The sequence below is a fragment of the Phyllobates terribilis genome, unplaced genomic scaffold, assembly GCF_046119375.1.
Source record: "Phyllobates terribilis strain yellow unplaced genomic scaffold, ASM4611937v1 Scaffold_9__5_contigs__length_417890890, whole genome shotgun sequence".
NCBI lineage: Eukaryota > Metazoa > Chordata > Amphibia > Anura > Dendrobatidae > Phyllobates > Phyllobates terribilis.
This window is the reverse complement of record NW_027362769.1, coordinates 151,843,897-151,904,844: the sequence shown is the minus strand read 5'-3', so window position 1 is coordinate 151,904,844 and position 60,948 is coordinate 151,843,897. Positions and strand designations below refer to the sequence as shown.

General features: G+C 46.5%; 1 protein-coding gene across 2 annotated transcripts; it reads right to left on the bottom strand.

Annotated features, from left to right (window-relative positions):
- Positions 1-531: 531 nt before the first annotated feature.
- On the bottom strand, positions 532-22,085 carry MMADHC (metabolism of cobalamin associated D). Of its 2 annotated transcripts, none has more exons than XM_073647216.1 (8): positions 21,975-22,085; positions 20,642-20,680; positions 17,619-17,763; positions 13,018-13,235; positions 9,999-10,107; positions 8,662-8,792; positions 2,823-2,909; positions 532-989 (listed from the first exon to the last, which is right to left on the bottom strand). In XM_073647216.1, the coding sequence occupies exons 2-8, from the start codon at positions 20,648-20,650 to the stop codon at positions 795-797; spliced, it is 894 nt and encodes a 297-aa protein (XP_073503317.1). In that variant the 5' UTR covers positions 20,651-20,680; positions 21,975-22,085; the 3' UTR covers positions 532-794. The 2 variants fall into 2 exon arrangements, with proteins under 2 accessions (XP_073503317.1, XP_073503316.1); XM_073647215.1 differs by having other exon boundaries at positions 21,985-22,081.
- Positions 22,086-60,948: the final 38,863 nt, after the last annotated feature.

The window sequence follows — 60,948 nt, the reverse complement described above, 5'->3', positions numbered from 1 at the left end:
TTGTAAGAAACTCATTGATGGTTACTGGAAGCGGTTGTTCGCAGTTATTTTGGCTAAAGGTTGTGCAACCAAGTATTAGGCTGAGGGTGCCAATACTTTTTTTCTGGCCCATTTTTGGAGTTTTGTGTGAAATGATCAATGATTTGATTTTTGCTTCATTCTCTTTTGTGTTTTTTCCTTGCAAGCAAATTAAATGAAGATAATAAGACCAAAGAATGTGTGATTGCAATCATTTTCAGGAAGAAACTGAGTATTATCTGACAGAATTGCAGGGGTGCCAATACTTTTGGCCAGCACTGTAGAGGTGTTACCGCTAATAGTAATTATGTCTATATTAATAAGGAGACTGCTGACAGTTGCACATTACAGAAGATAGCAAGTTTTTTTTTTTTCAACATGTTTTATAAAATAAAAAAAAGATAAAAAAGCCCCCCAAAAACTTGGATATGGAGCACAGGCCATTTTCTGATAATACATTAGTTTGTTGACTCACTAGAAACTGATGGCGTAAATCATTAATAAAGAAAACAGTTTGTAAAACACTTTTTACTAAAGATCTCATTGAGACGTTGAATACATTCACATAATTTACAAGCAGAAAGAGAGGGACCCATCACAAAATTTACAGCGATCATCCTTTAATCGGTGCTTCTGCTCCTCATAAATAAATGATAGGTTTATGATAAATACATTTGCACAGTTCCTCATCTGAAGTACGGTCTCTGCTCTTCTTCACGAATCACAGAGACAAAGTATCAAGTATAGCGGTAATGGCTGGATGGCAAAGCTCCGCACTAGAGCTCCCCTAACTTCCTCAAGACGTCACTGCCAGCCGGGGCGTTGGTGAATATACTCCCCACCACCGCGTGCGTTCCCCAGACGTTGTGGCGGATCACTTTACAGCAGCCCAGGTCCTCCACTCGGAATCCAAGATGTCGGTAACGTTCATCGGTTTCGTAGAGAGTGTTGTTTGTGTAAGGTCCGAAGTACTGAAGGAAACGAGAACAAGCGTAAAAACACAACGCCGAAAAGACCTGCAGATAAAGGTTACATAAGCAGATAGGTTGTCATGACAGCCGGGGGGCTACAGAAGACACCCATGGCTGCCATTGTGAATCTCCTGTGAACGCCGGCTCGTGGCCGACGTTCATAGCAGATCATGATTTCTGCTATACATAGCAGTGCTGAAGCTCTATTATCAGACGATCGCAGCTTCAAGTTCACTAAGGGGAACTATTAAATACAGTAAAGAGTAAAAAATAAATTTTTATTACACATTTGGTATTGCTGTGTTCTGAAATGTCCGATCTATTAAAATATAGAATAAATCCAATAGGTAAACAGCATAACGAGAAAAAAAAGCAAAACACAAGATCTACGTTTTTTTTGGGCCGCCACAACATTGCAATAAAAGGCAGACAAAACATCGTATCTACCTCAAAAGGGTATCAATAAAAACATCAGCTCAGGGTGCATAAAAATTAGACATCACACAGTCCCAGATTCTGAAAAAAGGAGTCACTACGGGTCTCGGAAAATGGCTACGAACACTTTTTTTCATGCAAATTTCTAAAAAAAAAATTTTCACCATTAAAATAAAAAATAAAACTACACATATTTGGTATCTGCGTACTCATACTGACCTGGGGAATCATATTGCCAGGTCAGTTTTACTATATGGTGAACATGGTAAATAGAAAACCCAAAAAACAGTTGAGGAATTGCACTTTTTTTTGCAACTTTACCGCACTTGAACTTTTTTCAGTACACTATATGGTGCCATCCAAAAGTACAACTCGTCCCACAAAAAAACAAGCCCTCACATGGCCATATTGATGGAAATATAAAAAAAAGTGATGGCTCTTGGAAGAAAGGGAGCAAAAAACGGAAAAGAAAAAACAGAAAATGGTTGTGGCGTAAAGGGGTTGTCTAAACTGATAAATACTTTGGAATCCTGACAGTGTGCGGTGCGCACGCCTTCAGGATTCTCCAGTGTTGCCGGTGAGAGTGGGTGGTTACATGGCCGCAAGTATGCGATCACTAGTATTGTGAGAAGCCAGTCATGTCTAGTTGAAATGTGACCGGAGATATACACATCACATATGACCGCCCGCTGTCACCGGCAATACTAGTGAATCCTGACAGCGTGCGCACCGCACACTGTTAGGATTCAGAGGCCTGCAGTCATACTGCAGACTTATCAGAAGACTGGACACCTCCTTTAAACAATTGCCTGATAAATTGGTGCCCTTAAACGGGTTTTCCATTTGAGTAAAAAAAAATAAAGGGCTGCATATAATTTTTTTTTCATGGTTATCCATGTTAGTTAGTGCTGCTCTCAGCGCCTGTGCCCAAAGCTGCCATCTTGATCTGTACACGCGTCTTAGACATACAGATGCAGTCTGCCCCGAAACGGGACATCATTGATGACATCCGGTCAACAGGGCAGGGCGGGGAGTCCTGGAAAGCTCAGAGCATCAAGTGTCTGGTTGACATGATATAATCAAGGCTGGATCAAAACAGGAGAGCAAGGACATCCAGAAAATGTGGAAGGAGCCACTTACTGTAATATAAGTGGATTACAACGAGTGAGAAGTCTGCTTGCAAACAGCCCCTTTAATTGGGCAGGCTCTCCCGGTGTGATGTTAGATCTGATCTTCTCGCTCCAGCTCCCGTTCCCCTCTCACAGCATGTAGTCTCAGAGATGAGAGTCTGCAGCTGCATCTCCCCCCGTCCCTCCTCCCTTTCTACAACATTTTTTACATTTGCAACAAAAAGAACAAGTGAGAATGTGGAGTAGGACTGGTTGTATTGTTGCTTACCGCCAGTCCTGATGATGGGTCAATGAAGTCCGCCCAGTATCCTTCTGATCTTAGGGCGAAGCAGATTTCTTTGGCACCATTAATAAACTAGAAAAGGGGGAAAAGAAAACTTAAATTACCTGTCAACCATCAAAGCATCGTACAACTGTATGTAAAATGTCTGTTCTCGGAGTATCGGCAGCAGGAGGTGAAGTGCCCGGGCGGCACAGGAGACGCTGGGTATAAAGCACAGAGCAAATATCACCCAGAACAGGAACCAGTGAGAAATAAAGCAACCGACGCGATTACACCTGATCGTACAACATGTAGTCACCTCCACTGCTGGAAACCTTCCCAGACTTGTAGATAAGGTGATGAACACTTTATGCCTGGGAATTAAATAACAGAGTATCTTATATGGGTCATAGGAACCTCACTCTGCACAGAACAGAAGTAAGAAAAAGGCATGAAAATGTCACGTCCATGTGGAGGAACTTTGCATCCATTTTTGTTTTCACAGAACCTGTGTTGACCTATGCGTCCCCATGGTAACAAACTACAAGCAAACTCTGTGCAGAGGCACAGTCACTCGGGTGGTCCCCCTCCCTGCAGAGGCACAGTCACTCGGGCGGTCCCCCTCCCTGCAGAGGCACAGTCACTCGGGCGGTCCCCCTCCCTGCAGAGGCACAGTCACTCGGGCGGTCCCCCTCCCTGCAGAGGCACAGTCACTTGGCGGTCCTCTTCCCTGCAGCGGCACAGTTACTTGGGCGCCCCCACCCCTGCAGAGGCACAGTCACTTGGCGGTCCTCTTCCCTGCAGCGGCACAGTTACTTGGGCGCCCCCACCCCTGCAGAGGCACAGTCATTTGGCGGTCCTCTTCCCTGCAGAGGCACAATCACTTGGGGGGGCCCCCTTCCTGCAGAGGCAGTCACTTGGCGGTTCTCCCCTGCTGACGCAGTCACTTGGTGGTCTCCCCTGCAGATGCAGTCACTTGGTGGTCTCCCCTGCAGAGGCAGTCACTTGGTGGTCTCCCCTGCAGAGGCAGTCACTTGGTGGTCTCCCCTGCAGAGGCAGTCACTTGGTGGTCTCCCCTGCAGAGGCAGTCACTTGGTGGTCTCCCCTGCAGACGCAGTCACTTGGTGGTCTCCCCTGCAGATGCAGTCACTTGGTGGTCTCCCCTGCAGACGCAGTCACTTGGTGGTCTCCCCTGCAGACGCAGTCACTTGGTGGTCTCCCCTGCAGACGCAGTCACTTGGTGGTCTCCCCTGCAGACGCAGTCACTTGGTGGTCTCCCCTGCAGACGCAGTCACTTGGTGGTCTCCCCTGCAGACGCAGTCACTTGGAGGTCTCCCCTGCAGATGCAGTCACTTGGAGGTCTCCCCTGCAGATGCAGTCACTTGGCGGTTCTTCCCTGCAGACGCAGTCACTTGGTGGTCTCCCCTGCAGAGGCCGTCACTTGGCAGTCCCCCATTTCTAACCTTCTGAGTTAATAAGCATCAGACTGCCAGTAAGTATGACTGCCAGATCAGGCTGCACTGGGTTTGTTTGTAGTCTGTTGCCATGGAGACACATCAGTCTGAATCAGAGCTGTATAGCCACAATGATAGACATTTTATTAAGATCATTTGCAAACTGGTTTCATTTCCGATACATTTGTATTGTAAATTATATAAGTTTGTGAAGGTCCAAACTCTTTAATTATTCAACCAATTGTCAGACGCACGCAGCAAGAACTCCCCCTCCCTAAACTTACAAATTTGGGAGCAGCAAACCCCACGGATACAGTCAATGATCGATGCGTAATCTAAGTGGAGTAACAGGTCTAAAATCTTCCTATGTTATTACAGGCTCTGGCTGCTGCTTCGCCTGTCCACCATGCTTTACAGTGCATCCCTGCCTGTTCAGAATATCTGCTGTGTATAAGCACAAGCTCAGCACATAGGAAGCAAATTAAAAAAAAGCATATATAAATAGCAATACCGCTGTCCTATATAGAAGGATGGAGAGTTAATGGTGCACCCTGCCCATATGTATTACTTTGCACACTGTAGATCTATGTCGACAGTCACTTAATAAACACATTAACTCATGTGACGCGAGTGCGGCGCTGCTGTAACGTGGCCTCATTATGTGCTGAAGCCTCCGCTCTGGGAAACCTCGCTGCAGAGGTTACGTCCAACCAGCAAGACACAATGGCTGCTGCTAGATTGGAGCCGACAGGGAGGTGATGAGCTGAGAAATATGACAATTAATGCAGAATTAGAGCAGATTACAGCAGCAGAGAGCAGCAGACCAGAACGAGCCCCAGAGACGAGTCGCCAGCGAAACAAAAGGGGCTTGATCCGGGGATTTCACTTCATGCCGATGTTGCAAATTGTTTCTTGATAGAATATTTCAGAGGATAAAAAGTCCGGAGCAAAAAAGAGCCACAGACGCCCTGAGGGGGGCGTCACAGAGAACACAAAACACCGGGAGTCGTCACAAAGCAGAATGCGATGTGGACTGATCTGACACTGACGCTTAGTGGAAAAAAGCAAGAAAGTCATCAGCAGTTCATGACGGGGCGATGCCGGAGACGCACGCCGGCCGGAGACTCACAGAAAGGTCTCTCAAGTGCCGGATATCAGACGGCCGTGCGCCGTCATACAGGAAATGTCAATTCCTAGACTTTTGCTCAAGCCGAAGAGACGTCGTAATTAAATCAATGGAAAGAGAAGGGGAGAGGGAAAAATAAAAACCAAACCCACAGCTAAACCACTTGTCTTGGTTTGTTGAAGTGATTTTCAGGCTGTAACCCTTTAAAGACCACCCTATTTTGGGCCTTTAGAGGTAAAGAAGCACTCCTCCTCCTCCTCCTCCTCCTTCTCCTTCTCCACCCATCAAAGTTTTTATCCTCTTAATACACTGCTCAAAAAAATAAAGGGAACACTCAAATAACACCTCCTAGATCTGAATGAATGAAATATTCTCATAGAATACTTTGTTCTGTACAAAGTTGAATGTGCTGACAACAAAATCACACAAAAATCATCAATGGAAATCACATTTATTAACCAATGGAGGCCTGGATTTGGAGTCACCCCCAAAATTAAAGTGGAAAAACACACTACAGGCTGATCCAACTTTGATGTAATGTCCTTAAAACAAGTCAAAATGAGGCTCAGTATTGTGTGTGGCCTCCACGTGCCTGTATGACCTCCCTACAACGCCTGGGCATGCTCCTGATGAGGTTGTGGATGGTCTCCTGTGGGATCTCCTCCCAGACCTGGACTAAAGCATCCGCCAACTCCTGGACAGTCTATGGTGCAAAGTGACGTTGGTGGATGGAGCGAGACATGATGTCCCAGATGTGCTCAATCGGATTCAGGTCTGGGGAACGGGCGGGCCAGTCCATAGCTTCAATGCCTTCATCTTGCAGGAACTGCTAACACACTCCAGCCACGCGAGGTCTGGCATTGTCCTCCATTAGGAGGAACCCAGGGCCAACTGCACCAGCATATGGTCTCACAAGGGGTCTGAGGATCTCATCTCGGTACCTAATGGCAGTCAGGCTACCTCTGACTAGCACATGGAGGGCTGTGCGGCCCTCCAAAGAAATGCCACCCCACACCATTACTGACCCACTGCCAAACCGGTCATGCTGAAGGATGTTGCAGGCAGCAGATTGCTCTCCACGGCGTCTCCAGACTCTGTCACGTCTGTCACATGTGCTCAGTGTGAACCTGCTTCCATCTGTGAAGAGCACAGGGCGCCAGTGGTGACTTTGCCAACCCTGGTGTTCTGTGGCAAACGCCAAGCGTCCTGCACGGTGTTGGGCTGTGAGCACAACCCCCATCTGTGGATGTCGGGCCCTCATACCACCCTCATGGAGTCGGTTTCTAACCGTTTGTGCAGACACATGCACATTTGTGGCCTGCTGGAGGTCATTTTGTAGGGCTCTGGCAGTGCTCCTCCTGTTCCTCCTTGCACAAAGGCGGAGGTAGCGGTCCTGCTGCTGGGTTGTTGTCCTCCTACGGCCCCCTCCATATCTCCTGGCATCTGCTCCATGCTCTGGACACTGTGCTGACAGACACAGCTACCCTTCTTGCCACAGCTTGCACTGATGTGCCATGCTGGATGAGCTGCACTACCTGAGCAACTTCTGTGGGTTGTACTGTAGACACCGCCTCATGCTACTGTACCTCTAGGGGTGAGAGCAATGGCAAAATGAAAAAGTGACCAAAACAACAGCCAAAAAGGATGAGAACAGAGAAATGGTCTGTGGCCCCCACCTGCAGAATCGCCTTTATAGGGGGTATCTTGCTAATTGCCGATCATTTCTACCAGTTGTCTGTTCCATTTGCACAACAGCGGGAGAAATTGATTCACAATCAGTGTTGCTTCATAACTGGACAGGTAGATTTCACAGAAGTGTTATCGACTTGGAGTTACATTGTGTTGTTTAAGTGTTCCCTTTATTTTTTTGAGCAGTGTATATTGCAGTCACCATATTATACAGCACTGTGTACATACAATTGCTCACTTTGCTCTTGTACCCAGATAATTCTTCTCTTTTCCATTCGGTCTATGACATCACGTGATTAAAAACTGACTTAAGTGAATCCTTCTAACCTCTATGTAGAAAGGTTGAAGAGGTAAATTTTCCCTGCATGAGTCATGAGTCACTGCAAAAGTCCCTGGCCGGAGGAGGAGGGAGCAGAGCAGCTGGGTCAGGAGTTGAAAAGGGGAATGATTTATGCAGGGAAAAGAGACGTCCTGTTTCTACATAGAGGAGAGAAAAGAAAAGAATTAACCGGGTAGAAAGGCAAAATGAGCAATTGTAAGTACACAATATGATTGCAGGATAAAAGCTTTGATGGGATGAGGAGGAGGAGGGCTTCTTTAAGTAAAAAGATTTATAGGACACAGGCATTGTAGCCATATCGATAGCCTGTGGTCGCTAGATTAGTGCACTGCTAACCCCCTAGCTGCAGCATCCTCGGCACCTCTTCTGATTACCCCGAAAAAAAGTGATTTCTGAAATCTCACAGCTTTTGCTTGTAATGTAAAATGCAGCTTTGTTTCTGCAAAAAAAACAAAACCTAAATAAAAAAAAAAAAAACCCTGCTGCAAATACACCGTGTGAACATAGCCTTATGCCAAGTTGCATATTTTAATTTTATATGAGAATTTACATGCAGAAAATCCATAGTGTATCCCAGTACCAGCTAAGCAGATGACGTTTCAACAAATCTCATCTACACACTGTGGATATTTTCTTTGCGCAAAGTTATAAATCAGCAGCACGTCAACTGTGAGGATTCAGTGAAGATTTCACCTTTTGCAATGGAAATGGGGAAATCAGCTCCAAAATACACAGTAAAAAGCATACACACTCCAAAATGCACAAACCCCCCCTACAAGTGAGCATACACTTCAAGAGGTCATCAGGTGTTGCTCACTTCTGGATTGGAAGGTGAGCGGCGGTGAGGACATGGTCTTTGCAGTGAGCGTCTCCGGATAATTCTTTTAGGTTTATTTTTTCGTTAAATTACCTCTTTGATGCTTTTTTTCTTTTTGTGGCATAGTAATTACTGTGCAATCCACAGCTGCCTGTAACAGATGCGACCAGAGTTTGCTCCGATCACTGCTGTTTAACCACTTAAATGCTGCTGTCAATCACAGCGGCATTTAAATGACATGATTGCCGCTGCACAATCTCGCACACACGGCTCCCATACGATGCCATTGTGAGGGAACCAAAAGCTTATCATGGCAGCTGACCCCCCTCCCCCCAAGGCTGCCATCTTTGCCCTCTGGGCTTCACAGGTTGAATGTCATTTTTATTCTTAAAATGCCATCATGTACGAGAGACACTGACCTTCTCCATCATGGTTTCTCTTTCGTTCTCCACCTCCGCGCTCCACATGGTCATGTCGTTCACCGTTCTCTGTGTGACGGTTAATACCATTAAGTTGCTGCTGGAGACCTCGGGGAACATCGATGCAAAATCTGAGATACATAACAATTGAAAAAAATATATAAAAGCGGCAAAGGATCACACAAGCGAGCCACCAGCACTTGTGCTAAACTCAAGGTTTATACAAGGGGCCATTAAAGTATACAGAAAAGATGGGAGCGGAAAAGTATTCTGAACCACTTCTATTAGCGATTTTGCTCTTAATTAATTAATGGAAGTGATTGAGAGAAACGATTATCATGCACTATATATTCATTTTTCTGCGTAACTGGATGAACACTTTAAGCCAGATCACCAGGTGTTGCATTTCAGTAGATTACACTACATTATAATATATAATCACCATGCTGGTATGTATTTATTCTATATATTACATAGATTTATAATCTATCAGGAATGATAAAAATATAATATGTATAAAAAAAGAAATAATAAAAAAAAGCCTGTAGGTCTCCAATCCACCACTAGAGGGAACCACTGCTGAAGGAAACAAATGCCAAACCAATTCAGGAACTATTTTTTTTTTTACTATGTATTTTTTGGGCTAAAAATCATTTTTGCAATTGGGATTCATTAAAAATGTTTGCACCATTTGGCTTCTGTGGCCTCCTATTGCTGGATGCAGAATGAGTTGATGAAGAATCCGTCTGCGAGTTCCTTCAGTTTATCATTTTTATCTTCCTTTAAGCTCCTCTCAGCTGATTTATGAGCACAGCATGAAAGTTTAGCTCAACTTATGTGGTCATAAATCGGCAGAGAAGAGCTCAGAAAAAGGGAGGTGAGAATTATAAACTCTCTGGTCAAACTGAGCTCTCTGATTGATTCTCAAGTTAGCTCATTCTGCAGTCAGAAATAGATCATGCAAACCAGAGACTTATCATCTATGTAAACGGCGCGTTATCTTCTTCATGTTGCTACCTGTGAAGGTCAATGTTCACTGCACAAAGGCTGCCGATCACCAGACCAATAAGGAAGACGCTCGTTCGTTGGGTGAAATGATCTTTTGGTTTGAACAAGAAAAAAAAAAATCATCGTTCTCGGCAGCACATCGTCCTGTGTAAACAAGACCTGTGCTGTTAAGGACAATGGCGGCATATGCTCACTGGAGGATCTATTACAGATCAGAAGCGCGGTTGTCCCGTGTAAATTAACCCTTTACTCTCATTATCTTTACCAATCAGACAGGTCACAGGGGATTCCACCGCTTCAGTACGATCACTTTTCTCTAATGTTAGTACCTCTTTTCAGCAGCTCCGGACAGCACTGCATGGCGCACTCTACTTTTGCATTTTCAAAGTATGTCCCGATGCGGTTCACCTCCTGCTGCTGCAGAGAAGCTTCGCTCCCCTAAAATAAAAACACGTTTTTATTTGAAAATTTTAAACATTTTGACGTATTTCTTGGGATGATCGTTACATACAGTACAGACCAAAAGTTTGGACACACCTTCTCATTTAAAGATTTTTCGGTATTTTCTTGACTATGAAAACTGTACATTCACACTGAAGGCATCAAAACTATGAATTACCACATGTGGAATTATATACTTAACAAAAAAGTGTGAAACAACTGAAAATATGTCTTATATTCTAGCTTCTTCAAAGTAGCCACCTTTTGCTTTGATGACTGCTTTGCACACTCTTGGCATTCTCTTGATGAGCTTCAAGAGGTAGTCACCGGAAATGGTCTTCCAACAATCTTGAAGGAGTTCCCAGAGATGCTTAGCACTTGTTGGCCCTTTTGCCTTCACTCTGCGGTCCAGCTCACCCCAAACCATCTCGATTGGGTTTAGGTCTGGTGACTGTGGAGGCCAGGTCATCTGGCGTAGCACCCCATCACTCTCCTTCTTGGTCAAATAGCCCTTACACAGCCTGGAGGTGTGTTTGGGGTCATTGTCCTGTTGAAAAATAAATGATGGTCCAACTAAACGCAAACCGGATGGAATAGCATGCCGCTGCAAGATGCTGTGGTAGCCATGCTGGTTCAGTATGCCTTCAATTTTCAATAAATCCCCAACAGTGTCACCAGCAAAGCACCCCCCACACCATCACACCTCCTCCTCCATGCTTCACGGTGGGAACCAGGCATGTAGAGTCCATCCGTTCACCTTTTCTGCGTCGCACAAAGACACGGTGGTTGGAACCAAAGATCTCAAATTTGGACTCATCAGACCAAAGCACAGATTTCCACTGGTCTAATGTCCATTCCTTGTGTTCTTTAGCCCAAACAAGTCTCTTCTGCTTGTTGCCTGTCCTTAGCAGTGGTTTCCTAGCAGCTATTTTACCATGAAGGCCTGCTGCACAAAGTCTCCTCTTAACAGTTGTTGTAGAGATGTGTCTGCTGCTAGAACTCTGTGTGGCATTGACCTGGTCTCTAATCTGAGCTGCTGTTAACCTGCAATTTCTGAGGCTGGTGACTCGGATAAACTTATCCTCAGAAGCAGAGGTGACTCTTGGCCTTCCTTTCCTGGGGCGGTCCTCATGTGAACCAGTTTCTTTGTAGCGCTTGATGGTTTTCGCAACTGCACTTGGGGACACTTTCAAAGTTTGCCCAATTTTTCGGACTGACTGACCTCATTTCTTAAAGTAATGATGGGCACTCGTTTTTCTTTACTTAGCTGCTTTTTTCTTGCCATAATACAAATTCTAACAGTCTATTCAGTAGGACTATCAGCTGTGTATCCACAAGACTTCTGCACAACACAACTGATGGTCCCAACCCCATTTATACGGCAAGAAATCCCACTTATTAAACCTGCCAGGGCACACCTGTGAAATGAAAACCATTTCCGGTGACTACCTCTTGAAGCTCATCAAGAGAATGCCAAGAGTGTGCAAAGCAGTCATCAAAGCAAAATGTGGCTACTTTGAAGAACCTAGAATATAAGACATATTTTCAGTTGTTTCACACTTTTTTGTTAAGTATATAATTCCACATGTGTTAATTCATAGTTTTGATGCCTTCAGTGTGAATGTACAATTTTCAAAGTCATGAAAATACAGAAAAATCTTTAAATGAGAAGGTGTGTCCAAACTTTTGGTCTGTACTGTAGGTTTAAAAAAAGAAAAACAAAACACAGGTCCGTCAAGTTCAACCTTTCCCGACCAATCATACAATATCTATCGATAATATCTCCTGTACCTGTGACACTTCATTCTAGCCACCGAGACCCATGAGATGACAATCGGTCACAGCAAAAAGAAAAAAACAACTATACTGATCATTTTAGTGGTAACTGTAAGGGATAGTGCCACCACATGCTGCTTTAGAGGTCAAAAGAACACTAATTTGGCTTCCTTGACGTATATGGGGGTCTATGCTTATGGTCAAAGTATTTGTCAAGAGTGGAGTTGACCAAAAACATTAACACAACTCTATAGTCCATGGCCACCATATCAAAGCCCTACAAACCTCCTACTACCTGCCGGCATCGCCAACCTACAGAAGAGCTGCCAGGGATGCCGGCAGGTAGGAGAATGTTCGCAGGGCTCCGGTCCGGCGGCCACGGACTGACTACTGATGTGTCCGCTGGACCAGGCTCTTGCAAATCTTGTTGCTGAACGCTGGACTTGTTTAGCAAAAAGCAACGTCAAAGTATGAATGATATCTTGGTGTAATGTGTAGATATCCTTTAGGTAAAAGTTCCACTTTAATTTTTTTTTTTTTAATATGTGCTAGGAGCTGAGACGTCCTGCAGATCGGTGGGTGTCTGGGTTCAGAGACTCCAACCAACTGTTCAAAAGAGCTGTATGGTGAGTGCTGCTCCGGAGGCAGAAGAACTCGGCAGTGTACGGACCCAATAGAAACTTCTGACAAGTCTTCTAAGAAACTGGTGAATATCTCAAGGCTTCCTGGACCCCCCACTCACGAGGCAGAAGAACTCGGCAGCTTATGGACCCAACAGAAACTTCTGAGAAGTCTTTTAAGAAACTGGTGAGGATCAAGTCTTCCTGGAACCCCACAGATCTCCAGTAAAAAAAAGTTAGAAGACCCAGACTGGAGAGCGCCACCGTGTTCATCTCCTAAAGTGAGCAAAGACATCCAAAAAAGTCTGCTGAGCTTCCTCTAGTACCTCTGCCCTATTATTCTAGGTTTTGGACCCCCACTAAATTGAACGTAAAAAGCTGAGCATTCACAATAGACTAAATGTCACCTGAACCGGGAGACTTGTCAAATATTAAACGTTCGTCTGATGTTTCACCACGAACAACGACTTTTTGGACATCAGCGATTACAGGGTGCAACTGCGCGATTTACCTGAAATTCATTGACAAACTGCGCCATGACGAACTCGTGCCTCTCGCTGGCGGCCGGTTCACACAGGAGATCCGGTAAGTTTTTTGGGACGTCAACTTTCCTCAGATTATTCACTCCATTCACATGAGCATCAAAGCCAACGTTTCCGGGAAGCTGAAAGCGCTGGTCCTGGGGACCAAAAGGTCCCATTACTTCATCAGGCCAAACCGTCCGGGGCACTGGGGAGACAAGCGACAACCTCAGGGTCTCAATCAAATAATATAACCGTATTATATCATAAAAGAAAGTCAGACGGGAAACGGGCGACAGTCGGGTGTTCTCCGGCAGCAAATGAAACGCCTCCGATTTCCTATCATCGCGTAAGACTACATCTCCTGAAATGCGCTGAACCAAATCTCTGTGCATTATAAGATCCGATCCTATAATGCACAGAAAGTTCTCAACAGATTATAACCTCATCCCGCTCCATGCCGTAATATTATGTGCAGTTGTCGGCTGTGTTACACAGTCGGCTTCTGTGTCTAGCAGCAGAGACCGGAGTCAGCTCCAATTGCTGCTTTTTAACCACTTAAATGCTGCTGCCAAACTCTGACAACAGCAAGATTCCAATAGTTCATCCGTTTCGGTGCCCCTTACCCCCCATATCCCTACCCACCCTGATGCCATCTTTGTACTCCTGGGGGAGACTTTTCAGTACATATTACAATAAATAGTGCAAGTGATTAAATGATTCCTATGGAGGATAAAAAAATACAGCGTGAAATGTAAAAAAAAACAAAAAAAATAAACTTTTAAAAATATATATAAAAAAACAAAAAAAAAATTCGGATCACTTTCAAGGATTTTAAAAATTGAAAAGTAAACATATTTGGTATTGCCACATTGATAAAAGTTGGATCTATAAAAACATAAAAAGATATTTAACCTACAAGGTAAACTACATAAAGAAAACAAAAATCAAATTTTTAAAACTTGACTTTTTCTTTGGTCATCATGTCCGCACGCAGCCCAAAATGGTATTATTAACCACTTCGCACCAGAGCCTGTTTTTGCCTTCGTGACCGGGCCAATTTTTTCAATTCTGACCACTGTCACTTTATGAAGTAATTACTCTGGAACGCTTCAACGGTTCCCCCTGATTCTGAGACTGTTTTTTCGTGACATATTGTACTTCATGATTGTGGTAAAATTTCTTCGATATCACTTGCGTTTATTTGTGAAAAAATCGGAAAATCGGCAAAAATTTTGCAATTTTCAAACTTTGAATTTCCATGCCCTTAAATCAGAGAGATATGTCACACAAAATAGTTAATAAATAACATTTCCCACATATCTGCTTTACATCAGCACAATTTTGGAACCAACATTTTTTTTATTAGGGAGCTATAAGGGTTAAAAGTTGACCAGCGATTTCTCATTTTTCCAACAAAATTTACAAAAAAATTTTTTAAGGGACCACATCATATTTGAAGTCACTTTGAGGGGTCTTTATGACAGAAAATACCCAAAAGTGACACCATTCTAAAAACTGCATCCCTCAAGATGCTCAAAACCACATTCAAGAAGTTTATTAACCCTTCAGGTGTTTCACGGGAATTTTTGGAATGTGGAAGAAAACAATGAACATTTAACTTTTTTTCACAAAAATGTTACTTTAGACCCAATTTTTTTATTTTCACAGAGGTAACAAGAAAAAATGGACTACACAATTTGTAGTGCAATTTCTCATTAGCGTGCTGATACCCCATATGTGAGGGAAAAAACACTGTTTGGGCGCACGGCAGGGTTCGGAAGGAAAGGAGCGCCATTAGAGTTTTTGAATGTAAAATTTGTTTGAATAATTAGCGGACGCCATGTTGCTATTTGACAATTGGAGAACAAATTATTGTAGAATAGGCATTTGGATTTTGGGGCACAAAATTTTCTGAATTTCTTTTGGGGGGCAAGGGCCATTTCGCTTTTCCAGAGCCTTTCTGCTACCAGTAACTTGGAAGTCCCTTATATTTTTAACAGATGACGGACCTGAGTGGGGACTAGCTTTTTTTGAGGACTAAGTTGAAGCTTTTATTGGGAACATTTTACGTAACATTTATCCGGCGCTCTAGGCTGAGCACTTACATCGGGGTTTCCATCTAAATTTCCAAGTGACCAAGTGATGTAATTCAGATGAAACCCCTGCGGGATCCATTCACTGTAATGAGGCTGCAGAGTTACTCTGGACTCCGTCTGGCCTCTGTTTAGCGGTGTCCTTTTTTTCAGAAGTGCACAAAACTGTGGCCAACCGCACTTTTATGCACGCCTAAAACAAATGACACCGTGGGATCACAGGCCAGACGGCATCCACAGTGGCCTATATCTGCCTCATTACAGGGAATCTTCCATCATGGGTTCCGTCTGAATCACATATTTCAGAGATTTACACGGAAACTCTGGTGTAAGTGCTCAGCGCAGAGCGCAGGATAAATGTGAGCAGAGCCTTACTGCGATCTTTGGGAGACATAATAAACAAATCAGTAGCAGGTGAAGAATTGGTTTTATTTATTTTTTTACGCCGTTCCTCGTGTGATATAACTGATTAGATTACTTTATTATTCAGGTCGGTGCGATTACAGAGATACCAGATTTATATCGGGTTTTTATGATTGACAGCTGTCACACACTAAAAGACGCTTTTTTTTGCAAAATCTAGTTTTTGCATCACCATATTTTGAGAGCTATAATTTTTCCATATTTCAGCCCACAGAGTCATGTGACGGTTTGTTTTTTGTGGGACGAGTTGACATTTTTATTGGTACCATTTTTTGGGTACGTGACATTTTTTGATCGCTTTCTATTCCGTTTTTTGGGAGGTAAAATTAACAAAAACCAACAATTCAGGAATTGTTTTTTGAGGTTTTTTTTTTATGCCGTTCGGCGTGTGGTAAAAGTGATCAGGCAGCGTTATTCTTCGGGTCAGTACGTTTACAGCGATACTACACTTACTGTATATTTTTTTATGTTTTGGCGCTTTTACACAATAAAACTATTTTAGAGAAAAAATATTTTTTTTGCATCACTTTATTCTGAGAGCTATAACTTTTTTATTTTTCGGCTGATGGAGCTGTATGGCGGCTTTTTTTTTTGCGGAACAAGATGACGTTTTCAGCGGTACCATTTTTATTTCCATTTTGCTTTTTGATCGCATTTTTTCCACTTTTTGTTTGGCGATATGATGAAAAAGCATAGTTTTTTGCTCCGTTTTTTATTTACTTTTATTACAGTGTGCACAGAAGGAGTTAATTAGTGTGACAGCTTTATAGATCGGGTTGTTTCGGACGCGGCGATACCAAATATGTGTACTCTTTTTGTTTTTGCATAAATATACGTATTTATTGGTTTAATATTTTATTTATTTTGTGATTTTTTTTAACAGTTTGAAAACATTTTTTAGACTTTTTTTTTACATTTTCACTTAGTCCCTGTATGGGACATTAATTTTTATTTTTCTAATCACTGTTCTCATGCAATGTAATAGACATGTATTGCATTGCATGAGAACTTTGCTGACAGTTTCACACTGTCTGTCTCCTGCTGGACTTCAGCTGCAGGCTGAGCTCAGCAGGACACCATATATGGCAGATCTGGAGGCGGTCATGTGACCTCCAGCTGCCATAACAACAGCAGGTCCTGGAAGGCATCAGGGGGCCATCTGAGAGGTAAGTGGACGACCCCCTCTCCTCTCACTATCTTCTATATGCGGCGATCACTATAGATCGCGGCATATAGAAGATAGCAAAGCGTTAACATCATTGGGACCTGATCCAATCAGGTCCCGATGATGTCCCCTGTCAGAGCTGTCGCTCTGAACCGCAACCGCAGCACTTGCAGGATCCTGGGGGTCCTGAGGGCTGCAGGACCGCCGACTGTTCATAAACGTCGGTGCTGCACAGAGCCCAGGCAGCGCCGACGTTTATGTACAGTGGGCGGTCGGGAAGTGGTTAAAAAAAGTCAGATTGGAAAACAAAAAAAAACAAGCCGTAGATGAGGGGAGAAAAAAAAAAAAAAATTATGACTTTTGGAAGAATGGAAGGGATAAAAAAATAAATAAAAAAGGGGGTCACATTAAAAGAAAATTGGCTGTGTCCATACACGGGGTGTTCAAGTTTGGCAAGAAAGTCTGCAGTCACTCTACATGGAAATCCTCGCAGCAAGCAATGCTTGCTGTCTCCAACTAGACCAGTGGTCATGTGACCGCAAGTAAGCGTTATGCCTAGTTCCGACTAGACTTGTGCACGCCTAGTCGGAATGTGACTGGAAGTAGGCACGTCACATGACCGCTGGTTTTGCTGGACACAGCAAGCATTGAATGCTATGAGGATCACAATACCGCCCGCTCCTGGAGCCGGCAGCGGAGCATTCTGTGAAGATTCACAAGTCTGTGGTTACACAGAATGACTGCAGACTTTTGTGACAAACCTGGGCAACCCCTTTAAAGGAGATAAATAGCGATTTGGAGAATTCAGAATGCTCCTATGGAGGTAAGCAGAGTAGAAGACAAGAGGCAAGTCAAGCTTATACGTCCTGACACATAGATGTGGTAGGCAGCGGCCCTGGAGCCTTACATAGGTCCGGTGGTGTAGCAGCAATGTAAGGTTCATCAGAGCCCGAAGATCCAGCAGCAGAAAACGCTCGGGTCCCCCTCACCCGTCTTATAAGGGAGCAGAACCCTGGGAGGTAGGTGACCAGTCTGGCTCTGCTACAGAAGGCCTGGAAAACACAAATCGCTGTATTATTACTGTATTTTCTTGCACTTGGAGCAATCAAACAATGATTTGTTCCAATGGAGGGGACACACGTCTGGCTATTAGGCTGTGAGCCCACGATGCGTTTTTTAAACATTTCTGCAGCAGCAAAAACGCTGCAGAAACGCTTAAAAAACGCATGGTAGAGGGCCTGTCATGTTCCCCAATGATAATCCGCAAGTGCTGTGCACATGCTGCGGAAAATGCAGCACTACCAATTATTTTGCGGAAGTGCTGCGTTTTCACCGCCATTGACTTGCATTAGAACGCATGGATTACGCATCACTAGATAAGCACATGCGTAATCCATGCGTTCCAATATGCGGATGGTACCCAGGTCTAGAGGAGAGGAAACTCTCCTCCGGACCCGGGTACCATAGAAACTGTGAAAAAAAGAATAAAATAAAAAATAAAGATTATATTTACCTTCTGGCGGCCCCCGGTGTGCTCGTCCTTTCATGCCGGCAGCTAGCGATGGACTGAAGGACCTGCGCTGAAGTCATAGTCATGTGACGGGTCAAGCGACGCTGACGTCGGCAGGTCCTTCAGTGTACCGCTGCCGGCAGCCAGGACGGAGGGAAACAAGACACTGGGGGCCATCAGAGGGTAAGTATATATTTATTTTTTACCATTCTTTTACGGTCACACTATATAAATCCATGCCGTTTGCATGGATTTATATAGTGTGACCAAGTTGACAAGCACTTTCCAAGTGATGCTAAAATCGCTTGTCAACCCGCATGCGGAAATGCATGTGAAGAACGCTTCACATCCGCTTGTCCCTGGCAGGAAAACGCATGTAAAATCCGCATGTATAATCCGCATGCGTTTTTTTTCTGCCAGGGAGATGCAGAAACGCTCAGGAAAAAATCCTGAGCATTTCTGCATCGTGGGCACATAGCCTTACTCTATCTGGTGAACAGGAACCCTCCATGCACAGGGCTGGTGGTCCCAGGCACTTAGGATTTATGTCTATTTCAATCCCTTGCAAATCTTAAAAGATAATTGCATCTTTACTGATGAAATCCGATTTTCTGAGCAGAGATGCGCTGTGTGCACAATTATTAGGTAATTTGTCCTGTCCGTCCATTCAAAAGGATAATAAATCTGAAAATATAAGAAGGTAAAAGTGCAGTTTTGACTTTCTTATTAGATTATCTCTATGTGCAGAATTATTGGGTAACTAAATGAAAAAAGGAAAATTTTCCATCTCAGCTGTTTATTTTCATCTGTTACAGTGAGAATAAGAACCAACAATTCAACATGTACGAAATACATTTCCACAAAAATCTCAGTGACCAATATAGTAATATGGCCGCTCTTCTGCTCAGTAAAAGCCATAAGCTCCATACATAGAGTCTGTCAGTTGCTTCATCTTTTAGGGCAGCTCCAACCACAGCCCCAGACACTGATCAGAGAGGCGGCTGTTCTCCTTCACTGTAAATCTCCGGTGTAAGAAGGGTCACAAGTTCTCACCAGGGTTTAGGTCTGGTGAGGCGAGACCTGGTCATTATTCTCCATCTGTAAGGCCTTTCCTGGCCCAGAGCAGTGGAGACTCCGATGCTGCGATGGAGCCCAATCCTGTTTTTTTGGACAGACGCAGACTTTTTCCTGCTCCACTGCTGGAAGAAAGTGTCTTCTAAACACCAGCAGGAGGACTGGGAGGTGATTTTGAGTCCATGTTCATCAGATAAAGCTCAAAAGAGCCCATCTTGAATAATCCCAATCCACAGCAGTGCCCACCTGCACCTCGTTGGGGTCTGAGACAAAGTGGAGGTCTGTGCCCGGTACTGCTCCAGCCAAAGGTCCATCAATCCACTCCATTAAGAGCTGTGCTCATTTCATCAGTCCATAAAACCTGCGAGCAATTAGTCTTCAGATATTTCTTGATGTTTCCACTTCTGTGTCTTGTTCAGTGATGGTCGGGTGCAGCCACCTCACCTCGGCCGTGTCAATGGTGGTGCTGATCCTGATAATGTAATTCTAAGGGTGCGTTCACATCTTATTTTTGTGGGTATGGTTAGCGTATGCTCTGGGAAAGCTCCTGGCACGTGATAAACATCTCTATAGGGTCAGAAAGAGTTTATGACATGAGAAAGGTGGTGGTCTATGCCTTTAATGGATGCCGGTGATGCTCTTCAGTGCGCTGTGTCTCCAGTCAGAGGCTGCTTCACCCTGACACCAATAAGACCTTGTTCACACCAAGTTACAGATCTACGCTTGGTTTGTACACTGCCAAAGGTTCTGACGTACACGGCAAAGGTAAGCATAGGGCACCATTCACCCCTCCGATGAGAAGAGTGTCTGATTGGCCTCCACCAGACGGGTATATGTCAGTTTCTTTCAAAGACCTCTATCAAGTCCTCTATCAAGTCCTCTACCAAGTCCTCTACCAAGTCCTCTACCAAGTCCTCTACCAAGTCCTCTACCAAGTCCTCTACCAAGTCCTCTACCAAGTCCTCTATTTGCTGCTGAAGAACCTTTTATCAATAGGGACACAACATCACTGAGGCTTATTACACAGAACCGAGCAACAAGATTCACAGGTCCCTGGTCCAGAAGCCATGTCAGTAGTCAGAGGCCACCAGACCACAGTCCTGCGAGCCTCCGCTTACCTACCTCCCGATCAGTAGGTCCTTAGGTTCTGTGCATTTAGTGGGAAGTCGTTTGTGATCTTTGAGCTGTTGTGTAACTATAACTCCCAGCATGCTCAGCCATCCACAAGCCTGAAGCTGGGAGTTGTAGTCTCACAACCACTGAAGAGCTGCAGGTTGGAGAACACCCTCCAGAGGTGGTCGGCAGCGGATAGTGAGGACACAATGCATAAAGGATTATTTACTCACAGTAGCCATTCTAATGGGGGTTTTCTTATTTTCTTTTACCTGAAATAGAAAAAAAAAACATAAAAAGGATGAGAAAAACACTTTATATATTATATATACATCCACTGGAGCATTTTGGGAGAATCAGGGTCAAAAAGCCAGAAGAGGCGATGTGACAAATCCCAGCCTTGCCTGTTGGCCCTTAGGGTGCTTTCACATTGAATTCTGTGTACCCATCGGGGCATACGTCCTAAAATTCCCTGCAAAATGGGGTCAGGACGTATGCTGTGACGAGGGCCATAGACCGCACAGGTGAACGTGAGCTCTGCCGTGCACTTTTTTCGTTAGTGTACCGCCACAGGAGGCGGACACTCAGACGTAGGCTGCTGCGATGTTTTACATATTCTGGAATAAATATTCGATCTCTATATCTCTATGGCGCCTCGGATATCTTTGCATTATACCCTTAAGACATTTCAAAACTTGTTAAAGAAATAATAACAAAAAGCTTCAAGAAATAAGGCCGCAGTGCGCACCTGAGGGGTTTTTTTTGGAGGTCAAAAACAACAAGTTTTCTAAACCACACACCGCTCCAAGAAAAGCTTCTTCTTTGGGGATTTCTTGGTTGAGTTTCCTGCAGGGATTTTGCCGTTTTTCATGTGCTTTTGGGATATTGTGTGCACGGCGTCTTATAGACCCGCGTTATTTTAGAAGCTTCTGGAAACCGCTGCTGCTGATTTTGCTGTTTACGTTGTTTTTGCAGCAGTTTTGCTGTCAGCGTTTTTTTTTCTTCTCATTTTTATAGCGGCAGTTTTCAAGCAGGTGAAGCTAAGGTGCGGATTTTATCAGCAGTGTCGCGTACGTGACATTTTGCAGCCCCCCATTGGGACGCGCCGTGGATTTTCCGGCCGGACAGCGCGTCACATGACCCCAGGTCCTGGACGTTTCCTAGACGTCCGCCGTTTCACCTTTCACCCCTCACGCCGGCGGTTTAACGCTCACCGTCAGGTCCCAATTTAATCCATTGGAGAGGATTGGCTGCTGAAAGTCACATGATGTGATTAAATAAATAACAAAAAAATGGCGGCCGACCAGAAAATCCATCGCATCATTTTAAAGGGGGTTTACAATATTATTTATGTTGACTGTAATTTTTTTTATTAATTTAATGGAAGACAATACCCCATTAACTATTAAAGTGGCAGCATAATGACACCATGTAACACCATATAATGACACCCTGTAACAGAAGATTGCATCACTCAGGACTGCGGGCTGTACAGCAGCGAGCCGCACTAGAAGCAGCGGTGCCCGCCGTGTCCAGCACAGTGTGGCCCCCGGGGCTCCAGCCTACCTGTACTCACACTCTGGGTATCAGTGCGCCCACCAGCCTTGTCCTCTGCTCTTCCACTGTCTACGTGCGCCCCACCTGTCGTCTGATTGGCTAGGAGAGATCCGCCCCTCTGTGGAACGTAAACTCCCGTATGATTGGCTGAAAACGCGGAAGCTCTTGGGATATTAAGATTTGATTGGATGCGAGTGAGACTGACAATTCTACGAGCCAATAGAAGCTCAGAAAAGAGGTGCTGACGTCTTACGAGGCGACAGGGTTCACGCTGCTAGAGATAACAAGGCTTGCCAGTACTAAACATGGAGGCGGTCTCTAAGGAAAACAGCAGTGGGCAAGGGCTGTCAAAATACGCGAAATCCTAAATAAATGCAGTTTTTATAACACGTTAATGAGATTTTTTTTTTTTTTTTCAACTTTGTGTGTTTTTTTTAAAGTCTAAAATTATCCTATACATGAGGGTCAGAGACAGCGCCCAGTGGGTTCTGCTTCGCTTCCACTTTATTTTTTCCAGTCTACAGGTTTATGTTGCATATTTTTTGTGGTCCGAGTCGTGGTCTTCCTATATCGGGGGCCGTATGACCTTCCAAACTTTTTTTTATTCCTTTTGATTTTTTTTCTCGTCATTCATCGCATGGGAGAGATACTCTGATGTTTTGTCAGATCGGACAGTTCCGCGAGGACAAATATGTTTATTTTTTTACATTTCTAGATAAAATATATTTTTTAGATTTTTAATTGTTTTATTTTTGATTTTTTCTGAGATTTTTCATTTCATATAATATACTATAATTCTGTACTATTAAATAGTGAAATTACTAATCTCTGATAACGCCCGGCCACAAATATGACAGACACGGGGGGGGGGGGGGGGAATACACAAGCCCCTCAGCTGATATGATAACACCATCGCCACCTCTTTTCCAGCTTCTTAAAGGGGTTTTCCAGTTTCAGAAAACACGTTTCCCGGCTGCAGTGTGTTTTTAAAAAACAAACTGTGCTTTACTCACCCTCTCCGGGTCCAGTGTTGAGTCCCCAGCGTCCGTTATTGACTTTAGCCCTGACGTCATGTTGGCTCTGCAACCAATCATTGAACTCTGGGGCTCATTCTGTCAACTCAGGCAGAACACTGATTGGCTGCAGCGCTTTCGATGGGATATAACAGACATCGGAAGCAGCAGCGGAGACCCAGCGTTGGAGCTGGAGAGGATGAATACAGCGGGCACAATGCAGTCAGGGGGTAACATCCTCCTGGAATCACCAAACCCAGACTCCTCTATCAGACGCAGATAGAGAAGTGTGATCCGTCACTGCATAGAGCACGTTTCCTCCAGAGTCCAGTGATGGCGGCTTTACACCACTCCATCCGACGCTCAGCATTGTGCTTGGTGATGTACGGCTGTGTAGCACCCTGAGGATTCGGCTGCTACAGGGGTATTGCACCTCAGCCAGAGGTGTGATATTCCACTCCCGGGTAAGGATGGAGTGTGGAACTGAGCTCAGAAAGCTGCATGCACTACACACATCCCATTTCCGAGGAGCAGACCAACGGTACTCCCACTTAGAAATGTGCAGGTACGACCGAGTCTGTTCCTGGCTGGAGTGGGAGGGGGGTGGTACATCCCAGTAGTGTAGGGGCAGATAGGGGGAGCAGCCTGGGTAAAGATAGGAGCTCATTGGGTGCTGGTCACCTGAGCTCACACATAGAGGGAGTATAAAAGGTGGGAACCATCTAAGATCAGGGTCAGTCAGTCAGTCAGCCACAGTCAGTCAGTCAGTCTGTGAGAAGTCAGAGGAGAAGAGCAGAGCAGCCCCAGAGAGAGAGAGAGGAGAAAGAGAGAAAGACCCAGAGGGGGAGACAGAAGGAACTCTGAGACCCCAAGTACAACCCCAGGGTGAAGAGTTGGCGAAAGGGTACCGGATCCCAAACTGGTGGGGGCTAAAGCATACCTCAGCCAGAGACCGGAGGCCGTGGGCAGGATCTGCCACGGCCACCCACCACATCCACCCTGAAGGCAGACCACGTGTAGGGTCAGGGAACCCAAGGCCAAGGGTCTCCCAACAGAAGGCCCGAGGGAGCTGGACCTAGGTGGATCCCTGGTGGGGACGGCCAGAAGAAAGGACAAGAAGGAGGGCTCAGGGACACGCTCCGGACTTGCTTGGGGGTTGGCTGAATCCAGGACCTGGTGGACGCAGCACGGCTCGGGTGGTCACTCAAGGCCGGAGTGACCGGAACATCTGCAGTAAGTAAACACCCTGAACTGCACAACCCGACTCTGTCTTTAATTACCATCTACGCTGCACCACCACAACCCCCATCCTCTGCACCTGACCCCCTGAGGCCATACCCCTCCCGTTGGGGGTTATACCATCTAAAGCTGCACCAACACCATCAGCCTCAGCGGACCCTGCTGCAGCGGCGGCCGTAGTGACCGCAATCCAACGGGTGGCGTAGTCGACATAACGAACTTTGTAACATCTGTAGGACTGCCACATACTCTGAGCTTGACACCCTGGGCACGGACCGGGTCACAGCCACTCGGAGACTACAACCCCCATCTGATCCGGCTCCGGGTATTCCCCTAAAGAATATGGCCCAGGGGGTGCGTCAACTTTGGCGTAGTCTGCAGGATCTCGTGCCCGCAACACCCGGGTACTGCGTGCCTGAAGAAAAGAACAAGTTTACCTCAAAAAGAAGTCTCCTGCCGGTTCCGGAGGGTCCCCGCCATCGGACTCCATCACAGATCGATTCCCGCCGGTTGTCCGCCATTAACAGCTTTTTCCCGCCATCTGCAGAGTTTCCCGCCACTGGGAGACGATTCCCGCCATTTCCAAAGGTTTCCCGCCTTGGAAGAGCGGACGCCATTATGGGCGTGCCAGAGGGTGGCAAGAGGCCACCTCCCATCGTGGGCCAGGACCGAAAATGGCGCCAAAAGTGGAAACCGCCCCCACCAACAGAGACTGTGATGCTAGAGGTGTCTGTCAGCGTGAAAGAACTGCCCCTGGAGCTGACAATCACCAAGTGGCCCCGGGACCGCCCTCGAAGTGGGAGGACTGAGAAGAAGAGAGCAAAGATGGGTGTCGCCTGGAGCAGTCTGGAGAGAGCGCACCCGGAGACAAGAAGCCTAGAGCTGAGTCCAGAAGAAGCTTACCCGGAGATGGAGGGAGAGCCAGGCAGCACCGACCCAGTGGTCAGGAGCCTGATGCGGGCCGCCACTCCAGGCAGCACCGACCCAGCGGTCAGGAGCCTGTTGCAGGTCGCCACTCCAGAAGGCCTGCTGGAGACAACGGGAGGAGAGCAGAGCAGCACCGACCCGTTGGTCAGGAGCCTGCTAGAAGCAACGACCCCACTAGGCTTAGTGGAGGTCTTGGCACAGCTCCCCCGAGATCGGGAGTGTGCACAGACTGCGCTGGAGGGCCTCGCACGGAGGATGGCCCGGGTGCAGCGAGAGACGTTGGCGGAGTGGAGCCGAGAGATGGCCCAGCAGACAAGAACCCGTCAGCGGAGCACGCCACCCGAGACGAGGAGACAGACCGCCTCTGAGGATGGCGCAGGAGGACTGAAGGCCGGAGACGGCGCCGAGAAGGGAGCCGAACGAAAGGAGGCAGGTAAAGGGGACGTATCTACCCCAAACCGGGAAACCGCGTACCTGCCCCAGCTCCCCGTCGCAGAGCCCGAAGTATCCCCTGCCGTGCCCGTCGCTGCAACGTCACCGCCGCCGACTAGGCCTCAAACGGAAGCCGCGACCCCTGTGACGTCACACGCCTCGACCCCGAGCGTGACCAAGCAGGAAGTACCACCAGCCTGGTCGCAAGGCCTAGTACCCCCGGGCGCCGCAATACCAACAGCGCCCCCTACCTCCGCGGAGCCACCGGCCTGGTCGCAGGGCCAAGTAGCCCAGGGCGCCGCCGTCCTTACGGTGCCCTTCACTTTCCAGGTGCCCCAGGCCTGGCCGCAAGGCCTGGGCAACCCGGGCGCCACCACCACCGCGCCCATAAAACCAAGAGTGCCGCATCTGGGAGAAGATCTGTTCGCCCAACATACGTGCCCGGATGGGCAGCCCTTTATATGGCCACCGGAGTTTCACCATCCCCGACTCCGGAAAGAGAGACCCCTAGACGAACCCCTGATTCCGGTTCCAAAGCCCGTAAAAAGGACCTCGCCCCCGCTAGAGGAGGCACAGTTTGAGTGGGACCCCACCGGAGAAGATCTCATGGGGTTCACTCAGGAGACCCGGGCAGCTGCAGCGGAGCGTGCAGAGTGCTGCCGGCAACAGCTCGAGGTCTTCGAGAGGGAGCGGAGAGAGAGGCGGGTCCGGGAACAACAAGCCCAGATAAGGAGCGCGGAGCAGAAGAGCCGGGCCAGGAGGAGTCCCCGTGCAGCTCATGGTCCCCCTTCCACCGGGACTGTGATCAAGTTTAATATGCAGCACGGGTGGGGCTTCATCCGAGACCACCGCACCCCAGGCGACGTTTTCGTGACCAGGAGAGACGTTGAGTCCCACCTACCGGAGGGACACAGAGGTCGTGACCTTTACATCGGGGACGAGGTCACCTTCACCCGGCACAAGTGTGCCAAAGGACCCTACGCCCTCCATGTGCATCGCCTGACGGAGGAGGAGCTGCGGTGTGAGGAGGAGCAAGAGGACCCGGACGGGTCTGAAGTTAAAGGTAACCGCAAAGAAAGAGCAGGAGGACGTCGTCGTTGAGTACAGCAGAGTACAAGCTGTATATAGTTGCCCGTCGGGGCACAGTGAACTGTTGTTGCTATTATAGTCCCCGTTGGGACCAGCAAATTGAACTGTTACCCGTATTTCCCTTAATCCCTCTGACCGAGGACTGAGAGCGGTCATCCCTTTCCAAATACCTGGCCGAGGACTGAGAGCGGCCATATCCCCTTGTATATAGTTGCGCTTCCTAAAGCGCCCCCTACCGGTTTTATAGGAAAACCATTTTTCTAGAGAAACTGTTGCACTTTTCCCGGGCACACGTTGCACAGTGTCCGGAGGAGGAACAGAAGCGAAGAAAAGTCTACAAGAATGTTTTATATGAAAAAGTTTTATTGATATATTTATATATAATGTTTTATATGTTTTATATGTTTATGCAAAAATTGTATGTTTTGTGGTGTTTTATCTTTTACAGCCCGAGGACGTGCTGTGATTTACCAGGGGGGAATGTAGCACCCTGAGGATTCGGCTGCTACAGGGGTATTGCACCTCAGCCAGAGGTGTGATATTCCACTCCCGGGTAAGGATGGAGTGTGGAACTGAGCTCAGAAAGCTGCATGCACTACACACATCCCATTTCCGAGGAGCAGACCAACGGTACTCCCACTTAGAAATGTGCAGGTACGACCGAGTCTGTTCCTGGCTGGAGTGGGAGGGGGGTGGTACATCCCAGTAGTGTAGGGGCAGATAGGGGGAGCAGCCTGGGTAAAGATAGGAGCTCATTGGGTGCTGGTCACCTGAGCTCACACATAGAGGGAGTATAAAAGGTGGGAACCATCTAAGATCAGGGTCAGTCAGTCAGTCAGCCACAGTCAGTCAGTCAGTCTGTGAGAAGTCAGAGGAGAAGAGCAGAGCAGCCCCAGAGAGAGAGAGAGGAGAAAGAGAGAAAGACCCAGAGGGGGAGACAGAAGGAACTCTGAGACCCCAAGTACAACCCCAGGGTGAAGAGTTGGCGAAAGGGTACCGGATCCCAAACTGGTGGGGGCTAAAGCATACCTCAGCCAGAGACCGGAGGCCGTGGGCAGGATCTGCCACGGCCACCCACCACATCCACCCTGAAGGCAGACCACGTGTAGGGTCAGGGAACCCAAGGCCAAGGGTCTCCCAACAGAAGGCCCGAGGGAGCTGGACCTAGGTGGATCCCTGGTGGGGACGGCCAGAAGAAAGGACAAGAAGGAGGGCTCAGGGACACGCTCCGGACTTGCTTGGGGGTTGGCTGAATCCAGGACCTGGTGGACGCAGCACGGCTCGGGTGGTCACTCAAGGCCGGAGTGACCGGAACATCTGCAGTAAGTAAACACCCTGAACTGCACAACCCGACTCTGTCTTTAATTACCATCTACGCTGCACCACCACAACCCCCATCCTCTGCACCTGACCCCCTGAGGCCATACCCCTCCCGTTGGGGGTTATACCATCTAAAGCTGCACCAACACCATAAGCCTCAGCGGACCCTGCTGCAGCGGCGGCCGTAGTGACCGCAATCCAACGGGTGGCGTAGTCGACATAACGAACTTTGTAACATCTGTAGGACTGCCACATACTCTGAGCTTGACACCCTGGGCACGGACCGGGTCACAGCCACTCGGAGACTACAACCCCCATCTGATCCGGCTCCGGGTATTCCCCTAAAGAATATGGCCCAGGGGGTGCGTCAGCTGCATGCATCTGCTCGGCCATGAAGCTCCTGGTGGGGGCTCAGTGTTTGTGCTGATGTTATACCAGAGGAGGTCTGGACTCTGCAGTCAGCTGTTATTTGGTGACTTTTCTGCCCTCTGCTCCTCAGCACTCGGCCCCCCGCTCTGTAACGTTACAGGGTCTCCACTTTGTGGCTGAGTTGCTGCGGTTCCTTCCACTTCTCAATAATATCACTCACAGGTGATGGGGGAAGATTCAGGAGGAAGAATTGTTATGGACGGACTTGTTACCCCGGTGGCTCCTATTACAGGATGCGCTGGTATCAGTGATCTCTGCACCACCGGCCGCTCTGTCACATGTTGGTGAGGACAGTCGACATGGCAGGGGGCGGATGTTATACACTGGGGGCGAAATGCCGGAGGTTATATACTGGGGCCGGGGGGCTGGATGTTATACACCGGGGAGGCAATGGGACTGAATGTTATACACCAGGGATGGCAGGAAAGGGCGGAGGGTCGGGAGGTGGGGTGGTGGGCAGATGTCATACACGTGGGTGGATGGGCCGGATATTATATTATTATATACTGGCGGCAATGGAGCCTGAAGTTATGCACTTGTGACGAACCTGAATTCAGTGATTAAGACACGAGTTCCAGTTCTCTTCCCCTTGTTTGCAGCCATGATGCCGGGTCAAAAACTATTCAAAAATTAATGAGGCTTATTAAATGGCCCAAATGACAGGTTACAGGCTGCTGTCTTGTGTCCTGGGTGTTGCATTCTATGGGGTTTATTGACATTACTCCCGCAGTGATATGATGATGATGATGGTGGTGTTGTACTTTGCTGTAGCACCTCTATTAATTATCATTTCTTTCCCTTAAAGGAAATTTTAATATGTGCCCACCCAAAAATTGCAAAATAATCATCTTTCCAAAACCATCAGTAGGTGGCAGTATAGTCCTTATCTATTGTCTTGGCTTGTGACTATGGGCTACACACCATACTGTTAGCTGGTAAATGGGGGAAGCTCCTGTTCACAAAAAAAAGGCCGACTCCGGTTACCTATTGTATATAAAACCAGGCAAAAAACAAAGCAAACCGAGGACAGGACGGAGCGTTACTCTGGGCAGACGCGTATCGATACCAGGTTTTAAGCGTCATGGATCTTTGCCAGTGTTAGTAATTATGTAACCATGGATACTGACAAATTTCATATAAATTCATTAGTTCAAAATGTGATGAGCACAATGTGAGTAAATGTGTGGGATCCCGACAGTTAGATCCCACGTTGTATAATATGTTCTGCTCTATATAATAATGCCAGCACGCTCCGCATCTATTCCTTGCTGACCCTGGTGTTCAGTAAATGACATTCTGGGATATTCTCGGGTTCTAGAACATTAGAATGTCACCACTTTCTAGTCTAGAACAACCTATAAACCGCCAGCAGGGCCCCTAATAATAATACTATGCTGACAAATGGTGCACTACAACAATGGCACTATAGGGCGGTCTGAACAGGATTTATACATACCGTACTAATATATCTACGGTATACAGTTATATGAAAAAGTTTGGGCACCCCTATTAATCTTAAGCTTAATGTTTTATAAAAATTGGTGTTTTTGCAACAGCTATTTCAGTTTGATATATGTAATAACTGTTGGACACAGTAATGTTTCTGCCTTGAAATGAGGTTTATTGTACTAACAGAAAATGTGCAATCTGCATTCAAACAAAATTTGTCAGGTGCATAAGTATGGGCACCCTTATCATTTTCTTGTTTTAAATACTCCTACCTACTTTTTACTGACTTACTAAAGCACTTTTTTTGGTTTTGTAACCTCATTGAGCTTTGAACTTCATAGCCAGGTGTATGCAATCATGAGAAAAGCTACTTAAAGTGGCCACTTGCAAGTTGTTCTCCTGTTTGAATCTCCTCTGAAGAGTGGCATCATGGGCTCCTCAAAACAACTGTCAAATGATCTGAAAACAAAGATTATTCAACATAGTTGTTCAGGGGAAGGATACAAAAAGCTGTCTCAGAGATTTAACCTGTCAGTTTCCACTGTGACGAACATAGTAAGGAAATGGAAGAACACAGGGACAGTTCTTGCTAAGGCCAGAAGTGGCAGGCCAAGAAAAACATCACAAAGGCAGAGAAGAAGAATGGTGAGATCAGTCAAGGACAATCCTCAGACCACCTCCAGAGAGCTGCAGCATCAACTTGCTGCAGATGGTGTCACTGTGCATCGGTCAACTATACAATGCACTTTGCACAAGGAGAAGCTGTATGGGAGAGTGATGCGAAAGAAGCCATTTCTGCAAGCACGCAACAAACAGAGTTGGCTGAGGTATGCAAAAGCACATTTGGAGAAGCCAATTTCTTTTTGGAAGAAGGTCCTGTGGACTGATGAAACCAAGATTGAGTTGTTTGGTCATACAAAAAGGCGTTATGCATGGCGGCAAAAAAACACAGCATTCCAAGAAAAACACTTGCTACCCACAGTAAAATTTGGTGGAGGTTCCATCATTCTTTGGGGCTGTGTGGCCAATGCCGGCACCGGGAATCTTGTTAAAGTTGAGGGACACATGGATTCCACTCAGTATCAGCAGATTCTTGACAATAATGTTCAAGAATCAGTGATAAAGTTGAAGTTACGCAGGGGATGGATCTTTCAGCAAGACAATGATCCAAAACACCGCTCCAAATCTACTCAGGCATTCATGCAGAGGAACAATTACAATGTTCTGGAATGGCCATCCCAGTCCCCAGACCTGAACATCATTGAACATCTGTGGGATCATTTGAAGAGGGCTGTCCATGCTCGGCGACCATCAAACTTTACTGAACTGGAATTGTTTTGTAAAGAGGAATGGTCAAAAATACCTTCATCCAGGATCCAGGAACTCATTAAAAGCTACAGGAGGATCTACTAAATATTAATGTCACTTTTCTGGTGAGGTGCCCATACTTATGCATCTGTCAAATTTTGTTTGAATGCAGATTGCACATTTTCTGTTAGAACAATAAACCTCATTTCAAGGCAGAAACATTACTGTGTCCAACAGTTATTACATATATCAAACTAAAATAGCTGTTGCAAAAACACCAATTTTTATAAAACATTAAGCTTATGATTAATAGGGGTGCCTAAACTTTTTCATATAACTGTATATCATATACCGCACTCATGTGCAAGATGGAAGCTTGTGGGCCTCCTGTACTCTGTATAACTGCACCAAACCCTGGAACCATACAACCACAGCCTGTTGTGAGCACGGTAAGGTTATATTCTTGGGCTCTTTATGGCGTTATTGTTAGCAGTAATATTCACGCTATGCACCACCGAATTATCTACACTCTGTAGACTATAATATTTGAGCATTACGTGGCAGTATTATTTTAGCACTGTGTGTCAGTATTATTTGTTCTCACTAATGGTAATATGTATGCTCTCTATTGAGGTAGTTTTTTTTGCTCCATATAATGGTATTATTTAAACTTTTTCTAACTCTCATGTAAACGTCTAATCTCCAGATGGATTGCAAGTAAATGAGGAGGTACCGGATATAATATACCGGCGGCAACGGTATATAACGTCAAATTATAGATAAACAGAAAGATAGAAACAACAGATAGATAGGGGGATAGATAGATAGATAGATAGATAGATAGATGGATAGATGGAAAGATAGATAGATGGAAGCATAGATAAATAATAAATAGATAGATGGAAGGATAGATAAATAATAGATATATAGATTGATAGAGGGATAGATAGATGGAAGGATAGATAGATAGAGGGATAGACAGATAGATAGATACAGTTAAATGAAAAAGTTTGGGCACCCCTATTAATCTTGATCTTATTGTTTTAGAAAAATTGGTGTTTTTGCAACAGCTATTTCAGTTTGATATATGTAATAACTGTTGGACACAGTAATGTTTCTGCCTTGAAATGAAGTTTATTGTACTAACAGAAAATGTGCAATCTGCATTCAAACAAAATTTGACAGGTGCATAAGTATGGGCACCCTTATCATTTTCTTGTTTTAAATACTCCTACCTACTTTTACTGACTTACTAAAGCACTTTTTTTTGTTTTGTAACCTCATTGAGCTTTGAACTTCATAGCCAGGTGTATGCAATCATGAGAAAAGCTACTTAAAGTGGCCACTTGCAAGTTGTTCTCCTGTTTGAATCTCCTCTGAAGAGTGGCATCATGGGCTCCTCAAAACAACTGTCAAATGATCTGAAAACAAAGATTATTCAACATAGTTGTTCAGGGGAAGGATACAAAAAGCTGTCTCAGAGATTTAACCTGTCAGTTTCCACTGTGAGGAACATAGTAAGGAAATGGAAGAACACAGGGACAGTTCTTGTTAAGGCCAGAAGTGGCAGGCCAAGAAAAACATCAGAAAGGCAGAGAAGAAGAATGGTGAGATCAGTCAAGGACAATCCTCAGACCACCTCCAGAGAGCTGCAGCATCAACTTGCTGCAGATGGTGTCACTGTGCATCGGTCAACTATACAACGCACTTTGCACAAGGAGAAGCTGTATGGGAGAGTGATGGGAAAGAAGCCGTTTCTGCAAGCACGCCACAAACAGAGTCGGCTGAGGTATGCAAAAGCACATTTGGAGAAGCCAATTTCTTTTTGGAAGAAGGTCCTGTGGACTGATGAAACAAAGATTGAGTTGTTTGGTCATACAAAAAGGCGTTATGCATGGCGGCAAAAAAACACAGCATTCCAAGAAAAACACTTGCTACCCACAGTAAAATTTGGTGGAGGTTCCATCATGCTTTGGGGCTGTGTGGCCAATGCCGGCACGGGGAATCTTGTTAAAGTTGAGGGACGCATGGATTCCACTCAGTATCAGCAGATTCTTGACAATAATGTACAAGAATCAGTGACAAAGTTGAAGTTACGCAGGGGATGGATCTTTCAGCAAGACAATGATCCAAAACACCGCTCCAAATCTACTCAGGCATTCATGCAGAGGAGCAATTACAATGTTCTGGAATGGCCATCCCAGTCCCCAGACCTGAATATCATTAAACATCTGTGGGATCATTTGAAGAGTGCTGTCCATGCTCGGCGACCATCAAACTTTACTGAACTGGAATTGTTTTGTAAAGAGGAATGGTCAAAAATACCTTCATCCAGGATCCAGGAAATCATTAAAAGCTACAGGAAGCGACTAGAGGCTGTTATTTTTGCAAAAGGAGGATCTACTAAATATTAATGTCACTTTTCTGGTGAGGTGCCCATACTTATGCACCTGTCAAATTTTGTTTGAATGCAGATTGCACATTTTCTGTTAGTACAATAAACCTCATTTCAAGGCAGAAACATTACTGTGTCCAACAGTTATTACATATATCAAACTGAAATAGCTGTTGCAAAAACACCAATTTTTATAAAACATTAAGCTTAAGATTAATAGGGGTGCCCAAACTTTTTCATATAACTGTAGATAGATAGATATATAGATAGAAGGATAGATAAATAATAGATAGATAGATCACATGCTAGTGTTCATCTGCACAAAAAAAAATACAATTAGTGGTGCCCAGATTAGAAGTTTTTTACGTTACATTTAGATGTCATCACCTTCTGTGGCTGCTAGGGGGCACTCTTGTGCTATCATAGTATACAGAAACAAAACAAAGCTGTGAGAGGAGAGACGGAGAGCATATTGTATTTCCGCATATTATAATATTATGTATAGTGTTAGGGATGCCCTCTGGCTCATTCCTGCCATAGCAGTGCACACTCAGCCCTAACAAAGACAAATGTGTGTAACTAAACACAATGGCGGAAATGATGGAAACCGCACATTTGTATTTTCTACTTCTCGCCCCCCTGCATTCCCTGTTTAATAACAGTAACAGGTTCCGAATGAATTGAAATTCTAGGCAATTCATGTGACGTTCCATTAGAGCCCCCTCATACCGACCCCACATAGGGACAGTTGCACATATAATCGTGCAACTTCACGATTATACTCCGTGAAGGACTGGAGGTGTATAGCGTGATCATCGAAATAGGTCGTATGAGAGGCCAAATGTAAAGCCCCCTGTGCACATTAGATAAACGTTGGCAGAACCCATCAATATTTGTGGGACCGACGATGATCTGATGTCTATGGGTTATGCCAGGGAAGAGAAGGATCGGGCAGCTGGAATTTCAACAGCCGATCTTTTAATTTTCAGGGAAGATAATCCACTGCCATTAGAGTCTGGCAGTGGCTTTCTCCTCTCTCCCCATTGAAAATAAAGAACACTTCGCTGATCAGTGCTCATGTATATGGAGGTGTCGTGAGAGGAAGCTGGTTGTCGAGTGAACATTCAGCCGACAGTTATCTCATGTGTATGGGGACAATGTTTGGTGATAATATTATATTTTTATTTAATATTTGACCTCCTTGAAATCATTAAAAGGAAGCTGTCAACTCTCCTATGCAGTCAATATGGGCATGCAGGACATAGAAAGTTGAATAAAATAATACCTTGACATCTCTGATCCAATGTCTTATACGAGAGAAATCCATGTGTCTGGGTTCAAACCCTTGAGCTTCTGCTTTGTGGTTGGCTTCTATATCCTCCGAGCCACACCAGATACACCTTTTCTCTGGGTGTTTACTTTCTGTTATCCTTGCTTCAGTCTTTTTAAGTTAACAGGTGTTTTCATTTACTCATTTGTCTGCCCTATCACCGTTCGGGTGTGGCTATTTATACTTTCCCCCTGCTGGTATTTCCTGCTGGTGATAGTCTCATTTGGTTGTCCAGCCATACTGCTGTAGTTTAAGCCAGTCAGTGAAAGACCAGCTAGGGTTTATCTCTCTGCTGTTTATGTTCTTTACCCTGCACCCATCTTCTGTTTCTTTTAGGAACTAGGCAGCATACTCTCTTACAGTATCTACTTAATCCTTTATTTTGTATTTTGTGGTTTGTTTTACTCACTCTGGGATCTCTTTCTATTTCAGCACACTTTCCCTTCTGTAGGTAATTTTCACTCTGCTCTGCCCTCAGATTCTTTAGGAGGAACGTGAAGCGCTCGACGGCCTTTCAGGCAGCATAGATCCGAGTTGCCATCTTCTAGTCTGTGGTTAGGGCTATCTCAGCTTACACATGAACCACTATGGTCTGCAAGGTCAGGATTTCTAGTCTGTACAGGAACCAGCTGGGTCAGTTGCAGTTTTTAGCGTGTTAAACTTTTTTCCCGAGTTAGTTGCTACCCTATCATAACACCATGTTTTTCTTATATGCAAATGAGCTGTTAAGATCTATGGGCCGGACATAGATCTTCTTGAGAATCTGCCTTCAGAGCTTATTTTAAATGAAAGGGTACATTACCAGTGTGAGACATGTAATGACTGACAGTTTGCTCTCCTGATCTATATGTTTCACACTGGTAATAACCCCTTTCATTAAAAATAAGCCCTGAAGGCAGATTCTTAGGAAGATCTATGTCCATACCATAGATCTTAACAGCTCATTTGCATATTAAGAAAAATGTGGATTTATCTGGAATAAGACATCGGATCGCAAATAACAAGGTATTACTTTATTAATCTTTCTTTGACCTATATGCCCATATAGACGAGTTAGGAGAGTTGATCCTAACGACAATTTTGATATTTTAAATTTCGACCAAGAAATCTACGATTTTCAGTCAGGCCCGATGGTTGGTGATGGAAGGAATCTCCATTGGAAATGACATCCTATCAGCCATTACAGCTCTTATAGGAATTGTCAACGAGCTTATCTGAATGGCAAATCCACGTAGCCATACGGCAATGCAGAGAGGGATGTATCACTGCATAAAAAGACATATTTCCTATTTTTGTTGCGATCAAAAATATTTTTAAAACTGATATTTTTGGCTTTTTGAGGAAATGTGACGAAATCAGGTACAGTCATGGCTGAAAGTGTTGGCACCCTTGAAATTGTTCCAGAAAATTAAGTATTTTTCCCAGGAAATTATTGCAATTACAAATGTTTTGTTTTACACATGTTTATCTCCTTTGTGTGTATTGGAACAACACAAAAAAACACAGATAAAAAGCCAAATTGGACATAATTTCACACAAAATCCCAAATATGGGCCGGACAAAATTGTTGGTACCTTTCCAAAATTGTGGGTAAACAACTTTGTTTCAAGCATGTGATGCTCGTTCAAACTCACCTGTGGCAAGTAAGTGTGGGAAATATGAAAATCACACCTGAAACCAGATAAAAATAGCAGTTGACTCAATCTTTGCATTGTGTGTCTGTGTGTACCACACTAAGCATGGAGAACAGAAAGGGGAGAAGAGAACTGTCTGAGGACTTGAGAACCAAAATTGTTGAAAAATATCAACAATCTCAAGGTTACAAGTCCATCTCTAGAGATCTTGATGCTCCTTTGTTCATGGTGCACAACATAATCAAGAAGTTTACAACCCATGTCACTGTAGCTAATCTCCCTGGACGTGGACTGCAGAGAAAAATTGATGAAAGATTGCAACGCAGGATAGTTTGGATTGTGGATAAGCAACCCCAATCAATTTCAAAGAAATTCAAGCTGTCCTGTAAGCTCAGGGTGCATCAGTGTCAGCACGAACTATCCGTCGACATTTGAATGAAATGAAATGCTATGGCAGGAGACCCAGGAGGACCCCACTGCTGACGCAGAGCCATAAAAAACTAGACTTCAGTTTGCCAAAATGTAATTGAGTAAGCCAAAATCCTTCTGGGAAAGCATCTTGTGGACAGATGAGACCAAGATAGAGCTTTTTGGTAGAGCACATCATTCTACTGTTTTCCAAAAATGGAATGAGGTCTACAAAGAAAAGAACACAGTACCTACAGTCAAATATGGTGGAGGTTATAAATTATTTTGGGGTTGTTTTGCTGCCTCTGGCACTGGGTACCTTGACTGCATGCAAGGCATCATGAAATCTGAAGATTACCAAAGGATTTTGGGTCATAATGTAGTGCCCAGTGTCAGAAAACGGGGTTTGCGTCCTAGGCTAAGGGTCTTCCAGCAGGACAATGACACCAAACATACTTCAAGAAGCCCCCAGATATGGATGGAAACAAAGCACTGGAGAATTCTGAAGTGGCAGCAATGAGTCCGGATCTAAATCCTATTGATCACCTGTGGAGAGATCTTAAAATTGCTGTTGGGAGAAGACGCGTTCACATATGAGAGACTGGAGCAGTTTGCAAAAGAAGAGTCCAAGATCCCAGCTGAGAGGAGTAAGAAGCTGATGGTTATAGGAAGCGACTGATTGCAGTTATTTATTCCAAATGTGCAACTGTAGCGCCCCGGGGGTTCGGTCGCTACAGAGGTATTGCATCTCACCCAGAGGTGTGATATCTCACTTCCAGGTAAGGATGGAGTGTGGCTCAGGACCCTAACACCCACATGCACTACACCACATTTCCGGGGGACAGGGCGACAATGCTCCCAAGAGTGAGCACAACTGCCTCTGTCCCTGGCTGGAGTGGGGGGAGGGAACACCTATAAAGGGGGAACCCGGTAGTGTGTGGGTGGGGAGAGTAGATCCCGGGTGCACTGTAAAGTAGGAGTATATATGGTGGGCACCATCTTAGAGTCAGAGAGTAGAAAGTGGGACAGAGAGAGAGAGGAGGAGGCTGGAGCAAGGGCTCTGCACGGGCTCTGCTCCGCGGGCAGGCCAAGTCACAAAGCCTGGGCCCGGAGGAGAGGAAAAGGAGAGGAGAGGAACGGAGGAGGCTCCAGGAGTGGAGTGAAGGGACCCCAGGGGTGCGGACCGGCCAGCCGCCACCGCATGCCCGCTGCTACCAGAGTAGGGGGGTCAGGCCAAGAAAGGGAACCGGATCCCTCATCTAGTGGAGGAGAGCAACTACCCTCAGCTAGTAACCGGAGGCCGTGGCATTGCAAGTGTACGGCCCCTCACTACACCCGTTAGGAAGGCACCATATAGGACCCAGGGAAACGGAACATACGTTTGCCCGCCAAGGCCCGAGGCAGCTGGACAGAAACGTGGTCAATTGTGGGGTACGACAGGCAAGAGAAAGGACACACGAAAGGGGTCCTGAAAAGCATTCCAAAGGTACCTGGGAGTTGGCCGAGCCCCTCACCTGGTGAGCACAGCACGACGTGGGCAGCCATTACCTGCAGAAGTGGCTTGGAGTGTAAAACTGTGAGTAAAGACCCTGGACTGCATCACTGGACTCTGAGTCATTACTGTTGCTCCCACGCACCATCACCCCTACCATCTGCAAGCACTGCCCTGAGGCTATACTCCTCCCGTGGGGAGTTATACTACCCCCTGCTGCGCACACAACATCAGCCTCAGCAGTCTGCCCGCAGCGGCGGTTCTTAGTGACCGCAATCCACGGGTGGTGTAGTCGGGCATTTAAACATTACAAAACCAAATAAACAGATACGCCACTGGTTTGACCACCCTGAGCCACGGGACCGGGTCGCCGCCACGTAGACTACAACCCCTCATCATTACACAGAGACCCGGCTCCGGCTATCCCCCCACACACACGGCCCAGGGGGCGCGTCAACTTTTGCGTAGTCGGCACGATCGAAACCAGCCCGTTATCATCGGGTATTGCGTGCCTAGAGACTGTTTCACTGTATTGAATGTTGCGCCCGCCCCAGAAGAACAGACGCCATTATGTGCGTGCCAAAAGACAACAAGAAGCCACCTCCCATCGTGGGCCAGGTCCCAGAATGGCGCCAAAGACGGAACCCACCCCCAACGGCCATGAGTGCGGCCGTAGAGATGTCCATCAACGTGGGGAGGCTGCCCCTGAGAGTGATTGTCAGCAGATTGCCCCAGGACCACCCCCAACAGGGGCTTTAGGGAAAGAAAACCGAAGGGCAGGGTGTGGTTTGGATCACTCTTGGCAGACCACACCCGGAGATGGCGAGCAGCACCAGCCCCAGTACCCGTGCCAGTGGCCTGCTGCAGGCCGAAGCGGCTCCGTGCAGCCTTGCGGAGCTGATGGCCCAGCTCCCCGGAGGGGACCCTGAATTCCTCCAGGCTGGACTGGAGGATTTGGACCGGAGGATGGTCCAGGCGCAGCGGGAGGCCATCGCGGGGTGGAAAGAAGAGATGGACCGACGGGTTGCGGCCCGGCAGCAAGTGGCGCTGCAAGCACCCGACAGCGTGCCTGCCCCTGAGGACAGGGAGAGACCACCAGAGGTCGAGAGCAGCGCTGCAGCGGGAGCAGATAAGGGGGACACCCCTGCTACAAGCCCGGACACCACTAGCCTGCCCCTGGACCCCGTCGTGGAGCCGATCACCCCGGAAGTCTCTGCACCTCCTCCGCTCCCACCACCTACACCTAGGCCCCAGGCCCCGAGCGCAGCCACCGGACCACGCCCCACTCCGTGCCTCTCGATCCAGGGTGCGGTCGGAGACGGCCCGCTCCAAGCCTGGTCGCAAGGCCTGATGCCGCCAGGCGCCTTCCACCAACGGGCGCCCCCGATCCCAACACTACCACCCCTGGGCGCGGACTTATACAGTCAGTTAGTCGGTCCAGATGGAGAGCCGGTCCCCCTGCTACGCGGATGGGTTCACCCTTGCCATCGGAGGGACCTGTCCGCAGGGGCCAAAGCCCCACTTCCTCCGCTCCTGCCCGCTCCGCAGCCAGTCACCATTCCCCAGCTCCCGAATGAGGAGGTCCAAATCGAGTGGGACCAGGCCGGGGAGGACTTGATGGGGTTCTCGCAAGAGACGCGGGCGGACGCAGGCCGCAGGCGAGAGTTCTGCCGCCGGGAGATAGCACAGTTGGAGAAGGAGAAGCAGGTGCGGCGCCAGAGACAGGAACAGCTACAGGCCCGGAGCGCGGAGGAAAAGACCGGGACCCACCGAGACCCCCAGGCTGCACGCGGTCCCAAAGTCACCGGGATCGTGGTCAGGTTCCACCAGGAGAAGGGGTGGGGGTTAATTCGGGACACGACAACCGACACAGACCTCTTTGTCAATTGGAGGGATGTGGAGAGTCGCCTGCCCGAGGGTCACCCGAAACGGGATCTATTTCCGGGGGATCAGGTGTCATACACCCGACAACGAGGCCTGCGGGGGTGGTACGCCCTCAACGATTAGAGGGTAGAGGAACAGCGCTACCCTGAATCCTGCTATGCAGAGGACCCGGACGGGCCTGAAGAATGTGAGGAGCAGGAACGTCCACAAGTGGGACACCGCCACTAGAGAGCAGCGGCAGAAGTTGTACATAGTTACCCGTCAGGGTGGAGGAAAAAGAGTTGTGTCATTTGCGGATTATGGGGAGTTCACCCGGTTCGGGATTGTTGTCAGTTTATTTGTTTGCTAAAGTTACCCGAAAAGGGTCTGTGAACTATCCGGCTGAGGACTGGGAGCAGCCAACCCTTACTATCCGGCTGAGGACTGGGAGCAGCCAACCCTTACTATCCGGCTGAGGACTGGGAGCAGCCAACCCTTGTAAATAGTTGCACTTCTTAAAGTGCCCCCTATTGGTTTTATAAACAACTACCTCAACGGACACCTGAAGGTGTTTGAAAGTTTGTGACTAGCCCCCTGGGCCTTGGGGGGTAGTGGTGGCGACCCGGTCCCGTGGCTCAGGGTGGTCAGACCAGTGATAGTCTGCTATGTGCTGTAGGTAATGTCCGACTACGCCACCCGTGGATTGCGGCTATTATGAACCGCCGCTGCAAGGCAGACCTCTGAGGCTGATGGTGTTTGCAGCTGAGGTAGTGTTACTCCCCACGGGAAGAGTGCAGCCCCAGGGCAGTGTAGTGGATGGTGGGGGTGATGGTGCAGGGAGTCCCAGTACCGTTAGTGCTGGCGAAGCAAAAAGCACAAAGACAACGTGTTGCAGTCCAGGGTCTTTTACTCACAGTTCGTATATTCCCAGTCACTTCTGTCAGCAATGACCGCCCGAGCCGTGCTGCGTCCACCAGGTGAGGGGCTCGGTCAACCCCCAGACAGTTCAGGAATATGGCACAGGACCCCCTTCCATCCTTTCTCTGGCCTGCCCCACCAGTGACCAACTTTTGTCCAGCTACCGCGGATCTGCGCGGGTAAACGTGGGCCCCGTTCCCCGCTGTCCTATATGGTGCCTTCCTAGCAGGTTTTGTGAGGTGTCGCACCAATAAATGATCACGACCTCTGGTCTTTGGCTGAGGGTAGTTTCTCCTCCACCAACTTGGGATCCGGTACCCTTAATCTGCCTGACCCTTCACCCGGTATTCTCATGGGCTCTTAGGGTCCCTTCTGCCTTCTTGTTTCTGAGCCCTTCTACACTTTGGGTACTTCTCCTTTCTTTGCTGTTCCTTTCTGTTTCTGTTCCTTTCTGTTTCTGTTCCTTTCTTCTGGCTCCGGCCTTCACCCTAGGCCAGCCTCGTGGAGCTGGGCCCAGACTGAGCCACAGCCCCCTGTCAGCCCTCTCTGGCTGAACTCCTTCTCTCACTTCTCTAACTGACCTTCTCCTCCCAGAACTAAGATGGTGCCCACCTAATATACCTTCCCCTAGTGTGTGAGCTTAGGTGACCAGCAACCAATGAGCTCCTAACCTATGCTTAGAAACCGTCCCCCTCTGCTCCTACATCACTGGGTTTTCCTCCCCCCTCCCCACTCCAGCCAGGGACATGGTCTGTCGTGTCTGCATTACTGTATAAATGGGAGCACCGTTGAGCTGTCCCCCGGAAATGGGGTGTGTGTGATGCATGCAGCTAACTGGGCCCTGGTCCATACTCCATCCTTACCCGGGAGTGGAATATCACACCTCTGGCAGAGGTGCAATACCCCTGTAGCGGCCGAACCGTCGGGGCGCTACATTTGTACTTAGTAAAATTGCACCTTGTTGGGTGACATGGACACCTGGTCGCGGCAAGGACTGTGACCTGCTAAAGAGACTTCGTCGCAAGAATGCTCCTGAGAATAGTTTGTGTTTTCTACTTGAAGAGATGTTTTATATACATATATATGCCGAGAGTTATATATTTGAAAGAAAATTTTATATATATTAAAAAGTAAAGTTTAATGATGCTGAAAGTAACAGGAGAAGTTGTCTCCCATAAAGGGAAAAAGAAAATGTTGAATTGCTTTTATATGGTTGCATTTAAAACGTTTTTGCATGTCTTGCAATCAATTGTCTTTTGCTCTGATCCAGCCCGCGGACGTGCTGTGATTTACCAGGGGGGAATGTAGTGCCCTGAGGGTTCGGTCTCTACAGAGGTATTGCATCTCACCCAGAGGTGTGATATCTCACTTCCAAGTAAGGATGGAGTGTGGCTCAGGACCATAACACCCACATGCACTACACCACATTTCCGGGGGACAGGGCGACAATGCTTCCAAGAGTGAGCACAACTGCCCCTGTCCCTGGCTGGAGTGGGGGGAGGGAACACCTATAAAGGGGGAACCCGGTAGTGTGTGGGTGGGGAGAGTAGATCCCGGGTGCACTGTAAAGTAGGAGTATATATGGTGGGCACCATCTTAGAGTCAGAGAGTAGAAAGTGGGACAGAGAGAGAGAGGAGGAGGCTGGAGCAGGGGCTCTGCATGGGCTCTGCTCCGCGGGCAGGCCAAGTCACAAGGCCTGGGCCCGGAGGAGAGGAAAAGGAGAGGAGAGTAATGGAGGAGGCTCCAGGAGAGGAGTGAAGGGACCCCAGAGGTGCGGACCGGCCAGCCGCCACCACACGCCTGCCGCTACCAGAGTAGGGGGGTCAGGCCAAGAAAGGGAACCGGATCCCTCATCTAGTGGAGGAGAGCAACTACCCTCAGCTAGTAACCGGAGGCCGTGGCATTGCAAGTGTACGGCCCCTCACTACACCCGTTAGGAAGGCACCATATAGGACCCAGGGAAACGGAACATACGTTTGCCCGCCAAGGCCTGAGGCAGCTGGACAGAAACGTGGCCAATTGTGGGGTACGACAGGCCAGAGAAAGGACACACGAACGGGGTCCTGAAAAGCATTCCAAAGGTACCTGGGAGTTGGCCAAGCCCCTCACCTGGTGAGCACAGCACGACGTGGGCCGCCATTACCTGCAGAAGTGGCTTGGAGTGAAAAACTGTGAGTAAAGACCCTGGACTGCATCACTGGACTCTGAGTCATTACTGTTGCTCCCGCGCACCATTACCCCCACCATCTGCACTCACTGCCCTGAGGCTATACTCCTCCCATGGGGAGTTATACTACCCCGTGCTGCGCACACAACATCAGCCTCAGCGGTCTGCCCGCAGCGGCGGTTCTTAGTGACCGCAATCCACGGGTGGCATAGTCGGACATTTAAACATTACAAAACCAAATAAACAGATCCGCCACTGGTTTGACCACCCTGAGCCACGGGACCGGGTCGCCACCACGGAGACTACAACCCCCAGCATTACACAGAGACCCGGCTCCGGGTATTCCCCCACACACACGGCCCAGGGGGCGCTTCACAACCAAATATTAAGTTGTGGGTGCCAACAATTTTGTCCGGCCCATTTTTGTTGTTTTGTGTGAAATTATGTCCAATTTACCTTTTTTTCCTTTGTTTTTTTTGTGTTGTTCTAATACACACAAAGGAAATAAACACGTGTATAACAAAACTTGTGTAACTGCAATAATTTTCTTGGAGAAATACTTCATTTTCTGGAATAATTTCAAGGGTGCCAACACTTTCGGCCATCACTGTATCTCTTTAATTTTTAACTGCTCAATTGTAAGAAAAAGGATTTTTTTTTGTGCATGTGTAATCCATAAATTGAGTGTGTTTCTAATTAACCCTTCATTGTAAAGTTCTCTATGACTGACGTCAGTTTGAAACTTTGCCCGCATCTGACACAGGCGCAATGGAGCTATGGGTGATCTTCACCTTGGCTTGTTGCCAATCAGGCCTCCTGATTCACCCCATGGCACAGCCCTGGCACAGTCATCTTTCCTGATTTGTTGTGAATGGTACAGACTGTGCCAGGCTTACTCATGCCGGAGCACGCACAGCAGATTGGGCCTCCTTACCCACAGCTTTTATTTTTGTCTTTTTATAAAGCACAAGCCGCCCAGGTAGTTGTCAAGACACATTTCAACTTTGCATAAAATTACACATTCACTTACGAGGAGCTCGTTAGAGTTTATAATGTAATTTGTAGGCCTTATGATTACGTTCAGGAGCTGGTAGAATCAAGACGTAAAAATAGTGTCAACCAGGTTTTCTAAAACAAGAATGTGGCTCAGAATGGTTGTCTCATCCGACCCCCCACTCCAGGGATTGTACAAGTAAAGGGTTTTCTAGAATTCCACATGTGATCATTCCAGGTTCTGGGGGTCGGACCACCGCTAATCACACATTGACGGACTGTCCTGGCCCATGATAGCCTAGGAATATTGGAGAGTAGTAAAGAGGAGAAAGCCTACAGTACCATTCACGACAACAACCCATGCCCGGCGCACCGTACTCCCTTCAATCAGCAGACTGGTTGCGGTGCTAGGAGTCGGACCTCTGATGTGGACATCCTATTCCAATCATAGGCCATGAATAATAAAGAGGCACTGTCACGTAGAATAAATATGTAATTTTTACCTGGTGTAAATGTTACTGTTCTCCTGAATCCGGCGTTTTGTTCCTGTGCCTCTCCGCTCTGGAGATATGGCACTCTCAAGCCTGTATATGAAGCTGTTTTTTTTTTTTAGCTAACTGGGCTTGGTCCTCCAGAGGGAAATTAAGTACCACGCCCACTTGGCTAAACAGAACAGATTTGCATGCAAGAAAAAGGGGTCTGTATAGTAGGAACGGAGAAGTACTGGAAGGTAGGTCCTCCTTAAAGGCTCAGAAAACCCCTTTAAGAGCAGCTTATCCCATGTATCAGATCAACTTATGGTACTTATTGAGCTTAAAATGGTAGGGTTACTGCAACCATGACACAACCTCCGTGTTTCCAAAAGAGAAAAATGGAAAGGTTGCATTTATTGAAAAAAAGTCTGACCTGGCCGTCCCCTAGGGCAACATTGAGACCAGTAATCTGTGCAATTAGTTTCAATTAATAATATTTGGGTCTATACTTATGTTTCCATGGTAACAGACTACAAACAACTCTTGTAGTCTGATACTGCAGTAATATTGCCAACTAAATGTCTCTACTTGTCAAATGGTGTCGTGTTGGTAAAGTGACAGGCGGGGAGATTGATCAGTCCAACCGTAACGCTTGTGTCCTAAGTCCTAAGGAGAGATCAAGGAGGACAGAAACCTCAGGTGGAGAAGCTATACACATGAGATTGCTATCTGTCCCCATACACATGTCCTTTATGGGATAGCCATTGCCAGAATGTTTTGGCAGCGGCTTATCTCCATGCCGAACAAAAGGATCAAGCGATTAAATTCTAACCGCCTGATCCTTAAGTAATCTATCGGGGCCATCGGAAGCCCCATACACATTCAATAATTGTCTGATCTGACCGACTGTTATCTAATTTGTTTGAGGGCCTTAAAAAGTAGATGATACATGGAAGGACTGCAGGATCAGACTACACAAGGTTTGTTTGTAGTCTGTTACCATGGAGACACAATTTTTTTTTTGAATAAAGATTATTTGCACAGCTGCTTCACTTTTAGATGGATTACAATAATAAAAATTGGTTGTGAATCTGGACCTTTCATCTCAACCCCCCCCCCCTTCTCACAATAGTTTTTCAACGCTGAAATGTCCTTCATCTCTCACATCCTTGTAGATCCATTTATACAGTCGGCTGCAGTGAACCAACCAGTATATGAAATAAATGGAACTGAGGCACAATTTCCTTTCGACCTGTTAATCAATTTTGAAAAAAAAAAAGAACCATTAATGAATAAAATCATGAAATCTCATCCCCACCCCCGCCAGTGATGTCACATTCATTTTTTTTTTGACCATAGTTACAGAGGGTCCGGGGTGGCTAATTAGAACCATAATGATTTTCAGGTGGTGCCTAGATGTCTGAGCTGTCTTTTGTGATGTATACATCTAATCGAAACCAGACGCTTCCATGTGACATGTTAGATGTCTGAGATGTGTGGACACCACGCTGCACGTTACCAGCCATAAAAGTGCGGCTAATACTAGATCTGATATTATATTCAATCAAAAAAAAAAAAAATTAAATTAAAATTAAATTAAAGTAAAATATGGACTGCACTCGGATGACACACATGATTTTTTTCACAAATTTATTGATTTGAATGGGTGATTTTGATGTGTGACTCAGATTAAAAACGGCGTCCGCAATTATTTTTTGGGTACACTTGGTCCTCAAAAGCACATAAACAGCCCCATAGACTATAACGGGTGTGTGATCTATCCGTGAAAAACATTGATGGAACTCGTACGTGACAGACGGACATGAGGCCTCACATTCGACCCCCTGCGGCCTCATTCTCACGTCCGTTTTCATGGACAGAACACGTACCCATTAAAATCTATGGGGCTGTTCACATTTCAGTGTCTTTTTGAGGACCAAGTGTCAGGAGAAATACAAAAACAGACATGTCAGACATGAGTCATAAATCAAACTCACCCACTCAAATCAATGGGTCCATAAAAAACTTGGATTGTCCATGCGTCATCTCAATGTTGTTTGTCGTTTACTGTTTAATAGGTAGGAGAAGCTTGGAATTTTTTTTTTGTGATCTAGAAAAATGGATGCCACACTGACCAAAAACGCATAAAAATTTTACCTAGCACGCTGATGAAAAATAATCCACTTTTTCTCGCTTGCAAAAAAAAAAAATGGACGTCTGGATGAGGCCTTTGTCTTACTGCAATTGTCAGTTTGCATTGCAGTTCTGGCACTATATTCATGCATCAGGAGTCTCCTAGAGTCTGCTAAATCAATGAGCTTATTAGCTATTAAAGCTATTCAATTTAAAGAGGTTATCCTACAAACAAGTATTATCTATCCACTTGATCAGTAATCATCGTTATATATTCACATCGAATGTATGATTTGTAGCAATCAAATCTTTGGGACCCCCACTGATCGGGGTTCTGTGATTCCTGTTAGAGTGGTGCAGTAATGCACATGCATGACCACCGATTCATTCACCTCTATAGGTTCATGGAAAAGAATGACCACTACTCCCTTCACTTCTAGGTCTACGGGAATGGTAGTACATGTGCGTGACCACTGCTCCCAAATGTATAAACGATCATAACCCAACATAGGAGACCCAAAGCAATCCTGAGAATGGGGTTTTTGTGTCACCTGGTCAATGGAACAGTAATGCATATGTATGACCACCATACCCATAGACAGTGTGAGTGCCTCTTCGTACCCTTGCACTACTAATATCTCCAGTATTAGATCAAATAGACATGGTGTTAGATCAGATAGACAGAGTAGATAGCAGTGTAAGCAGCTTCTTCTTACCTCAGCACTCCTGGAATCTTCAGTATTAGATCAGATAGAGAGGGTGGACAGCAGTGTGAGCAGCCTCTTCTTACCTCAGCACCCCTGGAATCTTCAGTATTAGATCAGATAGACATGGTGGACAGCAATGTTAGCAGCCTCTTCTTACCTTAGCATCCCTAATATCTCCAGTAATAGATCAGATAGACAGGATGGACAGCAGTGTGAGCAGCCTCTTCTTACCTCAGCACCCCTGGAATCTCTAGTATTAGATCAGATAGACATGTTGGACAGCAGTGTTAGCAGCCTCTTCTTACCTCAACATCCCGAATATCTCCAGTATTAGATCAGATAGACATGGTGTTAGATCAGATAGACAGAGTAGATAGCAGTGTAAGAGAGGGTGGACAGCAGTGTGAGCAGCCTCTTCTTACCTCAGCACCCCTGGAATCTTCAGTATTAGATCAGATAGACATGGTGGACAGCAATGTTAGCAGCCTCTTCTTACCTTAGCATCCCTAATATCTCCAGTATTAAATCAGATAGACAGGATGGACAGCAGTGTGAGCAGCCTCTTCTTACCTCAGCACTCCTCATATCTCCAGTATTAGATCAGATAGACAGGGTGGACAGCAGTGTGAGCAGCCTCTTCTTACCTCAGCACCCCTGGTATCTCCGGTATTAGATCAGATAAACAGGGTGTACAGCAGTGTTAGCAGCCTCTTCTTACCTCAGCACCCCTGGAATCTCCAGTATTAGATCAGATAGACATGGTGGACAGCAGTGTTAGCAGTCTCATTTTACCTCAGCATCCCGGTATCTTCAGCATTAGATCAGATAGACAGGGTGGTCAGAAGGCTGAGCAGCCTCTTCTTACCTCAGCACCCCTGGAATCTCCAGTATTAGATCAGATAGAGAGGGTGGACAGCAGTGTGAGCAGCCTCTTCTTACCTCAGCACCTGGTATCTCCCGTATTATCTAAAAATATCCACTCAACATTTTTCTAAACAAGAAGAAGGAGCGAGGACGGGCAGAGCTTTTTTTCTCATATACTCACAGGTACATGCCCTATGAACATTCTAGGACAGGTTTCCGTCAGTGTAACAAGATGTTGCCCATTTTAAATCTATAATTATAATTTCCCTAGGCAAAACAAGTTTGATTCGCTAATTAAGTGCATTTACTCATTTAATTATCAAGACATTTCCTTTAGTTATTTATTGGTTTTCTAACTCTGGAGAACTTTAAAGTTACTCTTCTTACAAAAAGAAATTTTCCAAAGCAGACAATTGTTAAATAATATACGGTATTTAGTAAATGTACATGTACAAGTAATAAAACACGTATGATAATTGGCGGGTAAAACACATTACAATCTGCAGCCTTTTACTATTATAATGGTATAATTATTAGTAGGGGGTATTTTTTTTTGACATGTCTCATATTTTTAGTTCTTGGGAACGCATACAAGTGAAACAAAGGATCCTGAAGAGAAGAGGTTTGCAGTTTAATGAATTATACATGGTTGGTTCTTGAGAGATAACCATCTTATCACACCGGGAGATCCTGGCTTCGCCTGTGAGCTGCTCTGGCCACACTGAGCTGTAATGTGAATTTAAAGCAGGTTATTAACATGGCGGCACGGGGTGTGAGCGGGGGGTAACTCTCTGCGACTGTTTTATGACAAAAACAAATTGCTCGTAAACTATTTAAGAATCGCATTATGCAGATGTAATAACACCTTTACTAATCCAAATCAGAGAAGATTGTCGCTAATGAATATTTTCTTTGCGGTATCAATTTATTTCTCTTCTATTAATATTAATGTAGACATGGAGTTCTATGTTGCAGAACATTTTTAAGGCATTTCAATTTTGGAAAAATAAAGCAGTATTTGATTTCCACAGACTTGTCAATGGCCCGGCTGGTGAATCACCAGACTGTAGAAAAAATTTTACATTTTTGCCGAAATTGGTTCTTCTTCTCTTATCTGAAGCCGTCCAGCTGTAGACAACACAAACTTTTATCACTTTTATTTTGTGACAAACAATCAATTAGGACTGCAACAACCTCCAATACTGTATAAGATCATGGGATGCACGTACGAGAAAGAGAAGGACGAACCCCGGTCCAATATCAAACCTAAACAACCGGTAAGGATGTCGACAGCATTCACAGTACAACAAAAAATTCCATTATTTTTCCATCACCAATACAGGGGAGACAAGCAACGTTTGGACCACAAAACATAGATAGGGAAAGAAAATAGTATATGCATACTACTGTGATCTCCTCAAAACAATTTTGATTATTCAATTGAAATGCATTAGTTGATCCCTCCCCATTATTAGGTGGTGCCCTCTTATATAAGCTATATACAAACTATATACAAAACATAGGTAGGTCATGCCTTGGAAAAGACCTATTTGTGTTTTGAAGTTGAAACGTTGCTTGTCTCCCCTGTATTGGTGACGGAAGAATAGATGAATTTTTTTGTACCGTGAATGATGTCGCCATGCTTACCTGTTGTTTGGATTTCTTTATTTCGCGAGCAATGGCTGATCTGAATTGGGGAACAGGTTGCAGTTGGTGGCTTCGTAAGGTGCCATGGAGCAGAAATGGTGTAGACAGACTTAAATATGCAGCAATGCAAGCATTTTTTCAAAATAGGAAGGAGGTTTCAGCAGGTACTCTACCTGGGTCTCCCTGCCCTACACATGCAGGGTCCCGAACGTACCCCCCAAGGAAAAATGCACCAACTTCATGTAGTGTGAGACCAACTACTCCATCCAATTTGGCTTCTGTGATTGCGGCACAGGTAGTATTCACATCTTTGTCCCTGTAAAGACGACTAGAGATGGTGCAAATCCAGAATCTGGCCTAGAGGCCACATTAGTAATCTTCGGCCATCAGACGAGAGCCCTGCGAGCTTCCTCCTACATGGAAGTATCTGCATATCTTCTTTTGAGTCAATGGCCTGGCCCGACATCACAATAATGATGTTGTCCCACGTTGGCCAATCCAAAGAGGTGCCGATGATGCTTTCAGGAAAGATGCAGTGATCAGGGCTCCTGCCTGATGGCCTCAGATTAAACAGGGGCCGATGTTAAACAGGGGCCATACACGGGCAATACCTGCATTTTTATTGGCTGTCTAACAGCTGCTAAACATGGGAGGCGGGAACTCGAGCACCAATGAAACTCAATGGGTACCTGAGCACCCGATGCTCACTCGAGTGGCGAGCGCGCCCACTGATCACTAGCCATTTTCTCTTCCCAGTGCCTGACACAAAGTAATTTACTATTTATTATGCATTGTTTATAGAGCGCCATCATATTCCACAGCGCTTACAGACATTATTGGCACTGTCCCCATTGGGGCTCACAATCTAAATCCCCTATCAGTATGTCTTTGAAGTGTGGGAAGAAACCGGAGGAAACCCATGAAACACGAGGAGAACATACAAGATGCTTGTAGATGTTGGCACCATGCTGCCCCATATGCTGCTACCTCTGTATAAGAACGTTATATCAGCACTAACACAGGAACATCAGGGACTAATTGATTCTCTTGCAGCAATGACTAATTCTAACGTTTCATCCATCACATAGATAATGACTTAACACAAGCAGCGGAGGACAATTAGCATTAATGATAAGACCCTAATGACAATATCAAGGTCACTGGTCGACGTCCATTATTCTTTTTAAGGAAAAAGCAACTTATTTTCTGAGGATGATCTTACTCGTGAGTCTCTAAAGGAATCTAAAAAGAAATCAATGGCCCATTACTTACAGAATAGAATCACCTCCTTTGAGGCTTCTCCATTATTCCATTTCACTCTTCTGAACAGATGGGCCATTCGGGAAAGAAGGGTTTATTTTGGCTCGGGACATACTGTATGTACTAAAAAAGCCGGGAGATTCTGGAGTAGAATCACATGCTACATGTGACTATAACTCTCCTGCCATGACTTTAAAATTGTGGCCATCACACAAGTCAACTTGACTAGGAGAGAAACTAACCCCTTTTTTTAAATGCCCAAATACAGTTTCCTTACCTTCAACCGTCCCATGCATGTTATTCACTACAAAAATCATCTCTTTCCCCAGAGGTCTGGTTGTTATAGGGTAGGGAATCTGGCAAGAGCAGAAAGTGCATTAGATGTCCTTTGGGTATCTTTGCATGAATTTTGGGATGGATTCTGTTTCATGTCAGTGTACCGTGGTAGCCCTAAAGGGGTGTTACAGTGGAGGCACTGCACAGGGAGGGCATTAGTTTGATGTCTATGGCACAGAGTCTTCACCTCAGGGGCAGGGACCTCTATCCATCCTCCTTCTTCTTCCTCATTTAAGGGTTCTCTAGGCAGGCGAGAGAGTGTGTCTGCATCAATGTTACTGATCCCTGGTCAATATTTTAAGCTGAAATCGTACAAAGAGAGTGCGGCAAGCCACCGGTACCCCGTGGCATCTAGTTTTGCTGTGGTTCTCACGTAGGTTAATGGATTGTTGTCGGTATGAACCACGAAGTGTACCCCATAGAGGTAGTCATGCAGCGTGTCCACTACAGCCCATTTCAGAGCCAGAAACTCCAGTTTGTGAGCTGGTTAGTTGCGCTCACTGGTAGTCAATCCTCGACTAATGTAGTAAACGGGACACAGACAGCCATCATGGTCCTGGTAGAGAATCCCTCCTAGTCCATCGAGAAAAGCATCTACATGTAACACATATGGTTTACTGGGGTCTGCATAGGCCAACACTGGAGTTTGGGTCAAACATGACTTCAGTTTCTCGAATGCCTCATCGCATACAGGTGTCCATCTTTTCCCAGAAAGTTCATTAACTTGGAAGTAGACCCGCATTCCTGACCTTGAGGAGTGGGCTGTCCTCCCGGAGGGGGGATACCCCTGGGTAAGGGCAGTTAATGGCTTCGCAATCCGAGAGTACTGGGGTAAAAATCTTCGGTAATATCCACAAAATCCTAAAAAGGACCTAAGCTTCCTCAGTTTGGTGGGCTTAGGCCAGTTTACAACAGCCTCCACTTTGGCGGGGTAGGTGGAAATTCCTTCTCTGCTGACTATGTGCCCCACATATTTCACAGTCGTCTGGCAAATCCGGCACTTGTCAAGGGACAACTTCAACCCAGCCTCCTTCAACCGATCCAGCACTTTGAACAACCGCTGGTTGTGTTCTTCCAGAGTCTTCCCAAAAACAATAAGATCATCTAGATAAACCAAGACCTCACGTAAGTGCATGTCCCCCACTACTTTGTCCTTACATCTCTGAAAAGTGGCCGGAGCACCTGTCAGTCATTGAGGCAGTCTCTGAAACTCGAAGAACCCAATGGGGCAGATAAAAGCGATCTTCTCTTGATCTTCTTTTGACATGGGTATCTGATAGTAGCCACTCCGGAGATCTAACACAGAAAACCATTGGCTCCCTTGCAGGCGATCCAAAGCTTCATCGATTCGGGGCACAGTGTAATGGTCAGGGACCGTACGTTTGTTCAAGGTATGATAATCCACACACATCCGAATAGCTCCATTTTTTTTTCGAGCTATCACGATGGGGGAAGCATAGGGGCTACTAGACTCTATGATGACTCCTGTGTCTAACATACCATGTAGATGCTGCCTGACATCTTCGATATCCGCCTGGGCCAATGTTCGGAATCTCTCTCGGAAAGGCTTTTGATCCTTCTACCGAATGCGATGCTCTACTCCTTGGGCGAGGCCCATGTCCCATTCGCCTATAGAGAAAGCCGCGCCCCGTATCATCATGCCGTCGATGACCAGCCTCCTCTCTTCTTCTTTCAGCTTACTTCCTTCAAAACAAGGGTCAAAGCTTTCAGGCTGTAGTTCCCTCTTCTCCTCCTCCGTTCTCACATAGGCTTCCAGACAGATTGGGTGGATGGATAGGGTCTGCGAGTAATTTTCTCCCCCAACTTCCCGACACCACTGAGCTAACATACGGAAGATGTTGGCATTTGTTCCCGCTATGACAGGTGTTGGTCTCTCATCTGCCTCTGCCTCCGGGCAGATTAGCGCTATGATGGGTATCTCTTTATCCACTCCAACAACAGTCTTTGGGAATCGTAGTGTCACGGACACGTACCCTCTGTAGGGGTAGCTGTGCTCACTCAGTCCCCACACCACGAATCCAGACAATGGTTTCAGAGGCACATTGGATAAATATCTCTTATACCATCCTTCGAAGATGATGGACACTTGAGACCCGCTATCCAGCAATACTGTACAAGGTTGACCATTGATATATGTGGGGACATGTGGGGCTGGTCCCACTAAACCTTCAGGCAGTGTTTTCGATGAGACACTATTGTATGGGGCGGTAGAGTAGGTCTTAGTTGCTGATGGGGGCTCAGTATGGGGTTCTACTGGCCCCCCTTTCCCGTTTCCCGACTGCCTCTGAGTGTGATGGGGAAAATATGAAGAGTTCTTTGAGCTCCACCTCTTCGGACACTGACGAGCTATATGGCCTGGACTCCCACAGACAAAGCACCCTTCTGGTTTCCTACTCTCTACTCTACAGAGGTCATTATTCTCGCTTCCTGAAGCCAGGGTTTGCTTCTCGGTTACCTCCGCAGCACTTTGTAGCTGCTGTATTGTCTTGGCCTGGGCACTTAACAATTGTGTAATCTGCTCCCCCCTGTTTCTCGATGACTTTCAACAGTTCCATCTCTCGGCAGTCGGCTGCTGGCTTCAGGGCAACAGTAGTCACCCGAGGGGATGTCTTCTCTCTTGCGGCCAAAATAACCTCCTCCTTGCGAACTTCCTTAAGCAACTCATGAAAAGAACCAGGAATCTTCTCTTAATCACAAGACCTCATCCGCTGGGCAATTGGATCATGCGTGAGAGCTCCTCTGACTACTTGTTCCAGATGACACTGATCAACTTCTTTAGGGCTGACTCCACCTTTAGATACTATTCTATCAACCAGCTTATCTAGTCGGTATAGATAGTCGGACATCTTCTCATCTGGCAGTTGGTAGGTGGTACGGAGTTTATAGAGTAGATCAGTAGCATCTTCAGGGGATCCAAAAGCATCTTCCAAAGCACTCATATAATCTTGATAAGTTGCTAGTGGCTTGCTCCGCCAAGCAGCCTGCACCACTTCCATAGCAGTACCCTTCAAACTTTCTACAATTCTCTGCTTCTTTACGGCATCAGTGCACTGCCACTCTTCTAAGCACAGTAAAGTGACACCCCTCCAAGTATCATATCCTTCTTCTCCAGCAGGGGTGGGGAGGGCACCCAAGAAAGTTCTTAGACGATGGTAGTTCCCTTCTGGCTGCATCTTTTCAAACTGACTGACTAACTTTTCCATAGCGGTCATAAGCACATCAGCAGGGGTCGCTGTCTCTTCAGGACTGGCTCTAAGTGGAATAGAGGGCCGACATATACTAGTCTTTCTAGGCTGAGTGGTTGATTCCTGTTGCCGGGTCTCAACTTCGGACTCAGTAGGCCAAGTGATCTTCCATTGTCGACCATACTCTGGGGACACGGCTATCATGGATGGGAAGTATTCTTTCCTCAAGATCTGCCCGGTTGAGATCAGGGCTGTGGGTAACTGTCCCACCTTTTCCTTCTTGCGGTCGACCACTTTAGGGTGGGCAAGTTCAGTGAGTCGGTTAACTATTTTCAGTATCTCTTCATCAGACGCATCATAGAGCTCACCACTCACTGCAAAGCTTTGTTTAGCTGTAACATCCATCTCTTCACACCACAAATACACTTCTTGCTCTGTTAAAGTCTCCATAGTAAATACTCCTGTGTTAGTTCTGGATCTCAGCAGTGCCTCCACTGTAACACCCCTTTAGGGCTACCACAGTACACTGGGTGTTATGGGGGGGTCTCACCTCTCTAGGGCGCAGTACCTTCACCTGAATCTTGATTGGAGCTCTCTCTCTGGGACTGCAGAAGGACGGTTATCTTCTGCCAGGGGCTGATTCGGGAAGCCCCTGCCACAGCTCAGTACACACACAGGGAACAGGAGTAAAACCGTTTAACAGGTTTATTACTATGCAGCAGAATTGAGGTGGGTGTAAAGGAATAACATACAATACAAGTAACGGTGCTCTATAAAAGTCATATACACATCACAATCTACTTCTACTCCGACCCTGCAAATATAACGTAGTAGGTTTTCCCTGTTTGTATTAACTCAGTCCAAACGTTGGGGCCCAGTTGCCGCGGATGTTGGCGCGCAAATTAGAACCGTTGGTGCACTTAGATGAATATTAATGTCAATAGTCTGGGTTGTAGTGTACTCACTGTAAATAGCGCTGGTAGAACCACAAGTCTCAGAAGGGCACTCACTGTGTGTCTCAAACAGTCGGATGGGTCTCTAGACACCAGCTGGGGGTGGCAGGATTCAGGCCTTTATACAGTGGGAGTGCCGGCAGAACTCTCCAAGTCCTTGATGTAACTTGCTTCAGAGGGTGACAGGACTGCGCTTTCTCCAGTAGCGTGGGTATCTCAGAGAGGGCTGCCACACTCTGCAGCGTAGAGGAATACAAATCCACAGCGCTCCGTCTTCCACAGCAAGCTGCCACGCTCCTTCTCTGAACTTCCACTTTCACTTCCTGCCCAGCTCCCTCCCCCAAGTCCCTCCTCCTCCAATCCACTCTCTCTCCTTCTATCCTTCCAGGCTGTGTCATCTGACTGAAACAAGGGTCCCTGGGAATTGTAGTCCACTGCAGCTCAGGGGAAAAACAGTTAATGTCTGTAGGTCCATGTTTAACAGCAGCTGCAAAGCTCTTCTTAGTGGCTGTAAGTTCCAGTATACCGGTAGCTGCCCTGACAGTTCCATGTGCAGGTGTTACAAAATGCTTCAGGTTTATATTTGGAATTCTGGAATCTGCTGTAGAACCTCAGTTTTTTGCTCTGGATTTGCAGTTTAAAGGAAAGCTGTCACCAGATTTTCACGGTATAAAGTAGGGCCACCACCTTTAAGGCCTCTTTTAATGTATTTTAGGAGAATGTATATACGTCCCCAGTCCCCTCTACACAGCACAAAAAATACCTGATCTTGCTTCGGCACCTCCTCTTACGTCGCAATCTCCTTCCTCCTTCCTTGCTTCATGTGGACGACATGTCCTATGTCATCCACACAGTGTCCCCCATCGTGCTCCTGCGCAGATGCACTTCTCTCTGCCCTGCTGAAGTCAGAGCAAAGCATTGTAGTGTGCATGTTCCAGGAGAGGATGGGGATTGCAATAAGAGGGGAGGCGCCGGATCAAGACCAGAGATGCCCATCGGACTAGACCGCACCGTATGGGGGGATGATAAAAAGTAATTTGTGCTATGCAGAAGGGATTGGAGACTTATGTACAGCTTACTAGAATAGTGTAAAAGAGGCCTTAAAGGTGGTGGCTCTACTTTTTATTGGGAAAACCTGGTGACAGGATCCCTTTAAACTGCACTGGGATTAGTGGGGCTAAATTTTTGGCCATGTCGTGTATTGAAACTGTATTTGAATCAGTACTGGAAGAAAAAACATTGGTATGAAAGGCAGTTATCCCATGAAAACAATTGGGCTTGCATTGTAATACATTTTTGAATGGATTTCAGTGACATAAATACACCTTTTCGCCCCTAAATCTGTGTAATTATACCCTAAAAAGAATACAAACACCAGAAAAAATACAGCAAAAAACCTGAAAAATCCAAGTAAAAAAACCCTACTCGTGAACATACCTTTTGATTGACTTGTTACTTTCAGCTACAAAAACTTGTTTGTGCCAAAGTTAGAAAAGTTTTCCAAAACATTTTCCTTTCATTTTGTGACTTTCACTCTACGACAAACCACAGGGATCATGGATCCATAATGTAGGTTGCACAAAATTTTGTAAGAAAAACCCATCTCACCAGATGTGTGGGCGACTTACACGGCACCATGACCCTTTTGCACGGTCAGAATTTTATGCAATGATTGCAACGTCAATGGCTTGCAACAATTCCCTTTGCCATGGAGCACAATTAAGAACCTTACCGCCATTCTTGCGTGAGTTCATGTTGCATTGTGGACCTCGCTTTTCTCTTCTTTCTGTGATTTTTTATCTGCCTCATTAGGGATTTCTAACAATGATACAGGTGGAGCAGTCCTAATGTTGCTATATGTTTTTACATAGGACTGCATGTAAACAATATTGCAGTTAAATAATCCAACGCAGCTACATCACTGTAACATTTCCAGCTATATAACTGTAATTTTTCCTCTACTAAAATGTTTTGCCAATCCCCCAATTTAGCTATGTGCTCCTTTGGGACTAACATCATGTTCTTTGGTGAGAACTGATAGAATGAAGACCCCCCCAGTCCTCCGCCTCATTCAGCACCATATGCTCCAGACCTTGTATGTATATCACTATGGTGGTGAAAGCCTCCTTCCTCAGGCAATGCATTTCAGATCTACAACCTGAGCCCCTTAGGTACATTTTTTTGGAATTCTTCCCAAAATTCTCCTCTGTATTTTCTCTTTCCTCCCAGTCTCTGGGGCAGAGATGAAATATGTCAGGGTAGAAATATGTGGACTTGCTGCAGTGTTTTGTGAGGTATCCTCCATAGAACCGGTGTCTTTCATGTGTTGTCAAAGTGATTAAACATCATTGTGAGTGAATGTTCTCGTGGCTGGGGAATGTCCATACAAGGTGTGTCTGTATACAGCCGCACAATGGTGCTTTCATCGCATCCTGGCAGCCGAATAAGTCTGGTAACCCACTGCAGACAGTCGTGAACGTATGGAGAGTTAACGTGGGCTCCCTGGTGTTTGGTGTTACTTTCCTGACGCGCCCCCTGGGCCGTGTGTGCACGTGTGTGGGTTACCCGGAGCCGGGTCTCTGGGGGTTGTAGTCTCCGTGGCGGCGACCCGGTCCCATGGCTCAGGGTGGTCAAACCAGTGGCAGTCTTTATAGGGTTTTTGTGGTTTAATGTCCGACTACGCCACCCGTGGATTGCGGTCAGGGTGTACCGCCGCTGCGAGGCAGACCGCTGAGGCTGGTGTGGTGTGCGCAGCAAAGGATGGGATAACTCCCCACGGGAAGAGTATAGCCTCAGGGCAGGGAATGTGGATGATGGGAGTGATGGTGCACGGGCGCAGCAGGAACGACTCAGAGTCTTTGCAGTGCAGTTCAGGGTCTTTACTGGTGATAATAAGGCAGACCCTCCCGGGAGTACTGGCTAGCATAAGGGGCCTGGTCAGTCTGTGAGCAAACAGGAGTTCCCCTGACCAGGTGGAGTTGTAGGCCTCCCCATCTGACTGCACTCTTCCTTGCTACCTTGCTGTAAGCGAGTGGAAGTAGCCCATGTCCCTGAGTGTACCGTGTGGTGCTCACCCGTATGGCTGGTGACTTGGGGCCTTCTGATAGCCCCCGCTCCTCGATGGCGGTGCTGGTCCCTTGCTCGTGACTGAGCCTCCGGGCTTCTATGGCCAGAGGACCTGAAATCCCCTGCCGGCGGGTTTCTGCTGCTGGGTATATATAAGTCCCCACAGCCTCGGACTCCTGTGTCCGGTTCTTAGCGTCTTCTGCCAGGACGAACTCCGCTTAGCTCAAGTCCCTGGTCTTCAGCTCCTGCTCCTACAGAGCTCCTCGCTGTTACTGTCCCTGTGTCTGGAACAAACTCCAGGCTCTGACTCACTAACCCCGCCCCAGATCCAGTTTATATAGGGCAGGTTCCTCCCCTATCTGGTCTGGGACAGGAGGTGTTGCATGTTTAAGGGCTCCTGACCAGGAAACCTCCCACTTGCTCTCAGACTTAATATTTCTATTACTGTGGTAACTAGTGTTGAGCCACCCCCGTAGTGTTCGAGCTCGGTTCGGTTCGTCGAACACCCGTGTGTTCGCTGAACTGTTCGTCGAACTGTTCGTCGAACACCTTCGAACACCGTTAAAACCAATGGCAGGCAAACAAAAACACATAGAAACACATAGAAAACACCTTCAAAGGTGTCCAAAAGCTGACAAACTGCTCAGAAGACATAACTAACACATGGAAAAGTGACAAGTACATATAGTCATGCGAAAAGAAAAGAGGTGGAGGAGTAAAAGGAGGGGGAGACACAGATATAGGCATGTCATGCCTTTCTAAAATCCAAAAAGTGAGAAGCCGACACGGCCAGTCCGTTCCTGCCCGTGCCACCTCCGTTTGTGCCAGAGCCGCGGTGGACCCTGACGGCCAGCCCCCCTCTCCCAATACTGGTGCCTGTCCGCTGGTGGGTCGAGCGAGCCCCCCTGTGGTGGAGGCAGCTCTAAGCTTTTTAATTTAAATTGCCTCTCTAATTTGAATGAATACACTTTAAATCCTTTTACAAGGATCTATTGAAGGGCAAGTCTCAAGCCAGCAGCCGCGTAATTCCAGCTCCAGTAGCGTCCACTAAAGCTTCTGCAGTTAAAAAGATTTTATAAGGATCGAGCTCGGCTGTCCACCGCAAGGCGTCCTACCACCAGTCCCAGCCCCTATGCCTTGGGGTGCCTCCTGATGCTCTTCACTGAGTATCCCTTGGTCCCGAAGCATTTCCTTTGAAAAAATTAAGTGTCCAAGCTACAGGTGGTGTAGCTTGCTTAACAGCCGGGATAATCCGCTGACTAGCAGACACTACTACTAGGCACAAAGTATTTCCTGGGCTAGATGCAGTTAAAAATTTGTAATTAGATACTCTCGTTGGATGCTGAGAAAGCATTCCATAGAGTCTCCTGGCACGCCATATATTATTCTCTTAAAAAGCTTGGGGTAGGGGTCTAGCGGACCCTTTTATAGCCAAAATCACGGCCCTGTATCGCAATGCGTCACCTAGGCTGAAGATAAATGGAACTGTAGCACCCCGAGGGCTCGGTTGCTGCAGAGGTATTGCACCTCACCCAGAGGTGTGATATCTCACTCTCAGGTAAGGATGGAGTGTGGATCAGGACCCAGACACCTGCATGCATTACACCACATTGCCGTGGGGCAGGGCGACCAATATGCCCCTGAGATGGACACGACAGTCCCTGTCCCTGGCTGGAGTGGGGGGAGGGAACACTGAGGAAGGGGAACCCTGTAGTGCAGGAGCAGGGAGGAAGCAGTTCCTGGGTGCATTGAGAAGGGAGTATAAAAGGTGGGCACCATCTTAGTTCAGTGCAGAGAAGTCTGAGCAGAAGTGACAGGGAGCAGGGGCTCTGCATGAGTTCTGCTCCGGAGGCGGGCCCAGTAACAGAGGCCCAGGCCTGGAAGAGGGAGAAGGAAGGAAGAGGAGCGGAGAAGGCTCCAGGAACGAGGAA

Bases quoted from the DNA above. Each gene is read 5' to 3' on its own strand.
- MMADHC (XM_073647216.1), bottom strand. The intron at 2,910-8,661 runs GTCAGTGTCTCT...CCCCTTTTCTAG, and splicing joins GAGAAACCATGATGGAGAAG to TTTATTAATGGTGCCAAAGA. The intron at 990-2,822 runs GTAAGCAACAAT...CGTTTCCTTCAG, and splicing joins ACCCATCATCAGGACTGGCG to TACTTCGGACCTTACACAAA.